The sequence below is a fragment of the Eucyclogobius newberryi genome, unplaced genomic scaffold, assembly GCF_026437365.1.
Source record: "Eucyclogobius newberryi isolate DKJ021-1_F unplaced genomic scaffold, fEucNew1.0.hap1 SCAF_1, whole genome shotgun sequence".
In the NCBI taxonomy this organism is placed as follows: domain Eukaryota; kingdom Metazoa; phylum Chordata; class Actinopteri; order Gobiiformes; family Gobiidae; genus Eucyclogobius; species Eucyclogobius newberryi.
This window is the reverse complement of record NW_027315723.1, coordinates 9355394-9425393: the sequence shown is the minus strand read 5'-3', so window position 1 is coordinate 9425393 and position 70000 is coordinate 9355394. Positions and strand designations below refer to the sequence as shown.

General features: G+C 41.0%; 3 protein-coding genes across 7 annotated transcripts; 2 read left to right on the top strand and 1 right to left on the bottom strand.

Moving 5' to 3' along the window:
- Positions 1–20924: 20924 nt before the first annotated feature.
- On the top strand, positions 20925–25980 carry LOC140373783 (cysteine/serine-rich nuclear protein 3-like). Of its 5 annotated transcripts, XM_072460790.1 has the most exons (5): positions 20925–21204; positions 22032–22202; positions 22352–22626; positions 23277–23588; positions 24400–25980. In XM_072460790.1, exons 2-5 carry the CDS (start codon positions 22055–22057, stop codon positions 25384–25386), a joined length of 1722 nt encoding a protein of 573 aa, XP_072316891.1. In that variant the 5' UTR covers positions 20925–21204; positions 22032–22054; the 3' UTR covers positions 25387–25980. The 5 variants fall into 5 exon arrangements, with proteins under 5 accessions (XP_072316891.1, XP_072316580.1, XP_072316662.1 ...); XM_072460479.1 differs by having other exon boundaries at positions 20925–22202; XM_072460561.1 differs by having other exon boundaries at positions 20926–22202; positions 23277–23573.
- Positions 25981–27985: 2005 nt separating this feature from the next.
- On the bottom strand, positions 27986–54134 carry scn1lab (sodium channel, voltage-gated, type I like, alpha b). Its single transcript, XM_072460357.1, has 27 exons — positions 53827–54134; positions 50770–51089; positions 50307–50425; positions 49996–50085; positions 49789–49917; positions 48872–48963; positions 47434–47727; positions 46445–46508; positions 46098–46239; positions 45545–45751; positions 42103–42381; positions 41667–42008; positions 41330–41459; positions 41004–41242; positions 40753–40926; positions 40031–40387; positions 38881–39396; positions 35320–35458; positions 34949–35103; positions 34700–34873; positions 33954–34076; positions 32685–32960; positions 32212–32265; positions 31999–32136; positions 31362–31466; positions 30833–31103; positions 27986–30742 (listed from the first exon to the last, which is right to left on the bottom strand). The coding sequence occupies exons 2-27, from the start codon at positions 51034–51036 to the stop codon at positions 29547–29549; spliced, it is 6072 nt and encodes a 2023-aa protein (XP_072316458.1). The 5' UTR covers positions 51037–51089; positions 53827–54134; the 3' UTR covers positions 27986–29546.
- Positions 54135–56779: 2645 nt separating this feature from the next.
- Positions 56780–60548, top strand: cobll1a (cordon-bleu WH2 repeat protein-like 1a). Its single transcript, XM_072450838.1, has 9 exons — positions 56780–56918; positions 57862–57997; positions 58061–58262; positions 58325–58589; positions 59045–59086; positions 59171–59253; positions 59324–59515; positions 59605–59701; positions 60389–60548. Exons 2-9 carry the CDS (start codon positions 57906–57908, stop codon positions 60415–60417), a joined length of 1002 nt encoding a protein of 333 aa, XP_072306939.1. The 5' UTR covers positions 56780–56918; positions 57862–57905; the 3' UTR covers positions 60418–60548.
- Positions 60549–70000: the final 9452 nt, after the last annotated feature.

Below are 70000 nucleotides of genomic sequence, written 5' to 3'. Positions count from 1 at the left end.
ACTGTCCTATTGCTCAGAAATATTGGACTGAGATTAACAAATCACTCCAGGCCGTATATGACTTTGCCATCCCATTTCAGGACAATGTAGTTCAAAAGTCCTGCTATGGACACATTAAACGGATACCTTTAGAACATACTTTTGGCAGCAGCAAAGACGGCCTTCACAGAGAAATGGACGTCACAAACAGCACCTACAATAGCAGAGAAAATAGCACAGACTGCGTACACACAGTAGCGTCTGCATCTAACAGCAAGTCGCTTGCCTTCTTTCATCACCTCCAGTTTGTTGGTGTTATGCAACATTGAGCACTGCTCCTTTGAAGGTCATCCAGCGTTTCAATCCGCCCTCCTATTTTCACACTTCTCTCCTCCTGTATAACTCCTTGGCAGCCGCGATGTGTTTTTGTTTGCGCTGGGTATTGTAAAAGAGCTCTGTTTTATGCAATTCGGGAAAAAAGAGTACCAAACAAACAAAAACATTTATTTTTCAGAGATGTAAAATCCGGTATAAACTTGGCCTCATTACGACATTACAGAGGCAGTGAAAGATCCACCCACATCAATATTTCAACTACTGCCGGGCACAAAAGAAAGCTGAAAAGACTGATATGATCCAGAGGCCAAACAGAAATAGAGGAAATTAGTGAAGGTACTATAACTCAAATGAAAAGGGACTGCGCCTGGAGGAATAGCGTTATGAATTGCATACACCAGTCAGAAGGTAGATTGTGGAATGCACTATAAGCTGACAAGGAGCAAAGCCTATGCATTTGTAATAATAACACTTTTTATTGAAGCCGGCAGGTATAAAATGTATTTAGTAGAAAGCTAACATCATAGCCTGTAAATCTCTGATATGAAAATCACAGGAAATCCAATTAAAATTATAATTTGGTGAGACTGCTGTATTCATTATTAAGAATCGATAATAATATAATAGTTAATAATAATAGTTAATCAATATAAGTATTGTTTTGTTTGTATAGGAAAACATTTTTTAAATTTAATACAGTTGTAGTTTCAATGTTTTGTTTGGTTGTGCATGCAGTGGTTTTAATAATAATTTGTGTCTTTAAATACAGTGAGGTTCGTGGACAATGTATCAATTATTGCAGTTTCAATGTATCATACTATCAGTATTGAGAGCCATGTATTGTGTGTCAAATTGTGAGGTATTATGGGATTCTCAGCCCCAAAGAAACCTATAAAAGGGATGTTTGAATTCATATTTAATAACCTTTATCTACAGGTAAAAACCCATTGAGATCGTCTTTTTCAAGGGTAAACTGGGCCATATTTATTGTACAAAATGCTCAGACAAACCAAGAAAGCGGCTGCAGCTCTGGTCAGTTACCACGATACATTTTTCATTCACACAAAACCAAGAGAATGTGTTTTTATCCTATCTCTGGTGCAGAAAAAAGCTTTGTGGGTGTTTCAAAATGATGCAACATTTAGTCAAGAGTTTTCGCTCCACAGTATTTGTAGCTCTGCTCTGTCAAAAACTTTCCTCCTGGAGTTGACTGACAAAGACTGATTCAAGCCTCGGTTCTTTTGGGTGATTCATAAAGCGTGTGAAATCCCAAGGCAAACATTTTCAGTAATGAGTGGTTTAATTAGGGCTGTGACTTGATGGATTGAGTTGGAGAGAGGTAAATTCCCTTCCTGGCTGTCAAGTTGTCATCGGTGGCTGAAAATGTCACAGGCAGGAAGAGTTGACATAAAACTGATTTCGAGGAAGACGTTGTAGCTACGGATCAGGGTATATAAACACCTGAGCAGGCCGGTGAGGGAGCAGCTGTTGCTCGAGCACTAACAGCACCGCAGGTTGAAGGTTAAGGCTAAAGCTGGGTCTACTTCTGGGGTTATTAGATGGGCTCATGGGACAGGTTTAGAACAGAACAGAACGAGCACAGACATGTGGCTGTGACATCAATGTTTATTTACACCTTCAGAATGTGTGAGACACATGTCTGTCCACTGATTCACTAACGGTTTTGCAAAGGGAGGGAAATGGCTGAGAAAGGAAAATATTGTTTATTATAGAACAAAACAACACATAATGCAATAAGCAATTCAAAATTAATAAATGAATTAAAAATCCCAATTTAAAAAAAAATAAACGTTAAAAAAATCATCAGTTTGAATCCAAAAACAGAAAACATATATTATTATTTCTTCTCGGCTCTAGTTGTTGTGTCCTTAGGCAGGAGAGGAAAAAAAGTCATTGTAATCTGTATTTGTATTGTATTGTTTGTTTGTTTTTTATTCAGAGTGGTTTGTGTGTTGGTGTTTTGCTGCTGTAAACTAAACTGCCACTCTGGATAATCAAGACAACTTCAACCGTCAAGACACTTAATCCACCTTGCCTAGTATGAATCTGGTGTGTGCGTGAATGATTGGCGGTTGTCAGGGGGGCTGATGGCGCAGATTAGCAGCCTCACTTCTGTCAGACTTTCCCCAGGGCAGCTGTGGTTACAATAGAAGCTTACCACCACTAAATGTGAAATTAATTAATGAACAATGGACGGCATTGTAAAGAAACAATGAGCATCTGGAAAATCGCTACATAAAATGAATGCATTATTATTATTATTATTATTATTATTATTATTATTATTATTATTATTATTATTATTATTATTATTGTTAGTAGTATTAGTATTAGTATTAGTATTAGTACACAAAAACCTCCATGGAATCTTTCTTGGTAGTGCCATGCCATTTCAAAACCTTCAAAACCACAGATAGACCAGAAAAGAAAACCAAGATATCTTGCTAACCCAAAAATAACCCAAACCAACAGTTTTGGTGAACTGCACTATTCATTCACTTTCAAGACATAATACTCCACTTTAATAGTAAATGTCTCCCATTTTGATTGTCTAAGCCAGACCTTTCTCTCCCCATTATCAGTGATCTTAACTAGACTGAAAACGACCAGACAGCCGCTGCTCTCCGGAGAGGCCAGAATTAAAAAAGAAAGATTGAAATGTGTCAGAGATGTGTCAGCACTGAAACTGATGAGCCTTGTCATTATGGAAACATGATTATAATTTGTTAATCAGCCTCTGACCTGCTTCAAATCCTAAAAAATGAACCGAAGCCCTTCATTTTGATTCTCTTCGGCGCCCCCCGCTGATCCGCTGTGATGAATCTTTATCATGTGTTATCCATCATCCTCCAGGCCTAACCCGGGCCTTCTCCTCCCCTCCGCTCTCTCTCTCCCTCTACCTCTCTCACTCAGTCTCCACATTATCTCACTACTGACTGACTCAATGTATTTTAAATTTCAATCTCTTTCATCATCTGATAATGTTCAGTGAGTGGTCCGGGCGTGATCGCGGGGAAGTACTATTTATACATGACGACTCCAAAGAGGCTTGAGCTCTGTTTTCACTGCCTCCAAATATACCCCAAAACTACTAGCATGTCTCACTGTGTAATACAAACCTATGTATCTGTGTGAAGGGCCATGATGTTACAAATGACTGACACTGTGACACATTTCAAGAGCGACGTCATAGTATAATATTTAATAAACCCAGTTCCTATCAAATAAATAAATGAATAGTAGTATAGTATTTTTTCTCAATTGTAAAGATTTAGATAATTAGAGATTATATAATGATTAGTCACTGATTATATATTTGTACTGCAGTTGATACAAAGGAAGTTTTATTCTCTCACTGGTTATGACAAAACTGTAAAGAGGATGTAAATAGTAGGAGGAAGCAAAGGCCAACACATAATAACTGCTTCCACATATTATTTACAAGATGATCATATATTTAGTATCAGTTCAACAGACAAGTTGCTAAGATGTTGTCAAGGCTGCAAGAGAAACGTGACAGCTGTTGCTGTAAGGCTTGTCAAATTGTATAAGACGAAGTCAAAGGTCAGCCCTACTTTGTATTATTTAGTGAGGGTTTCATCAAGCTTTACTTCATCACGAGCAGCCAAAAGCTTTGTAAAACTTTTGGAATAATGCTTTGTCGGTTTGTTTTTACTGCGTTATGATTGACATAATGCAATATCTACAATAAATGACTAAAACGACTAGCCTTTAGGCCTTTGGATAATTATTGAACACATTTGGTGCTGTGAGACTGTGTGTATGAAATTGTGTTGAAGCAAATCTGACTCAAAATGCATTTATTCTGTTTTAAATGGCAATATGTTACAGTGTAGTGTAATGTAGTGGTTCTTCTCTCGAGTACCTCCAAAGCTTTGTCTCATGGGTACTGCTTAACCAAATGTTTTAACTATAGTAGTGTAGTGTCAGTTGTAACTATTATATTTTTTTGTTTTAATTATATTGATTTTCACCACAACAAAATCTGAAACCATTTCTAGCAAGAGCTTGCGTACCTCTAGTTGGAAACAGTGATGTAATGGCCAGGAATAGCATCCATAGACAGAGAGGTAGAGTATAGGCAAATTACATGCAAATAGTACTTCACTAGTAGAGGCGCGTGTAGAAAGTAGCAAAGCAAAGAGCAAAGACTGTATTATAAAAGTTAGTAATCAAAGAAAAAGTAACCGATTTTGTTCACAAATGATTGATGTAAAGCTATGAAACCAATGCAGTACAATGAAGCAGCGATTCAATGGCACTATTCAAACGACGGTATTTTAGTGCCAGCGTGGAAAGTCCTGATCAGACTAGAAATGCGTCATCCGCTGAACACCAGTGCCAGCTCGAAATCTTTGCCTGGTAAAAGTGAATGGATTTTTTACGAGCTCAGTAGACACTAATGAGGACGCCACTGTGGTCATCTCGTCTGGATCGATGTCCTGCAGACACATTGTGGATTTGTGTTTATTTAAGATTTAATTAAGTTACTTTTATAAAACTGCTGCTGCCAGTTGATTGATTCCAATACAAAATGGGTTACAACTTTGCAGAACGCTGTCTCATGCCGCCAACAATTACTTTATCTTTTGACACTTAAAAGACAAATTTCACACTATTCCGTTTAAATGCTGAAGAAAAGTGAGTCATTGCCGCCATAAAGATGAGCGATGAGGAAAGTCAAACGTGATCCATTTAATCTTTTTTAAACTTGGCGCTGGCTTTGGAGAACAAGAAATTTACTGAGGCCATATCGAGGGAAATGCAATAATGAGAATCCAGAAGTATCAGCTCCATATAGTAGACCAAAGAAAACACATTAATGTCACATTAATTCAGGGTGTGAAATAAAGTGTCACCTCCACAAACTGTCACCAACAACTAATATAAACAGTGAGTAAGTATATTCTATAAAATGTTTAAGCAAGTGTGGCGTGCTTCCCTCATAGACATTTTAAGCACACAATAATGCTGTAATTACCACTTTATCCGAAGTAGAAAAAGCTTCAGTTGTAGTCATCTGGACTCAGTTAGAAAAAATATTTATCCGAATAAGATATTTCATGAATATTATTTAATTATGCTAATCAAATAATATGACATAGAAAGACATTTTGTGACCCCGAGGAGCAAAATACTAGGCTCATTAACCAAGGGTGATTAGTCATTTGTCTCACTGTGATTATGTGTACTGCTATTCACTCGCTCACACTATGGATCATAAAGGGCTGAGGTGGTGAAGGTATCAGATACCACACTGCCACCTACTGGAAAAAACAAGACATTACATGGAAAGAAAAGTTATCAAAGCCCTTCACTGGCTGCTTGTCTCCTGCCGGAAACAGTTTAAAACTGTATTCCAGACTTTTAGAGCTTTGCATGGTCAGGTCCCTTTGTACATCAGCGATCTGATCACACCGTACACTCTTTGGATCACAAACTGCTGTTGGTTCCTCGCAGTCGTTTTCAGACCAGAGGAGACCGATCCTTCCAGGCCGTTCTGGAATGATCTTCTGCTCTCCCTGTGGTCACTGGACTCTGTTGTTGCTTTTAAGGGTCAGCTCAAAACCTTTTTATTCAGTCAGCCCTTTTAATTACAATTACTAAAATAATTGCTTTAGGGACTGATTTGACTGTATATTGTTGTATATGTATTGCTCACTGTAAGTTATTTGTGTTTTTTTAATTTTATTCTGTGTTTTTGTGAAGCACTTTGTGACTTCTGTCCTTGAAAGGTGCTATACAAATAAAATGTACTTACTTATATATATTATAAGTAAGTATTTTAACAATTTGATATGTTTATGTTTGGTTTTGGTATAACATTTTGTAGCTCTAAAGATAGAAATGTGTCATGCTTTCTCAAACTCATTCATCACACATTTAACAATATAAGTTACATTGTCTGCAGCACTTACAATGGTGAATACTGCCTAATTGTGTAATGTAAGTAAGATTATAAGATTATGAGATTATGAGATTAGTATTGTGGAGGTGAACCATCCTAGATAAAGTGAGTATTGTCAACAGCAGCCTGTGCCACCTGCACTAATAAAACATGCTCCTTGACTCCAGACTAACCACTGCATCCTTCACATGAGAACTTGTGAAATCCTGTCCAAAGCCGAGCGCCCACCTGGGAGCTCATCACTCTGTGTTATGACTGGCTGTCCAATGCCACTGCACTGCTTAAATAATAAAATGAACCACAGAAAGAAAAATATGGAGCATGATCAAATATTAAGCCCAGGAGGAGCACATGAGAGGCAGAGACAAGGTCATGTTTTATAATCAACTCACTGCAAAGCTCTGCTTGCTTTTCTCTGTCTGTGGGATTCTGGAACACTGCCCATAGACCCCATTAACACAGCTTATTTCTAAAAGAAGCCAGAGATAGAAAGTAGGAACAACTGGCACCGCGCCACAACACGTATAATGGAACATACAGGGGCACCGTTCAAATGCACTCAATTACATAAAAGAATCAGTCAATCTCCAAAAAGGCTTAAGTCTAGAGTTCTAACCGGAGCAAGACCTTGGTATTTCTGATTAATCATAGCTTGATTAACAGCAGCCTTAAAATGCCACATCAAAAGGTCAAGGTGAGTCATTTCTTATACTATTCATCTATGAAGATGTAACAAAATTGAAAATAATGCAAATAAAGAAACACAATCAAAATTCTAACATGAACACAAATTGCACACATTTTATACACACACACACACACACACACAATATAAATAATCTCTAAAAGGGTCAGTGACATATGATCCAGTTGTTCTTTATGTGTTTTCAGCATAGAGTGCACATGGATAATAGTCAGTGGGACAAAGTTGGATAAAAACTAGAACAATAAATCCAGGCTTTTATCCATTAGACTCATACTGCAGTGACCAACATGTGTCAGATAAAAAAGAGCTTTACTTCTCCTTTTCAGCATTGTCTAACTACCAGCAGCCCAAAGAGAGACTGACTTTGACTCTCTGCTGTAATGACATGGGTCAATAACCAAGGTAATGTTTGTCTCCGCAGTCCCAAGTTTAACCTCAGCTTCTGCAGAAACTTCGCGTAGCTTCCAGGCAGATGACACACAGGTTATTTTAAAATGCTGCTTAACCATAAAGCTCCCCAAAATATCCATTTAAATAACAGGGTGTAGGATATCACCGGCCAGAAGGACTGTGCACAGACTCTGGGCCACTGTCTCTAGACAAGATGACTCCATCTCCCAGAATGCTTTGGCTTTTTTATTTAAAAAACAAAACAAAGTCATCAACTATTTATTCCATTACAGTTTGAATGAATGACCATATAAACAAGGGCAAAGTAGGTCAGTAAGTTATTTTAGTCTTACCAGACTTTGGGAATGAAAGAGCGCCAACAAACTAACTTTTTCCTTTTGGATGCGCCAGACAAACAAAACTAAAATCAAGAAAAAGTAAACTACATTTTTCTCTCTGATAAAGTATTTTAACAAAAAACACAGACATTTTTGACCAACATTTTCCAAAGCAGTTTATACCCTGGATGTCAGTTTCTCTTTAAACAATACTAGTACTTAAAGCTATTACAGTAAGAGTCAAATCGTTACGGGACACAGGATCTTTTCACACTAGTCAGCAAATTGGCGTTAGATTAGCACACAGTAACTTGACCCATGCCCCCCCCCCCCAAAAAAAATGTTGTGCAATTAACATATGCGTAATATTTAATTAAATTGGTTATTGTTTTAATCATGCAATTTCTAAAGTGAATCATTATTTTTGGTTTCTACAGTAAACAAGTGCAACTAAATGTTAGGAGGACTAGGTGAACATTAATTTGGCCAAAGTTCTAGTGGGACTGAAAGTTAGTCATCATAACAAACTGAAAATGTATCATCATTTATCTAGTTGGCCAGTGCAGTGTCAAACATGAACGTTTATATGGAACATTCCTTCACCATTGGAGTGCAGGTCACAGGCAAAATCACAAATAGTTGCACTTACCGAGTTTGCCGGCTTCTCGAACATCCTCTTGAGGTTGTCTAGTTGGATGTCAAACCTCTCTATGTGCTTTGTCGCCTGCGGGTCCTCTGTGAGCACTGGGCTGTCTGCTGCCTCCACCTGCGGCCCGGAGGGAGTGCGGGAAACCAAGCCTCTAGGCGCTGACACTGCACCGACTGCCTCTTCTCCATTTCCTGATTGAATTTCCATTGTTGTAGAAACTGTATCTGGCCTCCCTTTCCCCTCCCGGTCCACGCTTGCAGGGGAAGCCTATTGTGCGAGGTGATTTAGGAGGAAAAGAGGGAGAGAAATGGGCATATAAGAAGGGTGTAAAAAGCTAGCAGAGGATGCAGGAGTTTCTGAAGTTGTATGGGTTGTGTCGGGACAAGAGGAGGAGAAATACGACAAAAAAAAAAAATATCGCACAAAGTTTTCCCTCCCTTCTCATGCCCTGTAATTACACTCAACCTAAGTTAACTCAAATGGGCCTGGAAAAGCCTATTTTAGACCAGAGTCCATGTAATGCCAGGCGAAGACGTAACCGAGAGGAAAAACAGAGGGACTGCCAAAGTATGTAGGAGTGAAGCAATGTTTCCCAACGACTGACATAGACTTTCCAGAGTAAGGAATGGAAGAACGCTTTAAATCACAAACACATGAATAGCTTCACCTTATAACAAAGTGAAAGGGCTTCAAAGGGATGTAACAGAAATGTCATTTTACGCCATCTCTTCTACACATGTAACGTAACATTTTGTGAAAACATATAGGAATTTAAAGTCACAAATGTTATCTTATCACCAAATAGAGGTGTAATAATTGTGATTAGCAAGTTCTTTGGTGTATTCTGGGATTTGTAATGAACTGTTCAAATAGGAATTGTAAGAAAACCTGAGCTACCTTTTTCAGTAACTAAATCCATTATCAATTATGGCGGTAAGGCTGGTCGTTTTGTGATTCATTAGTGTCTCAGTTGCCATAGTTTTATCTGTAGCAGAACAAAGAAAGCATAAAGTGAATTAACTGGGGTTTTGGGTTGGAATTGTGACTTTAATCATCTCCTCGTTTATATTTACAATGACACAGTTACACTATACTTTTCTTTATAAATAGTGTTAAATAAAATTTTGTCTCATTGATTAACACGGCATGTCTACAGTCAACTGAGAATTTCTTTAGTCAACTACAGCCCTAAAATCAATGCCATACACAGCAAATACATACTCAAAGAGCTTTTGCTTAATTTAACTAGTCTGATTAATATAATAATGTGCATTCCACAAAAGTGTGAGTTGACCTTCTGTTCTTGAACAAAGCCAGGAAGCCCTCAGACGATTAACCTTGGCTGCCAGGGCTGGGTCCATGATGCTGCATTTATTGTTCAGATTTGCTTCCTGGGCAGTTCTTTCCTCTGTTGCTAACACATTTATTTTGAGTCATGGTTCAGCTGTTTCCTCCTCAACCTGTAACACGTTTTAGCCCCGATATATTGGGTTAGACCAACATAAGTGGACGAGTGCGGCTGATTTTTTTTTTTTTTTACCTTGGTGCAGAAAGAAATAGATCAAATTATAAAGAGCTGATGACAGGAGAACTCTATGGTGATTGACGGCTTAGTTACAGGATCAGATGGAAATAATGGCAAGGCGGTTTACAAGCCTTGGCCGGCCCATTCAAAGACTCAATCAAAATGTCAATAGACAGGGGACTGGAGAGAGAGCAGGAGAGACAATCCGGGTAATCCACTGTTAATGAATGAACAGTCATGATATATGCATCTGATAGTACTTGGGAGGACAGAGTATCACTTCGTTTATCCCAACAAGACATGCATTATGTAAAGGTATGTGTCACTTTCAACTGGATCCTATGTCCTACGAAGCCACCACTCGGCTTTCAAGAATAGAGAGGCTATGTTACATCATTGAGCATAATCCTAGAACTAATTCTGCTTTAACCTAGATTAAAAAAATGCAGGGGAAAGTGACACTAGTTGTTTTTAAGGAGGATCCGGTGGGAAAGTTAAATTAAAGTCGCTTGTTTAATTGAACAAGACAATATATCAGCGCAAGTAGGGTTTTAAAAGGATTTCCCAGAAGAGACTCACCAGGGGGAAATAAAATGTCTCATTAATAAAATATGTTTTCCTTGTGTTTGAATGCAGGACCACTCGCATTTAAGGCTTACAACTTTGTTCATTAAGAAGACACACTAACCTATCTGATCTGATCACAAGCACGCCGGCATTACACTGTCTGAGAACAGAACATTCAAATGGGACCTACTTTAATTCACCAAAGATCCTTCTGTTCCCACAGACTGGAACAACATAAAAATATATCTTTTAGATATGACACAGATTCAGAAAGAAAAATGTTCAGAACAGGAGCCAGGGAAATGCTGTCCAAAAGATAACTAAGCACTCTGCTTTTCTGCTGGCACCCAGGGGAATCCATCATGAATTTTAGTGATAAACTCAAACACACAGGATTCATTTTCTGATATTGTAGCAAAATCATGATTGCATTTTAAAACTTACTATTCATCACACATTTTGAACCTCTGCCTTATAACTAACTTACCGTAATTACATAATTTAGCACACATGTTCATGAAATGGGCTTCAAATTGACTTTTTTTGCATTAAAAGTGCACAATGTGACTTTTCTGGTGCAGGGTAGGTCCCCTGCTTGTCTCCAAGAGATATTATTGCTTTGCCATGAATGTCCTAAAGCATTAAACTTATCTATCTAGCATTTATTCAGTTAATTAGAAACGATTTTAGTTTGAAGTGTCTTAAAAACATTTGCAAACTTGAATGAATCTTTATTTATTTTTTTTTATTTATTTGAATTTATTCAATTACAGGCTTTTAGGGCAAAAAGTGCCATGCCATTACAGTGAGCAGGTCGCCTCTCCATAGATCTGAACTGTAACTTGTCCTGGTGGCATCACCTGCTTGTCTTTAAGAGAAAGACAAGCCACAATGTGGAACATTATAGGAAAAACAAGAACAAATGGAGACAAGATTGTTGTGGACACACCACCGAAAAAGTAAGTGCATCTGTAGGCATGGCTTGTATTTATTTTTTATTCACTACAGAACACATCAATCTTCATGTAAGTAACACTTTCTTTAATTTGTCGGTGTAATCCCGCATTCGTCCAGGCGTGTTCCATAGTAGAAAAAGCTTCAGTTGTAGTCATCTGGACTCAGTTTGAAAAAATAGACGTTTCGACTCTCATCCAAGAGTCATTGTCAATAACAGAATTTAGATCGAGAACTCCGATATTAATACTGTTCTGTGGTAAGACCCGCCCATTGGGAGGAGCCTTCCTGAAGTAGAAAGAGTTGTTTGTTTCAACAGAAACTCCCCTTTGTATCTACCGAGCTAGCCTATTCAGAATCTTAATGGGCTATTAGAAACCTCTTTGTCTTTGTGAGACCCTGGCTCAACCACCCTGAGTACCTGATTAGCATCTGAATGTCCTTTACCTTTCCAGGGGTTCAGAATCCCATTATAAATAACAGGAAGATGAAACCTAAGCCCTCCATTTCTGTTTAAAGAAGGTCTTTCTTTTTTAACAAAAATAGCTTCCTTGACTCCTCTTTCAAACCATCTTTTCTCCCTGCTTAAAACCTTCACCTCACCGTCTTCAAACGAGTGATTAGAGGCTTCAAGATGGAGATGCACGGCACTCTGAGGTCCTGAACTAGTATTTCTTCTGTGCTGATAAAGCCTCTTGTGTAGAGGCTGTTTCGTCTCACTTTTTTTAATTGTCTCATAACAGTTTATGAAGCATTTCCTTACTGCAGCCTAATCATTTCGGGGTTTTTATTGGTCATTTAACTTTTTTTCATTAAGGCGTTTGAAATTCAATAAAGTTTAATTTTACCACCATAGCAAAACTCTTTTCAGCTTGTTTCCCTGGAGACACGATACTTCCTCCACACTTTCTAAGCACTCTGGGAGAGACAGTCACGCAGGGTCATATAACCACACCGCTGCTCCAGTTACTGCTGTTTTACTTCCTAGCTCGCCTTCATTATAACACCCAGGCCATCTGAGAGCACAACTGGATCACACTGTAACAGTCGAGCAAAGACATCGCTTAAGGTTGACAGTGTAGTAAAAGTCTTGTAAATAAACTACAATGAACTGCTAAAGCATTTGTTTTGGGGTTGGGTTGAAAGAGTTCTTTAAAAACAGGGCACATTGAGATGCCATATGCTCCCTAGACCACTCCCACCCCTCGCCATTTGAAAAGGAAAATCTGACTTTCTCCTTTTTCACATCTGTTACAGCTGCCTGTATGGGCTAATTTAAAAAGATCAAATCATGTGTAATAAATGGGGATGACATTATAGAGAAATGAAGATGCTTAATAAAGTATCTATGTTTATATACTGTGAGGAGGGGTCTGAAATTTTCATTGTAGGTGCATTTCCACTTTGAGACAAAATCTAAAAAAGAAAATCACATTGTATGCTTTTTAAATAATTTATTTGTATGTTATTGCTGCAAATAAGTATTTGAACACCAATTTTCTGTAGATTTTGACCAGGTTTGCACACACTGCAGCAGTGGCCCACTCCTCTACACAAATCTTTTTTAGCTCCAGAACCTTGATATGCTTCTCACAGCGCTACTCCTGACTGTGTGCTTCGGATCATTGTCATGTTGGAAGATCCATCTTATATGCTCTGACTGAGGGAAGGAGGTACACCCCAAAGCCTGATGCTTCCCCCCCATGCATCACAGTAGGGATGGTGTTCTTGGGATATTCATCCTTCTTCCTCCAAACACTGCGAGTCCGAGGGAGATCGTCATCTTTAACCTCTTCCATTTTCTAACAATTGCTCCAACAGTTGATATTTGTGCACCAAGCTGCTTGCCTATTGCCCCGTAGCCCTTTCCAGCCTTGTGGAGGTCTACAATTTTGTCTCTGGTGTCTTTTGTCAGCTTTTGTTTGGTTGGGAGTCTGACTGATTTCTGGGGTGGAGAGGTGTCTTTATATAGCTTATGAGCTCAAACAGGTCCTCCTAATTTAGATTACAGTTTTTTACAATTGAATAAACAAAATTTTGATTGTTTTGTTCTAATTAGCAAAACCCTACACACAATTAGCACAACCACAAACCCAATTAGCAAAACACCTTAGCTCCTTTGCAAAATGAAATCATATTTTTTTACCATATGAAACACAGCTCAGAGAGTTGAGAGTCCTCACAGAGTCATCTCTGTGAGGATTCTGTTCTTCGATCTTTCCAGCGCCTTCAACACCATCCAGCCGCTGCTCCTGAGGGACAAACTGGAGACGGCTGGTGTGGAGTATGACCTGGCAGAGTGGATCCTGGACTACCTCACAGACCGACCCCAGTTTGTGAGAGCCCGGAACTGTGTGTCTGACACTCGGACCTGCAGTGTGGGGGCTCTACCTCCTGAGGAGACTCAGGTCTTTTGGAGTGACAGGGCCACTCCTGAAGACCTTCTACGACTCTGTGGTGGCATCAGCTCCTGTAGGTGTGGCCTGCTGGAGCAGCAGCATCACAGAGAGGGAGAGGAAGAGGCTGGACAGAGTCATCAAGAAGTCCAGCTCCGTCCTGGGCTGTGCTCTGGACTCGGTGCAGGAGGTGGGGGACAGGAGGGTCCTGGCTAGATTCACATCTATGCTGGACCATGAGTCTCACCCCCTGCAGGACACTCTCTCCGCTCTGGAGAGCAGCTTCAGTGAGAGACTGATCCACCCTCGCTGTGTGAAGGAAAGGTTTCGTAGGTCTTTCCTTCCTGCTGCTGTCAGACTTTATAACAAACACTGTTAGTACTGAACACTCGCAATACTGACCTAACCATGTGCAATTCTGTCATATGTGCAATTACTGTTGGAATTCAAGTGCAATTCATGTGCTGTCGTGACACATTCATGTGCAATTACTCGTCGTGATCACATGCAATGGTATTTATGTATTTATTTAATTATTTGTCTATGGGAGTTTTTTATTTATTTATAGGAGATCTTCTACTGAAAGTGTTTTTCAGACTTCCTATAAGTGATCTGTTCTTCTGTATCTACCTCTGTATCTACTTGCGTTGCACCAATGAAATTTCCCCATGTGGGACAATAAAGGAATATCTTATCTTATCTTATCTTATCTTATCTTATCTTAAGTGCATAGAGTCGTGTGGGTGAAGTACACAGAGAATTTGCAAAACATCGCTCGGATTTGCACAACTATAAACACAATGTCTGCTCACACTTTGTGCACAACAACACACACAGTGTACACTACACACACTTGTATGAATCACTGTAGACACCACACAGGACACAAGACTAATGCTGTTGACAACGTCATTTATTTTTTTCCATAAACTCAAGCCAACATGGCGGAATAAAAAAACATTTCCCAGTTTTCATGAACATTACCATTTTATCCAGTACAAAAAATAACCCCCCAACACTCCCCCTCTTCCTGCTGCTTGAAGTCTTCCTCTTCCTCTTCCTCTACCTTTACCCCTACCTCCACCTCTACCTTTGGCACGGCCTCTGCCTCCTCCTTCTCCTCCTCCTCTTCCTCCTTCTCATCCTCACTCTTCCTCTTCCTACCATTTTGGTTCAGTTTGGTGAACTCACCTGCTGCATTTGTATAGTGCTTAAACCTGATTGGTGTGTCTACAATTAAGCGATCTTGTGTTTGCACGCCTGATGACAGTGTTCAATGAGCTGGCACATGGGTGTGGTCATTTGGCACATGGGTGTGGTCATTTGACAGTCAGTGCTTTAGAATTGCAAGGAAGTGACATCTTGATATACTTCTGTGTCTAAATACATACAAGTGTGTTCAGTGTTGCATATCACTGTGTGTATTGTTTTGCACAAAGTGTGACCTGACTTATTGTGTTACAGTGGTGCAGATCTGAGGTCGAGTTTTGCTCCTTGAGTGTAAGGTTTTGATAATTGGGCAAAACTTTAGATTTTAGCGTTTATTCAATCGTAAAAAAAACTGTAATAAGTGGAAGTGGACTTTTTAAAGGCAGACTAAGCCTAAATTCTTGCGAAGGTGTTCACATACGTTTGCAGCAATAAAATACAAAAAGATGATTTAAAGATCATACAATGTGATTTATGGATTTTTTATCACAGTGGAAATGCACCTACAAAAAATTGCAGAGCCCTCCATAACTTCTAAGTGGGAGAACTTGCAAAATTGCATGGTGTTGTTCAAATACTTATTTTCCTCACTGTATATACTGAACAAAAACTGAAACGCTGTTGTTGCTCCCATTTTTCATGAGCTGAACAAAAAGATATCAAACTTTTTCTATTTCGATTATGCAATAGATTATTACATTTTTCACCTTCTTTAATTGTATTGTCAATGTCCACTTACTTTCTGAGCCAGCTGTAGCCCAATCATGTTGTGATACTAGCAATTTGAAAGGTGAAATGTAAAGCAAAATATGTAAAATATTTCATATTAGAATAAAGAGGAGGGAAAAGCAGGGGAGCGAAATACTAGAGGAGCACTGGAGAGGAAGAAGAGGTGAAAGGGTGGCTCCAGAACCATCTTGCCCTCCTACAGCGTTAGTTTGTTTAGGGTTTGGAAAATAGATAGTCAGTGTTGTGGAATATGATCAATGCAAAACACGTAGCATCTGTTTTTATCTGGACAGTTTTTCCCTGACTCCATCAAATCCATCCTGGAGGAAACTCTTGTCATTTTTTCATTTTTGAAAGAAACTACTATTTTCCTTCAGTTTGTCAGTAGTACAAGGCATATAGATCTACAGCCATATCTGTATTAACTTTTTAAAGAAATGTATTTTCTAATAATATATGTATCTATGTGTGTGTGTGTGTGTGTGTGTGTGTGTACGTATGAATGTTATGTATGTATGTTATGTATGTTATGTATGTATGTTATGTATGTATACACATACATACATACATACATTCTCAATCTGTGGATCTAGTCTGAGAACTCGGATATATATCCTACTCTGAGTAAGCCCTGCCCACCGGGCGGGACCTCATGAAAATAGCTGTTTATCTATTCTGTTTTAAGTTTCCCTTGAGACTAATCTTCTTTATTCCCCTAACAGCACTGCAATGGACCATAGAAATCCTACTGTTAGCTGACTGCTGCAGCTCCCTCACCACGTATGAGTACCTGATTAGCATCTGAATGATGGCCTCAAAATACTGCTACAATTCTCTTTAAAAAAAAAAAAAACAATAATAGCCTCCTTAACGCTTCTTCCAAATCGTCTTTCCATCTCCCAACATCCCCTGTCCTTAGACCCTCCTTCTCGGCAAGGAAAAACTAAGGAAAAACTACAAATAGTATGATATAAGTATAATAGTATAATATAGTATATTGCTCGGTTTTTGAGGAGAAATCATCCTTAGGATGAACCAGTTTTTGTGTTTCCCTGAAAAATAAACAGAATTTCCAACTGTCTAAAAAAATATTTCGTAGTGTTTCAGACAGTCCAGACACACAAGAATAGAGACTCCATTCCTTCTTGCTTCGGTTTCCCTTTTGTCCATTTTGTCCTGTTTTCTGAGAAGGAATTCCGGACATGTTTTTTCTCTTTCCTCTTACACTCTGAGCTGGGGGGCACTTCTTGGACTCTTTGTTGTAATGTTCTGATCGCTCCCAGCTTGTTCTGTAGTGGGTGGTTGGAGTCACAGAGCAGGTACTGATCGATGTGTGTGTTACTTTTGTCTGGAGTTTCCCGTCCTCTCCTCTGATAGTGGAACAAGCAAGAAAGGAGCTATTCTCTTGTAAACCTGATATTCGTGATATTCGAAAATGGAACACTCCTGGATGAATGAGAGATTACACCAACGTGTTAGAATTGTTTTTATATATTTATACTATACTCATCCTAATGATAAACATAAGAAGATAACAAGGAGATGAAGTATGCAAAACCTCTATGGCTTTTCCTGACCAGAGGATATCCAACTATGAATTTAGAGACAGTGTCCCAGTACGTTGGTGAATGAGTTTGTATTAAAAAATGTTCTATATGAACAATGCTTTAAATGTCGGTTTATTAGTTTGACATGTACATTTATGAGTCCTGATTGACTGAGAACGGGTAGATAACGATGTTCACAATACTAACTGCCACTATAATGATGTAAGTAGATAATTCTGGATCAATCATGCAAAGAAAAGCCTTTAAACAGACAGCTGAATCATTTGTTTAGGTCTCAGGGGGAACAATTACACCCAGACAAGAGCTGCAGAGCGGGACAGAGACAGGAGCACAATTACAAGTGAATAAAGGACTCCCTCTACTGGACAAACATTGGGAATGCAGCCAACTATTCAAGCCAATTAACTTGCAGTATAAAAGTCTTCAAGCATTAATAAGATGCAATTTAACTACAATTAGAAACGTGGGAAATTAAGCATAGGATTTTTCCTTTGGCAGGCTGTAATGTGGTCATGTTCCTAATTATATAGAGTGTAATTATGGCATATACTGGCTTTGGCCTTTTCTCTGCAGGCATAAAACACCAGCAGCTTGTAATTGGACAAGATCTTAATGCTTGGTTCATAATTCATAATAGATTCTGTGCAATGCTGTGGGGTTTCTAGACGGCGGCAGTAAAAGCTCAGCCCAGTCGCCTCCACATGCAGACGGTGGAAATGTCCTTTACTGACCTTAAAGAGCAACATCAGTGATCATTTTAGGATTGTTCAACATCTACTGAGGTTATTTGTGTTCATTCACAAAATATACTTGAATAACTAATTGTTTTTGTTCTCCTTTTGTTCAGGTTTCCAAGCACATACACACACGATGTTCTTATTGAAAATGCAGTCCTAACTCACTCGCTCGCTTCACCATTAGGGAGAGCCGACACACACAAAACCCCTCTAGCTGGCTGCCCCCCTTCCTCCTCCACCTTCCCTCCCCCTCCTCCTCTCTCGTGGCTCGTTGCCATGGAAGCTGATTGGAAGGATTGCTCCGTCATTGCCACTCCATCCTCGGTGAGAGAAAACAAGGCAAATCTGCACATAGCAGATAACAACCAAACGGAAATTCTACTTAAGCTACACCATAAACACATATAAGAGAATCTGTGCATGCGTCTACAACACAGTAATGACACTCACTATATTCTTTAATGATGAAGGTGTAGAAAAAGCTCTCAACTTGAAGCTAACTAAATTTAATCCTTTTGTACCATTATAATCTCTCTTTAGTGGAGAAGGCATTTTCCAAATTTGTTGCAAACTTATCATGTTCCACCTGGCAGTAAAAAAATTAAGCAAAAGGTGCAACTATGACAAGCCATTTTGCACACTAAGTAGCCCCAAAATATTCCATGGCTAATCAGAGGGTGAAACTATTTTCAGATGAGTGACGTGAGTTTAGGAGGGAAAAAGCTAGTCTGCTGCATAAATGAAAGGAACATGCATGAATTCTCTGTACAGAATATGCAAGTCCAAGGTTAGGGCATCATTACTGCTATTTTCCAAGAAGCGAATAAATGGAAAGGCTGAACCTTCAGTACCTCTGGACTGGCAGACCGGGGTGGTGGCCCCTCTGTTCAAGAAGGGGGACAGAAGGGTGTGTCCCAACTACAGAGGGATCACACGCCTCAGCCTCCCCGGTAAGGTCTATTCCAAGGTACTGGAGAGGAGAATTCGACCGATAGTCGAACCTCGGATTCAGGAGGAGCAGAGTGGTTTTCGTCGTGGTTGTTGAACACTAGACCAGCTCTATACTCTCCATCGGGTGTTCGAGGGTTCATGGGAGTTGGCCCAACTAGTCCACATGTGCTTTGTGGATCTGGAGAAGGCTTTCAACTGTGTCCTTTGGGGGGTGCTCCGGGAGTACGGGGTCCGGGGCCCTTTGCTCAGGGCTGTCCGGTCCCTGTATGACCGGAGCAGGAGCTGTGTTCGCATTGCCGGCAGTAAGTCAGACCTGTTCCCAGTGCATGTTGGACTCCGCCAGGGCTGCCCTTTGTCACCGGTTCTGTTCATTGTTTTTATGGACAGAATTTCTAGGCGCAGTCAGGGGTCGGAGGGTGTCCGGTTTGGGGGACCACAAGATCTCATCTCTGCTGTTTGCAGACGATGTTGTCCTGGTCGGCTCCATCAAACCTGGACCTGCAACATGCACTGGGACCTTTGCAGCCGAGTGTGAAGCAGCTGGGATGAGAATCAGCACCTCCAAATAAGAGTCCATGGTTCTCAAACGGAAAAAGGTGGCTTGCCCTCTCCAGGTGGGCGGGAGTCCTTGACCCGAGTGGAGGAGTTTAAGTATCTCTGGGTGGAAGGATGGAACAGGTGGATCGGTGCAAGGTCAGCAGTTATGCGGTTGCTTCATCGGACGTTGTGGTGAAGAAGGAGCTGAGTCGAAAGACAAAGCTCTCAATTTACCAGTCAATCTACGTTTCCTATTCTCACATTTGGTCATGAGCTTTGGGTAATGACCGAAAGGACAAGATCATGGATACAAACGGTCAAAATGAGTTTCCTCACAGCAAGAAGGTTGCGGGTTTGACTCCCGGGCCAGATCGGGCACTCCCGTTTCCCCCATCAACCCAAAATATGCACAGCTCCATTGGTCTTGACCTAGACTGGCACAAAGATGGGTCCCTCAGTGCTGCACTGCTCCTGAGGAGACACCCCAGCAGCATTGAGGGAAGGGTCGAATGCAGATGATAAATTTCCCTATGGGACAATAAAGTGCACCTAAACTTTTAGAGACCAAAGCAACATTTTGCCCTCACACCACTGCTAACAACAACTAGCATGTTAACAACGCACCAGTGTTAATTCGTCCTTGCAGCCGTTAAAAATGCATGGATGTTTACAGCTCACAGCATTCTCATTTTGACCCAAAGAGCTTCTTTTACATTATATCTGTACTAGGGAAAACAAATTTTACTAAAGAAGTAAAAAAAAAAAAATGTGTGCATTTGTTTAGTGGTACAGGTAAGAGCTATAATAGTAAACCATTTTGTTCAATATGAAAAAATACATAGAAAAATCAGGAGTTAATGAGTTTTACTTCATACTGCCAGTGCTATCATCTGAGGAAACACCACATTGTTAATTAAATTGGCTGAGCACACTACAGTGGTGGAGGAGGCAGTTTGTGTGCATCCGCAGTGCCTCAAGCTGCAAAATCCAACATTTATATTTTTCCCCAGTCCATGTATGTTCATGCATGTTTTAGGTAATCATAACGCTTCTGTAACTAACTCAAGAACACCTCATTTAAAGCAGACTGGCAGAGGTTTTGACATAATCCATACAAATTACAAATTGCAACTGCATGTGTTCAATCTTTCATGACTTACAGCTTTCCTTTTTGAGGTAACATTCTTTTCTCCTTAAAATGTGCCACTAGAAGAATTCCAATTATAATTCAGTTTCTGTCATAAAGTTTCAATATTATTCAAGGTATTTCGCAAGATTGTATTTAGGATTTTACACTTTCCACCCCCCTCCTATCCCATCCTGCACTCCCATCCTCCCCCTCTTCTCTTTATGATCTCAAAGAGGGCTTGCTTCACCTCAGTCAAGCTTCAGTGCTCCAGTCGGCAGCAGCAGCAGTAGCACAGCTAACAAGTCTTTGTGAGAGGAGAGGGAGGAAGGGAATGGGCGAGCGAATGGGCGAGCTGACAGTGTAGCAGTATAAGAGATAGTCTGAGGCTGAGGTGCTGCACTACGGAGAGAGAGAGAGGAGAGAGAGAGAGGAAGGGGAGCATCATGGCAGCGCTCACTGCATCATCACGACACATGGGGATGTTTGGCTGCTAGTGGAAGCTTGGTAAGCAGAGTACAGACAACGACTTCCCGGAGACCTAAACTACGAAACAGGTCAGTGGCATTGCTTAAAAGGATTGTAATTGGTCTGTGAATGATGTAAATGCTTCTGGTGATGCCGTGTGTGTGGTTTGTCAATACAAATCCCTCTGTTAGGGTTTAAGATGTGCAACTGGGCTGAGGGAGGTACATGCATGCATTTGAGAGTTTATTTTAAGGTTTAACGAGATGTACAGGAAATAGGACACACCAATTAAAAGATAATGTTTTCTACAGCAATCATGCAGAGTTTTTTATTCCTGAAGGAGAGACACCTCAAGGACTCAAAATATAAAAATAAGAGGGTCGCAGCTTAGCAGGAGAAAGGGGAGATCTTTGCTTTCAGAAGTAGGAAGTGTCAGAGAGAAAGAGCTTGGACCGGCATCAGCTTTACTGCATATGATGTAATCCTATACCAGTTCAGCTTCCAAGCAGCCACCACAAAGATTTGCTATTGCATTCAACAAACAAATAGAAAATGTTCAAACGTATATCAATTTATTTTTTCTGTATTTCCAACCGGACTGCATGGGGCTAATTCACATCATAATATTTAATAATACATGTTGCAGTAGGAGACTTGACAATTAAAAAAAATAATAAGTTGAATTTATTTTATTTTATAATGATGACTAATGCAAGGTCACTTCGAGATGCTATAAGCAGTACAACTACGATTCTATTTCTCAAGACACACCTGCATGAGTCATAGAGCTATAATCAGTTTATTGTTAATGTTTGTTTGGCCTTGTAGATGTCAATCCAAACAGCTCCAGATCCATTAACTAACTAAAAGAAAATGTGAGGGAAGTATAGTGGAGTGTGTATGTTTACCTGTGCAGGTGTGACCAGTGGGCGGAGCACCATGATCAGTGGAATCTTGAAGAGGAAACATGAAGAGGGCCCCTCCTCACATCTGTCCACACCCGCCTCCGATGATGAGGTGTCCTGCAGTGACAGCGGCAACAGCAGCGACAGTCTCAACCACCCAGTGCCATCTGGACTGCTCAACTGTAAGGTCACAGGGGTCTCTAAACACCTAGAGAAGGACTACATTTTAGTTTCTATTCATTTTAAATTGCAATATTACATGTGATCTTCTGTCTTTTATGCCTCCTTACATTAACATGTGTTGCCTAAAATAGTGTCATTCCTCCCGCAGCTTCCCTGCAGCAAAAGTCCAAGAGATTTCGAGGTCGAAATGTGCACTTTGAGAATGTAACGGTGTATTACTTCGGCCGGAGACAGGGCTTCACCAGTGTGCCCACTCAGGGGGGCAGCACCCTGGGGATGTCCCCCCGCCATAGCTGTGTGAAGAACTTCACCCTGAGGGAGTTTGCCTTGGAGCAGAAGCGCAGCCACCGCAACATGCTCCGGCATCACCTGAAAGAGGAGAAACTCAACGCCATCAAACTCAGAGTTAGTCAGACATACACTGTGTGTAACAGCTTTTTATTCACATTTTTACATAGCGTAATAAATCTGTGTAATCCCTAATTTGCATAATAACCATGTAAATGAAATTCATTTTAGGAGTAGGCTAGGCCCCTATTACATTTGGTAGTGAAGTTGGCCGAAAAACCTATTGGTTTATCTGTAGGCCTACATGGCTCGCTTTGACTTTTCTGCTTTCAATCTCAATCAAATAAAATATTCTGTTATGTTTAACCCTGTGACGAGCTGGTCCCTGAACAGGGTGTACCCCACCTAAAGCCCTGTCACTGGGACAGGATCCTGTCACTCACAATCCTTAATGGAAAAAGTGGTAGAAAATGAAATAATTAAAAATAGATGAATGCTCATTTAACATTTTGATTTCAGCATCATTTCAACATTCTCATCTTATTGAGGTTTCCAATAGAATAGATACATAGAATATCATTTTAACATCAGAAAAACGGATTCGGGTTGATTCTCTTTTTTGATTTGGATTAAAATCTGAAAAAAAAATCAAGTGAACAGAGACCAACATGGATTGTTTGTTGTGTTTACCTTAGCTCTCTGATCCAGGACCAGGGTGTTAAATGTCCTAAGGGTTTGAATGTCCTTTGGCGTACATTTTCACACAGACTTGAATGTGTCCGCAGCTCACCAAAAACGGCACGGAATCATCAGCGGAGGCGGACACGCTGACGTTAGACGACATTTCTGTGGACGAGCTGGACGTGGACAACACAGAGGTAGATGACTACTTCTTCCTGCAGCCGCTGACCACCAGGAGGCGCCGCGCTCTGCTCCGCACGTCTGGGGTGAGGCGCATCGATGTGGTGGAGAAGCACGAGCTGCGCGCCCTCCGCCTGTCACGTGAAGAGTGTGGATGTCGCTGCAGGGGCATGTGTGACCCGGAGACCTGTGCCTGCAGCCTGGCCGGCATTAAGTGCCAGGTAAATGGATCTGTGGTGAGGCCCAACTGTAATACACTACTTTTGTCACTTTTTGCGTGTCTGCTTACTTTATAGTCAAAAATGCATCAAATCTTACCAGTTGATTTGAAAACACAGTGCCAAAAGTAGCCAACTTTAATTTTTTTTTAAATTACTGTAACAATTCGTGTTTCTAAATTTGGTGATACAATATCTAAATTGTGGGCTGCTGTATCAATATATCGCTGTGAGTCATTTTTGGTATAATGTTCCGATTATTTTTTGACTGTATTACAGGTTTGTTGCTTGTTTAAAGACAAGAAACTTGTTTATGCAAACCATTTACATTTTGATTGTTTTGATTATTAAAACTGATGTGTTTCAGTTTTCAGTAAGTTTGAGTTTGTGCAGGTCGGGGTTTAACAAAGAAAACTTTGTTAAAATGTATTTGGTTATTTTAAAATTGGGATATATTGTAGAATATCATGAACTATGTATCTATTAAAGTATGTATTGCGAAATCGTGACATTATCGTATCGTGAGCAGTATATCGAATTGTGACGGACCCTGTGACTCCCCGCCCTAATAACAATACACAATGTTTACTGTATTAACAAATTCCATACGTGACTATTATTTAGCCTACAGGCCATAGGCTACACTTGCAGTGAAGAAACACATAATATTACTACTACTACTACATACACTACTCTATTACTACTTGTATTGCTTCAAAATATTTCCCCAAATTATGTTTCTGCAATCTCCTATGTAATGTTTTTTAATTAACTTCATACAGTATTTCATAAGCCCAGAATGACTTTCTCCTTCCATGTTTGTGCCCAGGTGGACCGCATGTCCTTCCCTTGTGGCTGCACTAAAGAGGGCTGTAGTAACGCCACAGGTCGTCTGGAGTTCAACCCTGTCCGTGTCCGCACCCACTTCCTCCACACCATTATGAAGCTGGAGCTGGAGAAGAGCCGCGAGGAGCAGCCCCTTCACCGCCAGCAACCACCGCCGCCAGAACATCAGCAGCAGCAGCAGCAGCAGCAGCAGCAGCAGCAGCAGCAGCAGCAGCAGCTCGTAACCAATGGCAACGGTTTCCATAGCGACCCCTCCTCTCTAGTCCAGACGCAGCAACAGCCGAACCTCCAGTTTCCTCTCATGATGCACCTCCAGAACGACACAGCGGACCCCCATTTGGAAGATGACGAAGAGGAGGACGAAGATGAAGAAGAGGACGACGAAGATGAGGACGAAGCCTACGAGGATGATGAGGATGGCAGTAGTGTTTGCAGTGGCCTTTCAGACTGTAGCACACATAGCTTAGACACCAATGACCCAGAGGAGGGGGAGGACAGTGAAGATGAGGAGGATGATGATGATGATGATGATGATGATGATGGAGAAGAGGAGGAAGAGGATGACTGGGACTGTCCTTTACAAAGCTCAGCCGCGCCTCCATACCCAGTCCCTCTCCCGTCTATATTGAGCTACTCTAACAAGGCGCTGACAAGTGGCCCATTCCATTACAACACAGACAGTGAAAGCCGCCCCACTCTCCCCACTGTGGACACGGCCCTAAACTCTGATATCTCCACCAAGCAGCATCAGGCCATCCCGTGTTGTCCCCCGCCCCAAACACTCCTCAACTCCCCAAGTCTCGCACATGCACAGATGCCGGAGGGCGATGCTGCCACTAGTGGTGAACATTCCACATTGCTCCAGAACAATCTAGACTGGCGTGACTCACAAACTGAAAATGTGGCCAAGGAGCAGACAGGGAAGGAGCAAGGAGAGACTTTGAAAGAAACAAATCAAAACATAACTTAGAACCCTACAAATGCGATGTTCATTAAGTGCACTTCCATATGGAGCTAACAGACCATGAGTTGCACACATGATAATCTAATTTTAGCTTTTGTTGGTTGTTGTTATTCTGTATTACATAGTCAAATTGCTGTCTTGAAACACATCTTGAGCATGTTTTCCTAGCCAGTTTCTATGACAAGTCCAACAACTTCTGAGGTTCTGGCCACATTGTGGAGTCTTATTTCCATTCAGTGCCACAATGTTTAATAGCTGCTGCTAATTTATTTCAATGGCTGTCTGTATTGCATGTGTTCAGTTTACTTAAATATAGTTCACTAGCAATATGAACTGAATAGAAAAAAATACAGTATTTTACAGCCATATGTATTTGCAAACTACAATGTTGAAAGTGATACATAGCATTTCAGAATGTCATTTTGTATTATTTATATGAATGCCAAAGCATAGCGTATTCAGCACCATGTTGTAATATAGACCAAATTTACTGCTTACATTTAAAGTGTTACTCAAAACTGCCAACTAATGGGGCCAATATGAAATATGCTTGCTTTAAAGGACAATGTAATTTGCAAATAAAGTGTCTTTTATACATTAGATGTATTAATTTGCGTTTTGAATAATGCATATATACTACCATCTTGGATGTCTACAATTGACGTCTACAATAAACTGCTTCACCTCCAGCCACGACTCCGTAAAAATGATCAAGTTTGCGGATGACAGCACCCTCATCTGGCTCATCTCGGCCGGGAATGAGTCTGCCTACAGGAGCGAGGTGGACCGACTGGTGTCCTGGTGCAGTGGTAACGACCTGGAGCTCAACGCCCAGAAGTGGAGATGATCACGGACTTCAGGACAGTCGCAGCCCCCCCTCACTATCACAGACTCCCCCGTTACCGCCCTGGACTCAGCACCACCATCACCCTGAACCTCAAGTGGGAGCCCACCATCAGCTCCCTCATCAAGAAGGCCCAGCAGAGGATGTACTTCCTGCGACAGCTGAGGAAGGCCAAGCTGCCAGTCCAGATGATGGTGCAGTTCTACACAGCCATCATTGAGTCCATCCTCACCTCCTCCATCACCATGTGGTACACTGGAGCCACAGCCAGGGACAAACACAGACTACAGTGCATTGTGCGCTCTGCTGAGAAGGTGATCAGCTGCAGACTTCCATCTCTGCAGGACCTGTACGTCTCCAGGGCTCAGGGACGTTCAGGTCTGATCACTGCTGACCCTTCTCACCCTGGACTCCCCTCAGGTAGGAGGCTACAGTCCATCCAGACCAGAACCTGCCACAAGAACAGTTGGACTCATGAACACTTAACACCTGTCACTTTAACAATTATTCAACCAATACTATTCACACACTGTTCCCTTTCTGCACTATTTCCGACCATCTGTAATTTTTTGTGCAAATATCTGTGTACATACTGAGACAAGTTAATTTGACATGTTTTACCTTATTTAATAAGTAAATTCTTAATCTATGCATGCCATAGTTGACTCTACAGACGTTGCTATTACTATTATTTCAATATTAATTGTTTTATGTTGCACCAAACGCTTTGACAAGTTCCCTTGTTAGTGAAATGTGTTCAATGACAATAGCAATAAACCTTTTCTGATTCTAATTCAATTAACCAACAGATGGCGCCATTGGTCTATGAATGGAATGTACTTTGCCTTACACTTGCAAAACGTGGGGGCAAGAAATCTTTTTTCTGACGTCAATCATTTTTTTGCACGTTTTTCTACTTGGAACATTGTGACACGAGCGTGCACAATGAGCCTTTTGTATTTGTATTTGTATGTTTACATTGTATTTTAGTACACCAGTCTATTTTTGTACTGAGCGACAATTTATTGGACAGTCTTTTCATGTCAGGCTATAGGAGTATGACCACGGCCCATTTCCTAACCACACTGCAAACAGACGCAGCAGGTGTTGGCACAATAGAGCTTCATAATGGTTGGAAATGGGTCTAATGGGGGCTTTGAGCTGCTTAAACAATGATTTATGGGATTTGATAGAGAACACACGGTTGCCACGTGTCCGCTCCTTTTCTTACCTTATGCGCCTGCTAACTTGCTAGATCATATTGGAGCAAGGGAAGCCTGCTTGCTTTTTTCATGAGCGCTAAAGGTATTGTGGGTAAGTGGACTCAGAGGCTGCTGATCAATCACAGACAGGGGAGCTGTGATGTTACGGTTGCTAGGTAACAAGAGGGGTAATGCAGGAGCAGGATCTGCGCGCGCGGAGGAGAGTTCTGATTTGCAGATCTTTGGTTAATGTTGGACTGTCTAATGCATTAGTAATAGCCAACCCTAAATATACAGTAAATATTAACGAATCAGTGTTTTCTAAGGTATGGCTTGGGCTTATATAATGTCTAGACAAGAGGCAACTGGGACTAATTGCAGTGGGATTAAAACTCTTTGTCCAGTTGTCTTTGTTTGACCTTCTGCCTCGTGGACCTGCCCAGTTGAGGAGCCCATTGTGTCCACGTGTCCACAAGAAGACCGAGCGTCCTGATCTTCTTTCCCTCAAAACCACCAATTTTAGCTCTCACCACAAAATGAAAGCATTTAGCATGCAACATATGCTTCCCAAAATGTTTTATTTTGGAAATCTGGGTTTTGTGTTTCTTTGCCACATCTTTGGTTGTAACAAAAAGAAAACTCATTTGTCACATTTTGCAAATTGATACATAGTTAAGCGAAACACATGAAAGAGCCCGTCAACCAAAAGTTACTGTAATGTTTGAGCAATCATGGGTCCACATCAGGTCCACATCACAGTTCGACATGTCACTCACAGAGAAACCAAAAGTGAGGCAACGGTCGATGGAAAAAATAAACAAACATTTACAAAAAATACGTCCTTTATTCTTTTGGTTTTAAAATGATATTACCATATGAGCGGACAGTAGTCACTTCTTGCATGCAGTTCACCAAAACACCACAAGCGCAATGAGAGATGGCTACTGATTGCTTCATGGTTTGTATCTACAGATATGGGAACCATGTTTGGAAACAAAATCTAAAAAAAAAAAATGTGTGGAAATCAAACTTTAAAAATGCACTTGTATCTACAGTAAAAATGTTATTTATAATTTGTAAGCAACCCACAGACCCCTGGTGAACACACATATCCTACTCTTGTTTCTACAAAGACACACAAAAGGACACTCTTCTCTTTCTCACAAACGTACATGTTTGACTGCCACACAAGGTTTTACACAGCAGTGGGAATTAAAAAGTGCTCTTACATTAACTGTAAGTGTGATGCATACTGCAGACCCATATAGCTAGAATATATACAAACGGAACCACTACATGAATCCAGTCGCATCTCAGTTGCAACAACATGAATGTCATACAAACAGCTGTAATATTATATCCTTTAAATGTCTTTGTTATATATTATCAGACGTATTGGAAAGATTCTTCTATGTATATTTCATCTCAGTATTTTCTTTACAAGAGCTCTGGATTGAAGGAGGAGAGGACGACGACAACTGCAAAACAAGTGTGTAGTTTGCCAAAAGTGTATCTCTATCAGTCAGCTTGCATACATTCTCAGTATTATGAGTTTTAATAGTGGGGAAACAGCTTCAAACAATCAGAAATGGCAAACCAGCATGTACTACAATGCACATCGCCAGAAGGCTACTGGTTTCGCTGTATATACTGTGGGAATTGGCAAAAATCCTGCTGCGTTTTCCCTCGTCTCTAGCATTGATATTCTGCCCTTGGTGGTGAAAGCACATTCGCACAATAATGAGGCAAAGTATAAAACATTCTTTCTCATAAAAAAAGGATTAACCCAAAAATGAGTACTTGTTATAGCGATTGTTAAATTCAAGACTCTCATAGTAGCAGCAGAACTAGCTACCGGTACAGACAATTTAACAGTACACTCAATTGTGTCAGATAGAACAACCAATGGGAAAATCACAAGCGTTTTGCAAAGGCTTTTTACTCGTGTCTGGCAGTGTCAACTGGATAACTTCTTGTGCCCACTTTGATTCATATACTCATCCCCTCTCTCGGGGTGACATTTCTTACCCCATTGCATACAAGCACATTTGAACTCCTCCTCCAAAGCTGTAAACAAAATCTCATCAAGTCTCTAATGCATTTTTGTTCATTTTTAAAGTCTATTTCTTTCTGTCTTTCAAGTCTTTGCCTTTGTTTTCTTTTTCTCTGTTGTCCTCCTCATATTTGTCCTTCTTGTCTGATTTTGTCACACTGTTGTAGGAAGGTGGGGAGGCCGTGGAAGGCGTCATGTCCGTTTTTTCAGATGTGGAGTTTTCATTGAATTTGCTGATGACCATAACGTCCTTGTCTGGGTCGCGGTTGCACTCCTTCAGGTGCTCCTTGTAGAGGGCCGATGCCTTCTTCATGGCTTGACGGATCATATGGTGGCGGTAGGCCCTCTGGATCACTATGGCTGATATTTCCTCCTGTTTGCGTCTCAGTGTTGTGGTGATGGGCTCGTACGACACCTTTGACGGATTAGATGCCATGAAACGCTCCTCCATCTGGCCTCGTAGAACGTCCATTTCCCCACCTTCTCCCAACACGCGCTTGGTGAATGCGAACAGGATGTCCAAGCAGTGGATCCGCTCACCACTGACCATAGGCAGGTCCATGGAGATAAGCGCGCCCATGTTGGGTTTAGGTATTCGTAAAGGTGGATCTAGTGCATCTGCAAAGTCTGATAATTTGCAGTACTCCACAAATTGAGTGGCATCAGGGTCAAAGCGCTCCCACACCTCGTAAAACATCTCAAAGTCGTCCTCGCTCAGCGGCTCGGCGCTCTCCTCTGTGGCCACGCTGAAGTTCTCCAGGATCACAGCTATGTACATGTTGACCACAATGAGGAAGCAGATGATGATGTAGCTGACAAAGAAGAAGATTCCCACAGATGGGTTGCCACAATTGCCTTTATATAAGTTTCCTGGGTGCTCCAGCTGACTGTCACAGTCCGGCTCTCTCTTATTTAGAATAGGACCCAACAGTCCGTCCCAACCGCCTGATGTGGTTATCTGAAACAAACAGATCATACTGTTCCCAAAGGTCTCAAAGTTAAACATGTCGTCGATGCCCGACTCGCGCTTCACGTAGGCAAAGTTTGACATGCCAAAGATGGCATATATGAACATGACAAGAAACAGCAGGAGGCCAATGTTGAACAAGGCAGGTAGTGACATCATCAAGGCAAAGAGCAGCGTCCGGATGCCTTTGGCACCTTTGATAAGGCGGAGAATCCGGCCAATTCTGGCCAGACGAATTACTCGGAATAGAGTTGGGGACACAAAGTACTTCTCGATAACTTCAGATAAAAACATACCTGTAAAAAACAAAACATAAAAACATGAACACGTTACAAACATTTTTATTTTTAGTAAAATCCTTTTTACATTTGAATAAACTTACTTACCCACTATTGATAATATCACAACAACAAAATCAAAAATATTCCAGCCGATGGTGAAGTAGTAGTGGCGCAGTGAGATCATCTTGAGCACGCACTCTCCAGTGAAGAGGACGATAAAGACCAGGTTGATCCAGTACAGAATGTTGTCCATCTCTTTGGTCTGGTCGTCTGTCTCCACCATCATGGTCACCATGTTCAGGCATATCAGGATCATAATCACGATGTCAAAGGCCTGCTTCGTGATGCAGTCAAACACACACCCTTGAAATGCATTCTGGGAACAGGGACAGAATAGAATAGGTTAGTGATGTAAAGCATATGGGCCACTCTAAAGAAAAGACAAGACATAAAAGACAAGACATAATTCTACAAATAGTCAAAAACTGCAAATCAAATTAATCTTGATTGACTTAAAACAAGTGATGGCAGATGATTAGGAAAGGCATGTAGTGCAGTCAAATAGTAATCAATCAGCTTAACAAATGCATTAATCGTATGCACAATAGGACGTATATTTAAATATTGATCTTACTGCTGGGCGAGGGATTGGTTTCTGTGGTTTCTTAGAACCCAGCTTCTTCATGGCATTGTAGTATTTCTTTTGTTCTTCTGTCATGAAGATGTCCTGACCCCCAAAGTAGAGGGAGCAGAACAAATTTGGTTACAATCATATACACAACAGGGTTATTAATTGTGATTTGTATTTATTTTGCGGATGTTACATGTATATTCAGGTTTTCCGATCTAATGTGTTACATTTGTCACTGCACATTCAGTGAGTCATGCATCCACCATCTGTGTGCTGCTGTGGCTGCAGGCCTGCTGAACTGGTACAGTGTCTGTGACAGTACATGTGACAGCAAACACACTGCAATAGCCCCTCCCCCTCGCCTCCTCTTCCTCTTCCTCCTCATCAGTCCTGGGTTTGTCTAATGCTGCTGCTTGTTTGTGTTCGTTTCCGGACTGCATGCATGGAGACTACGTAAATGTGTGGGCCTGGGTCTGTCACTGACTCAAGCGCCCTTTGTGTCACACTTGGCACAATAAGCTCTCCTCGTTTAACATACCATATATTATGAATATGGCACCTTTTTTTTTGTCAAATCCCTTTCGGTCATTATGTACGTATAAAGCATAATGTCCAGTGAAAGTTTGTGAATGCAACTTATCTTCTTTTTCTGTTGATTGAAGTTGTCGATTATGACACCAATAAAGAGGTTGAGAGTGAAGAAGGAGCCGAAGATGATGAAGATGACAAAGTAGAGGTACATATACAGGTTGACTTCATATTCCGGCTGGTCTCCGATCTGGCAGAGGGGAAGTAGCGTGAGAGAGTGTTGTATGGTGTCTGATAAGAGAGATAATGCAGAGAAGGTGCTTACATCTCTAGAGTCCACAGCTGCGTACATGATGTCCATCCAGCCTTTAAATGTTGCCTTAAAGTAAATAGGAAAATCAGTTATAAATCAACTCACTGTTCACTGATTTCACCACCTTAAACACTTAAACAATCACCAATCATTTCCTAAAAATGGGCCCAGAGTGACAACAAATTATCACAATTGATGAGTTTCAACTTCCTGTTTATATGGGTAACCATGTTGTACTTTCTGATTTTTTATCACTATTAAACCCATTGATATGTAAATCATAAGGAAATCAATGAGGTTTTAGTTGCAATATCTTAATCCAGTCCAGTAATTCAGATTAAGAATTATACTACATTTTCATTGATGTTTTGATGATAAGATCTAAATTATAAAATATTGCCTATGATGGTTAAGTTAAACACATCGTTTAAAATGTAGTTTCATTTTCTTTTATGCTTTTTAACACATCAAATAAATCCCCTCACCACTTGCAGCAGCGCCAAATACCCTGCGCCGACATTGTCAAAATTGATCTTGACGTTCTTCCACCGAGCACTTTCATTGACCAGGCTCAGGCACTCGGACATGTTGTTGACCACACTGCTGGAAAAGACTTCATCCGAGGTGGTGTTCACGCAGTAGAAGTACTTCCCCGCAAACAGGTTTACCCCCATGATGCTGAAAATGAGCCAAAAGATGAGGCAAACCAGCAGCACGTTCATAATGGAGGGGATGGCTCCGAGCAAAGCGTTCACCACAACCTGCGAACCCATAACAATAAATCAGTGCTCCAACGTCTGCTGTGGTTCCTACTTACCAAAATAGAAACCTAGTTAAGTGGCCAATGTAATCATCTAATCACTTAAACAGGAAAACTGCACTGCAGATTTGACTGACCGGTTATATTGCACATTCCTACGAATTCACTGAGTACTACTTTAAAATAGAACACAACTTACAGAAATAACTTTACAGAAATGTAAAACTACCACAGTTAGAAAGAAAGTGGATAAGTGAGAAAGTTAAGAATATTAATGTTAAAAGCAAAACAAAAATAAAACCTTATAGAGGCGAGATGGAGGCACATTTGTTTGACTGTAAATGAAAAAAGAGACACACAAGAACAGAAAAATACCGGTCAAAGCCACGGCACAGGCAACAGCAGAAAGCAATGTCAGAAACAGCCATTTATAAGAATACAAGAGTCCAAAGAGGCAATGTGAAGCGTCATGCAGATAGAAGACAGAGGTGCTGAAGAGCGAGAGGAAAGACAGTCTGTGGAAGCAAAGATGGACATGCATTAATCATCATCAAGGTCACGTCAACATATTAAAAAACAGTGTGACATTTAGGAAGAAAGAAATTATATTACTGTGGATTATGTTAGTACATCAGAACACATTACAACATTCTAAAGGGCTATAATATTTGATAAGATAGCATGTGAAGTAATAATAGTCAATATATTATTATTGCAGTATAGCGAGTAAAAAGGCTTTGTCCCTATTAGAAAGATTTGGTTGATCATCATGTAAATTTGCCTTCTGGATGTTCCTTCTTAAAAGCCCATATTATCAATACAAAAAAATGTCTTTCATCTTTTGAATGGTAAAAAATATAAACAGGCAACTTAAACTTATGTATACCAAATCTACATATATTATGCACGTTCTAGACTGCTCTTACAGCAACAGTACATAAATGTTAAATGATGAAGCTCAAATGGCATTTTTGTCCTGTCTTATCAACCTTACCCTCATGCCCTCAAACCGAGACAGGGCCCTCAGGGGCCTCAGTGCTCGCAGTGTCCTCAGAGACTTGATGGCGGTCAGCTCAGAGTAGCCCAAAGCATTGGCCACCAGGCTGACGAGGGACACCTGAGAAGAAAAGCAGGCTAAATGTGAAAACAGACACATAATATTCAATTCGAATACTATCATTTTATAGCTCAGAATTACAACCGTTTTTCCAGCATAAACCAGGGCAGAAATCTAATTGTGATCTAATAATCCATAAGGATGTCCTGCTATTTAGTGTAGGTTATACAGTATCATCACAATATGATTCAGTGCCTCCTGGTTAAAGGCAGCAGCTTTGTACTAAAACAGACACTTTTGATCACCCACTCCTCCTACTGGTCTGCCTCCATCATGTTCTCAGAGAGTAACACATGGACTTAACCAATCACAGTGTGTCACCCGTTTGGTTACATCTGAAACAATATAACCTAAGTGTAAATGAATTGATAGTAGTAAAGTTGTTTTGTAAATGGGACACCCCTGAAGCTGTCCTTAGCTCAGAGAAGGGGCCCATAGCATTTGATCATTCAAATGTTACTGTTACCTCACTATCTAATCAACTAATAACAAAAACAGATTAATGCATTTTCTCTTTAAAAGAAAATCCTGATCTGGGCTCTGAAAAAGTTATTTTGTTGGTGTACATCCCATTGCAGAGTGCAATGTGGCACTGAATAATTCATATTTGACATCAAACTTACATCTACAATGAGGAAGTCGAGCCAACACCAGGCATTGGTGAAGTACTTGACAAAGCCATATGCCACCCACTTTAACAACATTTCCAGGATGAAGATGTAGGTGAACACTTTGTCTGCGTACTCCAGCACAGTTTTTATGTTTTTCCTTTGCTCAATGTAAATGTCCTCAAAGGCCTATGGAGACATAACACTGTAAAATAATGCTAATTGTAACTATACCAAGTAAGAACAAATAAGCAAAATACTCACCAAAGCCCCACTACTGAGGAGGATCATGAATATAATGAAGGACTCAAACCAGTTATGCTCCACAATGATGAAGCAGGTTTTTCTCAGTGTCCACCAGCTCTTGAAGTGGCCCACTTCTTCGTTGATCTGGCAGAACTGGAACTTGCGCACACAGCCTGATGGAAAAAAGTAGTCATGAGACACAAATTACGGGAATTTAATTATCTAAAGTTAAACAAGTTTTAATATCCTTGAAAGTGTTAAGTTAACAAGCCAAATACAACTAATCTCTGGGAATACAGAGAAAACAAGGGAGCTTTTTTTTTTTTAAGCATGTTTTTGGGTAATATGAACTTTAATATTTGATCAGATGTTTAAGTAATTTACTCTACCCTCAGTGAAGCAAGCCTCTGGATCAAGGGACTCTTCGGGCTCAAGCTCAATTGAATCCACTCCATCACCTCCTGGTGGGCGGATGTCCACAGTGCTACCCTCAGAGGAGCTTAGGTGCTTGGGCTCTACATCCAGCTTCTGCAGGAGTGAAGGATAAATTACAAGCAGAGCGTCACATAGAAAGGCCTGAGAGCATGACGAGCCATAGGAGCCAACCTTTTGAGCTGGTAACACTGTTATTTCCCTTGATATACTCTATATACACCAGTGCCATGTCAACCCAAAATACTGGGCACTGTTGTAGCTCACAGAGTTGGGCTCTTTAAGGGCATCATCATCACATGCAGCATCAATCAAATGTACCTATAGGCATATGTTTGTGCAGGTTTTTGCGGTTGGTGCACTGTAGGTACATATGATATGGCCTCAAATCAATCTGAGGTAGAGTGCATGCAGTATCCAGTGCATATCAATCCAAGCCTGAAATAGTTCAAGCCGAGCATGAGCTCACATTATTTTCATGTTCACTGACAAATGACCCTTCAAATATTTGATACTTATTACATATCTCAAATTTTCTTACAAAAAGAAAGCTCCTCTTTCAAAAGTACCATCTACATCGGGCCCATTTTCCTCAGTGACATGAAAACACACATTTTTCATTCCTTTAAAGCAGTGTACAAGCTCCTTCTGTTTGAGTTGAAGTAGACGGAGAACCACATTAGCTTACCACCAAACACCAGTACTGCGCACTGTATATAAGACAGCATGTGGTCTGACTACGGTAGTCTGATCCCATGGGTAAAAAGGACTTATGTTAGGCCCTTGCATACTCAAAACATATGGGATTTCATTATGTTACATATGCCGTCCATGTGGGTGTACAGTGTACACAGAACTGTACTTTCAGCTCTTTGGGTATGGGTCATTTGTCTCCCTGCTGAGATTGAACTGAATTGCAACGAATATACATTTATACTCACTGCATAGAAAGGAGGATTTGTTTGTTGTTGGGCTTTCCGCCTGTTTTTGTTGGCCAGATAAGGCCTCTTCAGGAGATGTGTACAAAAGGGAACATGTCATCCTAGACAGTGCAGCAGCCCTGATTGCCATGGGACCCAGCTAATACGGCATGGGAATGATAGATGCATGCTGCTTTAGTGCATTGTTTTCTTAAAGGGAGTTTTCCCTTCCTTATGGCTTGACCTCCATAACCAAAACACCCCTACTATATAGAGTTTGAGTAGATCATGAAACATGATTTAACCGTGTTGATTCTGTTGACAAATATTTGCACTAGAGCAAAAGCTGACAACACAGGCAAAAAACAAATTGCAAACCTTTTATGCTTTTATTTATTTTAGGCCAGACCTATTCTGGTAGAAATCGTCATACAAAACAACTGCAGAACTTTATAGTTCTAGGCAAGTGGCAGGTGTAGTTTTAGATTTTATGTTTAAATTGTTGTCCTTTCATACAACATCCCCAAAAGGACACTTTCAGAATAACTGTGTTCACTGAATAAAAGATTACATTAAAATTTAAAATAAAACTTTTATCATGCCAAGAATACATTCCATGTATGAGTATTTCATATAGGTATATACATGGGCCATGATCCAAACAAATGAATTTTGGCAATGATTAAATCAAAATTCATTCCTCAATTCTTTCCTTGCTCTCCTCCACTTCCTCCTTTCTCTTTCATTCTCAAGCCCAGTGTTTCGGATGCCAATCAAGATCCATTAAACAAGCAATGGTATCAAAAGCAAAGAACATGTTGGATGATATTGTCAAGTGATGGACAATGTGGTGGTGTTGCTCATTCCTAATGGCTGCTAACTGCAATCCAGCCTGATGTTCAGAGATAAAGTATGAGAAGGGAGGGGGAAGGGAGAAATCAAGATTACAGCGTTGTGTGTGCTGCTGTCTAAGGGAGGGAGGAGAAAGCAAAATACATAGGGTGGGGCGAGAGGGGCGGAGGGCAGACCAGGCAAAAACAAAAATGGGCAATCCATTGAAATTATGAAAACAATATGTTGTTTATCTGTAAATGGCATAGCAGTCCTCATGGTTAGTGCTATGGTACAATAAAGTGGTCTTACAATTCTCCTGTCATTGAAAACCTTGAGAGCGTCTGTAACACAGCTGCAATAACAAACGGGGTTAAACAAAGTAAGTCACAAAGCAAAAGCCAGCAGTCTCCTCTCAATCATCAGCCACAAGGCACAATAGGAAGAAATGTTAGTCACAAACACATTGTCATTGCAGTAGATATACAAATACTTCAGCTGATATCAAGTAGAAAAGTCAAACGCCTCGATAGAGGGTGTGAAGATTACTATGAGTGCTCTTATCTATTGTAAAGAGGCACACGGCGCCAAGGCTGTAAATAGTCCTATGGCTTGTTTTGAAACGAGGGAATTGGCACCACACCCCGAGTGGCAGGTTGACATCACCAGGGAACACAATCCCTGTGCTCTATCAGCCTGGCAACACTTAACAAACAGCTAGTCATAAAGCTATACACCATTTATGTTCAATCTGCTGCCACCATTTATAATGACTACTTCTCACTATACTGTATGTGCTATGACTCAGTAGATTCAGTATGCTGGTCATCTCTTATCAAAGCTCATCAAAAATACTATACTACTTATTCATAACACGGTAATATTAATGACACAGTAATACTAACCAACATCATCTTACCTGTTATTCATAACACGCTAATACTTCCCAACCTCATCTTACCTCTTTTTATTCATTCATTCATTTTCTACCGCTTGTTCCCTTTCGGGGTCGCGGGTGACTGGAGCCTATCCCAGTGACTTTGGGCCTTAGGCGGGGTACACCCTGGACAGTGGCCAAGTCGTCGCAGGGCCAACACATAGACATAGACATAGAGACATAGACATAGAGACATAGACACACAGATAACCATTCTCTCTCACTTCACTCTCAGATTCATTTGCTAGGGCCAATTTAGAGTTACCAATTTTGCCTAACACATGCATGTCTTTTGACAGTGGGAGGAGAGGAGGCCGGAGTACCCGGAGAGAACCCACAGTAACACGAGGAGGACATACAGACTCCACCCAGAGAGATCATGTGATGTTAGTCTGGTCCGGGAATTGAACTCGAGGCAAGGGCTAACCGCCTTTGCCACCGTGCACGCCAACCACTTTTTAATAACACGCTAATACTAACCAACCATATCTTACCTCTTATTCATAACACAGTAATACTAACCAACCTTATCTTACCTCTTATTCGTAACACAGTAATACTAACCAACCATATCTTACTTCTTATTCATAACACAGTAATACTAACCAACCATATCTTACTTCTTATTCATAACACAGTAATACTAACCAACCATATCTTACCTCTTATTCATAACACAGTAATACTAACCAACCATATCTTACCTCTTATTCATAACACAGTAATACTAACCAACCATATCTTACCTCTTATTCATAACACAGTAATACTAACCAACCATATCTTACCTCTTATTCATAACACAGTAATACTAACCAACCATATCTTACCTCTTTGCTGCCCTCCACGTCCGATGAATCACTGCTGAAATCTTCTGTGTTGAGATTTTCAAAGTCCGACTCACACATTGCTATGGGCACAGTGACAGTGAGCGTGGGATTATGAATGAACGACATGTAGTCACACTCCTCTATGGGGTATTTCCCTGTATCCCCACTGACGGCAACCACCAGGCCTCCAGGCCGTCCATTGCCCTCTGTCAAGTACAGCCCACTGGGTTCTTTGGTGATCTCCACTGACGTGTGATTGGAGATGCAGTTCCCTTTGCCATTGCTGTGCAGTTCATCCAGGGGTTTGCTCTCCTCCGCCAGCACAGAGCCTTTCCCACCTCCACCAAAGAAAAGGCTCCGGACAAAATGTCGAACTGAAGATTTGACAAAAGCAATGCCTCGTTGGATCCGACCCACCGCAATCTGCAAGTTGTTCATTTCGCTGTCCTCGTCTGTTGCTGCCAAGTTGTCAGCGCTGAACGAGCTCAAAAGCAAAGCCAGGAACAAGTTCAGAACCTGCAGAAAAAATAATGAAAAAAATAAGTGATCAGCATTAGGTAAGCATTACGTCACAACTAGTTTACAATGTCTGATTTTAATCCACACTCCACTATATATAAAACTATATATGTAATCTATTAGGTCACAATTTTAAAACTGGCTACATTATATAGGTTTTCATTGCTAAATACAACATGTAGTTACTTAATACATGGAGCTCTTCAAAAAGTTGTCTAATTGAAGCTCTTCAGTGAGTAAAAATAACAAAGCCCAAGAATAGAGTGACTCACAAAAGTAATAGTTTAAGAGCCCTTAATTTAGCATGGCCTTTAGATTGCCTCGGCATTTTGACCTTTTTCAGGACAACTTAAGAGTTGAGAGAGCTCCAACGCTGCTATTAAATAGTAGTTTTATCGTTTTTTAATGTTTTAGAACGGCCTTGCAATTATTTTGTGTTGAAAATTACCTATTGTTAACAAAATTGTAGTTTTTATCATTGCGGTATAAAAATCAATATCAAGTATCAGGCTTTTTACCTATCATTTCAAACTGTATATTAATACTAACAACTGAGTTTAGTATAATCACAATATTAGAATCTGACACGGGGACATTCCTAAAGATACAATACAATAAGAATAGTCCATACCACCAGGTTTCCAATGACCATGACCATCATAAAGACTATGAGGCACATGCTTTGCCCTGCCACCTCCATGCAGTCCCACATGGTCTCGATCCACTCTCCGCAGAGCACCCGGAACACGATGAGGAAGGAGTGGAAGAAGTCGTGCATGTGCCAGCGCGGCAGCTCACAGTCTTCTGATATCTTGCAAACGCATTCTTTGTAACTTTTGCCGAAAAGCTGCATCCCAACCACGGCAAAGATGAAGACGATAATGGCAAGTACCAAAGTAAGGTTTCCCAAAGCGCCCACAGAGTTACCGATGATCTTAATGAGCATGTTTAAGGTGGGCCAAGACTTAGCCAGTTTGAAGACTCTTAGCTGGAATGAAGAAAGACAGTTGATAGGACAAAATAATAATGCATTCATTTTCTATAAAGCTCAAACTATGTAATTCCGTGCGCTATTTGTTTACTCCTCAAACTTTGTGGCAGCATGCTACTTCTATAGCCACAAGTGCCCTAGAGTGCACTGACTGAAGGTTACCAAACTGCACTACCAAGTATTCATTCACACACCACATGTATACATAGGCACGTTGGGTAAAGAGTCTTGCTCAAGGACACAATAAGCACACCATATTAAACTATCTCCCGCATTCTCACAGTATCAATAGACATATATCTTATAATGCAGACAAAACGTTTCAAGTTTCATTACAAAAAAAGAAAAATAAATCCAATTACCAATCGAAATGACCTAAGCACAGACAGGCCTTCCACATTTGCCAAACCAAGCTCCATCAAGCTCAAACTAACAATGATGCCATCAAAGATGTTCCAACCCTCCTGGAAGTAATAGTACGGGTCCAACGCAATGATCTTGAAGCACATCTCTGCCGTAAAAATACCTGTAAACACCTGGACAAACAAGAGAAGATTTATAAATTCTTTGTGCTTTAAATGATTGTACATCTACAGTATGTAACAATACTTGCCAGGTTTCCAACACTAAGGACGTTATCAAACTCTTTAGTCATCGGATAGTGCTCCATAGCCATGAAGAGGGTGTTGAGAACGATGCAAATTGTGATGGCCAAATCTACAAATGGGTCCATAACCACCATGCAGACAATATCCTTGATTTTAAGCCAGGCTGGATTACAATCCCAGATCAGACAAGTGTTGGCAAATCTGTACCAGCAAGGAGGACACTTCTGTCTGGATTCTTCAAGTTCTGAAACAAAACAAAATGTGATCATTACACATTTCTGCCCCACATATACATAACATTAGGTTAGTCTGAGCAGTCCCCATTTCAGACCTTCCATGGTGTTGGTTAGGATACTGGCCACACTCATAGCTCGTGGCCTGCCCCCTGGTTCATCTAAATAGTCCATGGATGGCTGATGGAAGGAACGCCGCTTCTTCAGGTCAGTGTCAGTAGTTGTGCCCTAAAATAAAAATTGGTTTAACTTTAACTTTTTGTTCACTCTAAAACAATACATTGGTTTAAAATGCTGAAGCCATTTAGCTCAAAGTAATGTAAAGTCATGTTATATTGCATGAAGAAATAGTTAAATATAACTTTCAAAACAGAGCTGTGAGTGATATAATAAAAAGGGAAATGGGGAAAATAAAGCATGAAAGCAACGAGTCACCTCAGGCAGCAGGAGACCTACAGGAGAGGTAGTGACAGAAGTCCCTCCGACCAGAGACACAACTCCATTGCAGTCTACGGCACAGTGCATTTTGCCATTGGCGGGCAGCATGACTCGGGGCGCCCCCAGGCTCGTCTGGCTGATGGCACTGCAGCGCCGCTCCAACCGCCGGGGCAGGAACAGCGAGCCTCGTCTGCTGTCGTTCTCCTCAAACGTGCTGTGTTCATCGTCCGCAAAGTCATTCTCCGAACCCATGTCCCGAGCTCGGCCGCGAAAACTGAACAGGCTGGCCCTGCTGTTCCTCCGGGGGGAGAAGAGGGAGCCCCGAATACTGAGGAGAGACTGACACACACACAGGAGGTGGACATGTTACTTTACATCATGTACAGGTATACACAGTACTAAATAAAATTGCAAAGTCGTTTTAAAGCTGTACCTGGTTGGGTGAAGAGCATCTTTTCTCATACGATAGCCTGTTGGCGTCTATGGAGAAGCGGAAGCTGGACCTCTTGATGCTGTCCTCAGACTCAGACTTGTGGAACTTGTCTCGGACCCCCCTCTCCTCCTCTTCCTCCCGCTGCTTCCTCTTCTTGCGCCTGTTGCGTCTTTCTTTGGCACTTTTGGAGCTAAGCTTAGATGTCCCCGAGGAGGACTCCGAGGTGGGGCCCCCTCTCCCACTGTACTCGCCGCTCTCGGCGGCTGCTGCCGCGGCAACCTGCCAGCCAATGGGAGCACAAACACAGTTGTCATGGTAACGGCGCCTATCTCAGAGGTTCTTGCAGACAAGAGTGGAGGAGAGCCTGGCAGCTGAGAGCAGGGCATTAACAGCCAAACAAGCTTGAAAAACCTTCTAAAAATGAAAAAAAAGAAATCAATTTTGGAACACATTTCTCAGCATTATTTCAGCTTTGTGTAAACTTTCAATGAGTAAATACTACGTCTAGTCTTTGCTTCATGTCCTTGTAATAAACACCTTATTTTTTATTTGATATAATCCAATGATAATACCATTACATTTTCTCCAAGTCTTAATCATTCTGTTAGGAGCTACAATGGGAGAAGTAAACAACAGTATGTGTGTCATCCATGTTGTGCATCTTGACAACTACAGCCAAATCAGAAGGACCTGACTTAACGTGCAGCAGCCTGATAAGCGACAGTAGTGTGGTAAGGATAGTTTCAGCAGAGAAGAACACATACATCAAGGCTGTAATGAGAAAATAATAAATCCTAACCTTTCAAAGATGAGACTGAAATGGAGGGAATCAGTCATTAGACAGTGAACATAAGTGAATACAGACAATGACAAATAGCTTATGTAACTACCATTTAAAGGTTAAGTTAATTGCTCCCCATTAAAAACTTTCCTACAAAAGCTTTCTTATAAACTATAATTTAATTTTATCAGTGGCGTGTGGTCAGCGAAATCAAGGCATGCATGCCCGTTCATGCTCCGCTCTCTAAAATGAGCTTTTAGAACCAGAGCGAACAGCATCAAGTTTTAGAGGTCTGCGCATGTGTTCTGAGGACCACACAGCCTCATACCACGTTGAAATACCTGTCTGGGAATCTTGGATATTTGCAGGTTTTGCCCTAAATGCGCATGTGCAGAGGAGAAGCGAAGCAACAGCAGCTCCAAGTTTCAACTAGTGACTTAGACTTGTAGCTTAGGCTCTGTTCAAGCAATTTAGACAATAGTTAGAAATACAGGCAGTATTTAAATAACATAGGGCACTAATTTGTGTAATGAATTTATCAGTGAAGTGAGACTATGCAATCCATCCAGCAGGCTTGCAGGTAAGGTAGTTTAGCTCAGAAGGATAGGTGTTCAACCTACATGTGGGAGACCGGGGTTTGAGACAAAATGTTACATCCCAAGTCTGCTTGCCCATCTGTAAAAGTCACAGCACACTACTGCATGCAAATGCTGTAAAAAAGTAAAATATATTTAATGTGATTTAAAATAACACTTGCAAAACCATCTGTTGGGTGAAAGAAGGTGTTTTATTCAAGTATTAACCATTTTATTTGTGCCTTTCTCAGGAGGAAAAGAAACCAATAAACATGGCATATGAGGTGTCTGCATTTTCCATTGCTAAGATTGGTGGCAAAAATCACACCTTACAGAAATAACTGGCTCTGTAAAGCCAGTATATGCCCAGTGTATGTTTGAATTATCACTGTTGAAAATATGTTCATCTATGCTTCTTCTTCTTCTTTTATCTAAGGCAGACACTTATTTTATCCTGGAAGGTCACATAAGGAGTCCCAGCCCCTGAGGGAGGACAGAGAGGTGTCAATTTGCCACAGAGGGTAATCTGTCTCTGTTGCCATGGGTTACACAGACTTTTTACAGTGGCTTTTTGGATAAAAAATCAAAAGTCTTTATATTTGCCAAGAATGAGCTCCTTCTTCCGGGCCCTTCTCACTGCTAAATGCTCCATTATTGTTTACGAGACATTAGCTATGTGTTCTGCTTTTAGCCATGTAGTAACTTAACATTTGTAGATGGTTTACAGAGTCTCTATTATTCATGGGTTTCAGCTTCCTGTTTTTTGAGTAGTGTCAACCATTTTGTTTTGAAATTGTTGAATTAATTAATTTAGAAATACAAAACAGTAACAATAGTGAGGACAACAAAAACAAAAACAGCAAAAGACAGACAACAACAAAGATATTAGACACAAAGAGGGACAACAGTCTAGAATTTTCAGAGCGGGTGATTGTGTGATCACTATATAGTATGTGTTAGTATTTGTATTTTCAGGACAATAGTTGTGATAATGGTAGGGATAGTAATGATATAGCAAAAGAGATATAAATTATATCAGTGATAACAGTACTAACAACAGTAACAATGATAATGATGACAATGACAACAACAACAACAACAACAACAACAACAACAACAACAACAGCAACAATACATGTATGTGTTAATAACATGTTTATGTGGCATGGTGGTGGTTGTGTGGTTGTGTAGGGGTTTGCTCAGAGACACATACATAAAGAGTGGAAGATGGAGGAATAAGAGAAGAGAAGGTCAGAGAGTTAACCAGGAAATGTGTTCTGTAAAGTGTTTTGTATTGTATTAATTGTAGTTGGCATTTTTAGACATAAGATAAATATTTTTACAGATTTGGGTCCAGAAGTGACATCAGGAGTAATTGAAAGGTCATTTTCCCATTTTATTGTTGGTAGGCATATGGTCCGAGATGGCTTTGAAATTATTTTGTATATTTTAGAGAGACTTTTCTTAGGGGAAGAGGTAATAGCGGGGTGAAGATAGATGGGGTAAGTGTGGAATTTGTGAGTTGGTGAAATTTCCACCAGGCGGTCAGAGTAGAGTTGATTGTTTTGAATTGTTAATTGCCATGGCAACAGTGCTAATTTGTCATCACTCTTAAACCCCTGTATTGGTAATTCAAGGTTTCATGAAGTGAAGTCACATATAGTCACAGACAGGGGAAATTTCCAGCACTGATTGTAGTGTATTTTCATCAGGACTATAAATTCCATAAATGGAAATCAGCTGATGATGAATAGGATAATTTATATTTGTGTATAGGTGCATCATCTCGCTCCATATCACATCAAAAATCTGCACCTACCCTCCAATATAGAGATGGAGGGTTTTATATTTTTTGCATACGATGAACCATAAAGTATTGCCAAGAAATGTATGTAACGTTTTCAAGGACACACTTAATAGGGCACTTTTACTATGAGAGTCTAATCCATATATGGCTTTACAAGTCATCAATAAATGTTATAAAAGGCTATACATAACTAATGATTGTTAATGACTGGTCAACACAATCAATCTAGTCAAGAATAAGTAATGAGTAAATGAAAATGAAAATAGGAAATGTCCTTGCCTGTGCTTCTTCCTGTTGTCTCTTGAGCTGCTCCAACATGGCTTGAAACTCCTCCTCCTTCTGCTGGGCCTCTTCTATAGTTGCTTGGTTTTGTTCGTCGTACGCCATCGCCACCACAGCCAGGATCAAGTTTACCAGGTAGAACGAACCCAGGAAGATGACCAGGACAAAGAAGACCATGTAAGGTTTCCCTGCCGCACGCAAAGTCTAACAAAGGAAGGAAAATATACTTTAAAACGTTGAATTATTATTTATTTTGTTAATTTGCAGATTAAGTATTTAAATAATGTTTTTTCATTGTCTGTTGACTTTGCAATGGTCAAGTGCCACTAAAGCAAAAACATACAAAGCCTACTTGCACACCATTGTATGGTCCAGTGATGACCACACAATGGTGAACCACTTTGAAAAGCCCTCTTATCTATTATTGAATGTTGGCGCATTCATTGTTTGAATAATGCTTTGTATTTTCATAGCGTGTTTGAAATGTGTTGACATTAAATATTAAGTTGTCTATGAGAAATGATTAATGCCTGGAAATCATTTAACATACTTGCTGGTAGAGATTTTCCCAGTAATCTTGCGTCATGAGTCGAAACAAGGAAAGGAACGCCCAGCTGAAGGTGTCAAAACTGGTGTAGCCGTAGTCCGGATTACGACCACCTTTGATACACGTGAAGCCCTCTGGACAAAGCCTAAAGAACACAAATAAGCACAAATTTCAGAGGATAATGTATTAAAGTCTTTAGTGTTGCAAAATATAGGTTTACCCTTTTAGATAACCATTACATAAACAGACATAGTTAAGCGGCAGATTCCACTCGTGACTGTGTAGGCTTGAGTGTCTCCTCTAATGATCCATTTTAATTGCCCATTTAAATAAAATATGTTGCATCTTACCCAGAACCACTGCCATTCCCACAGAGCAGAGCGTCCCTTCGACCAGGGATGAAATAATAATTACCTAAAGAAGTGGACACAAGAAGATGATCAATTAGCAATAAGGATGATCAAATATAATCAATTGAGCAACTAATCACATATTGATTGATCTCGTGTTAATGTAATTTACACACTAATAATCACAATAAAACAATAGGTAAATTATACATGATGTCTGGTAATCTGCTTGGCGGGCAAAAAAAAAGTATTACATTGTTTTTGTTCTTTACGTTAATTACTGTTTCTTTTTGCACTACAGTTTGACATAAAAATGGCTAAGATGAGTACATTTCATGAGATCAATTCTCAAAATGTTTTGCTAGTTTATTCATCTTTAAAAATCCTGATTGCAAACATTGAATTGAAGGGTCAAACTATGTTAAATCATTTCAGTTCATCCCCTGCGTCTTGTTCTGGCATAGCTTTGTCACGGAGCCGTCTCCTTGATATCCTGCTGGCGTCAGTGAGTCACCCTGCGCTCGCTCTCTATGCTGTTCATGCCACACAGATGGGCTACTAGACACTGATGGAGAGTAGCGACGGGGGAAAGACAAGGTTTTAGTGTTTTTGCCGTTTATCCGCCACATTTGCTACATTTTGCACCCCGGCCCCTTGGCTCCAGAGTCAGCGCTGTCACAGTAGATCATGGCTGTTTGACCCTCAACCACCAACACCACCATCTCAACTCAGTACAAGAAGTAATCGACCAGTGTATGACTTTGGGGCATATGCTAAATTGACCTGTATTAACTCTTAGCCAATAGACTACCTCAAAATACATAAGATTGCTTATTTTATCACAAGAAACTGTATATTAAGTTGTTTTCTATAACATGTTCTATGTTCAAGTTAATAAAACCTTGGCAATAATATAACCTTGTACAACCACAGTGCTGTTCATAATTATATAGTTCCATGCAGTTCTCCATGTTGTGCTGGTTTCTTACTTTCGTCGTTGATGTACTCGGTCCAGTTGAAAGGCGGCTCTGTCACATTTAGGACAAACGTGGCGTTGAGGTCCAGCAGGCTGGTGTTGGAGAACATCATGTCGTCCATGGTGGCATTGGTGCTGTTGGTCATGTTGATGTGCACTGGGATGCGTATACACTTCTGCCGCAGGTTTCCCATGAAGAGCTGTAGACCGATGAGGGCAAAGACGCTCAGGCAGAAGACCGTTAGGATCATCACGTCCGATAGTTTCTTTACTGACTGAATCAGGGCTCCCACAATGGTCTTTAGGCCTATGTGAAGAACAGGGCCAGGAAGGAGGGAGCGGGACATCACAGAATGATTATTGCCTGATAATCATAGCCAAAAGGGAAAAAAAAACAGCTAATAGGAGCTTATGTTACAAACAGTCGATCTGGTTTTGAGATTCCTCTATGAGCTGTTGATGTCATAGTGGAACCAGAATGTCACAGATCACTGCTTATCAAGCATAAACCGCCAGCGAAAGCTGTAAATGGTCATTGAGGTCCAATGGTATTGTTTCTAGTAAAATATGTTGTGTGTAAGTGGTTCTTTTTATGCTATTGCAAACATTTCTCCAAGGAAATGTTGTGCTAATAAAAAATATGTATTCCACAAACAAATGTTACAGCTGCATTCACTTTATTTGGTACAAATCCAATTAAATTCTAGACTATGATCTGCCGTCAGTAACAGAGGACAGGCTAACCTTAGCTTGTACTAAGGTACAACTACTAAGGTACTACTACTGTAGCCTAAAAACTAACGTAATGCAATTATCACTTTGAAAGTAATTGCAGTGTACATTTAGAACCATAAATGTCCATAAATATTTATGTGACCATACATATTTGTATAACTTTTCTTTTGATGCAAACACAGAGCTAATCCCCGCTCATCAATGCTAGGATTGTATTGTTTGCTTTTCTTTTTTTTGCATTAAAATGCTTAAAATGTTATTACCCACCAAACAACCAAACCAAAGACTATCCAAAACACAGAACATCAAACATTGAACAAGAGCATGCAGAGGAAACAAGGAGAGGAGGAACCCTGGACAAAAGTGCTTGCCACCAGAAAATCTGTTTTTGCAATGTCTCATGCAAAAAGGAAAAACAAATAGTGCACATTCTACTTGTAAGGCTCCCAAGGCAAGAATAGATTTCAACTAAAAATAATTCTGCCTTAAAGGATGATTCAAAAAGCTAAGAATCCTGTCAATCTGATGCAGATTAGAGCCAGATTCCAGCTTTTACAGGCCTTGGGATAAAGGCAGCATGAGGGACAGCCACGGGCGTCATCAAGGCTTTAGCTACAGTGAGATGAGACGGTAAAGGAGGTGTGCTCAGATGTTAGCGAAACGCCAGTTAGCTGTAAGCATTTCATTAACTCTACGGGCCTGGATGGCTCTCTCACCTGGGATCACTGATATAGTTTTCAGGGCTCGCAAAACCCTGAAGGTTCGCAGTGCTGAGACATTGCCCAGGTCCACAAACTCTGTGACATATCTGTAAGGGAACGCAGGGATGGAAAAGGGGGAGGAGGGGTGCAGGAGGTGGGGAGGGTCATTTCGGTAGGAGGGATACACACACACACACACACACACACACACATACACACACCCGCACACACACACACACACACACATGGGGGACAAGACAAAAGGAGGGTCACGGGAGGGGGGGCAGAGGGGTATGGCAAAACAGTCACACACAGAGGACAAATGGCAGGAGTGCTGGCAGCAGGCGCCGGCAGCCTTACCTGGTATAACTGAGATAGTTTTCAAAGCTCGCAATACTCTGAATGTTCGCAGAGCTGAAACATTGCCTAGGTTTACAAACTCTGTTATATACCTGCAGATCAAATGCACAGTTACTACACAGAGGCACACACCTGGCTTAGCACTACACATCTCTCTAAAGTCATTACAGGCGGCTCTTCATTATACTGATGATCTGCATGGGCTGCACTTCCTGGAGCCAAACCTAAACTATGCAGCGTGTCGCCTAATCCTAAAGGCGGTATATCAGACACACAAGAAGCTTTCTGGACCTTAATGATAAATGTGGGCCAGGACACTCCATACTTTGAGGGCCACATTTGTTACAATAGCCTAACTTTAAGACTGCTATCCATGCTGTCAAAAGAGTACATCAGTAATCCCACAAAATCTCTGGACTATCACCCCTGTTTTCTGTTCGTCTGGCATTGTAACTCAGGTCGAACAGGATTACATAGGCTGCAGCAGCTGATTAGCATGAAAAGTATTTGGACTCTTAATCTATGCCAGATCATGTTAGGATGATCGTAATGAAGGTTGTCATGATACTTACGCCATGAGAATAACACTGAAATCCAGCCAGTTCCATGGATCCTTGAGGAAAGTGAAACTGCCCACACAGAAGCCTCTGGCCAGGATCTTTATGAGGGATTCGAAGGTGTAAATGCCTGTGAACGTGTACCTAAACATGGGGCAGGTGTCACACAAGTAAGAACATTAAAGGTAAAGGGCTAATGAAAAAGGACAATAGGGCACTTACTCTACATTCTTGGCCCAATCTGGAGGATTACTGAGCGTCATGAAAGCACAGTTGGTCAGGATGGTAAACATGATCAACATGCTGAACATAGTGGATATAAAGTTAAGGAACACAACAAGCGGGCATCCAAGAATAACAGTAACGTTACATATGTTACAGGGTGTCTACATCAAACAGTCTAAACCCACAATGACATTTAGTATAGAGCCTTAACATTTAGTGCTGAGCCTTTAGACGCTCTAATCTCATTTTTGTGTGATAAAGTCTTTAATCCACGGAAAGCTGCAGCAGAGCGGGTATTGAAAGGATATGAGTGCACTAAAACTCTAATAGCTAGCCTTCTGACAGGGTTGAAGGGGTTTAGGATGTACAAGGCAGACGTGGCATTGAAACGGAAGATTGCTTTTCCATTATTCAATACTATGAAGGTCTGGAAAAAACAAAGATACATAGTATGTTAATAAATGTTTTATCTCACTATGGTAATCATCCATCCAATTGAAGCAGCTGGTATAAGGCTGGAGGCACATGGCAGCTGCACACAGAGGCAGATGAGCACTTAGCACCTGGGTCAGTGTGAGCCACAAATGTTCACCTGCCTTAGAGTCATCAGGGCTTTAACCTAAGGCTGTTACTCTAAAAGAGTAGATTTACACTGCCAGCTTCAACTAAATGCATACAAACTTAATACAGCGGTGCATTTTACAGCATCATTTAAATGGTAAGGACTTGCATGTTAGTTCAATAAAATCTTTGCTAATGGTGGCCTCAAACCTTCTGATTGCTGTAGTAAGTGTCCAGGTCCTCCAGTGGAGTGGACACCAGACGAGGAGGCACATCTCCGTAGATGAAGGGCAGTTTTTTGCCAGCCTCCAGGTCAGTGTTGGGCTTAGGCCCGTCTTCATCGTCGGTGTCACTGCGGCGCTCCGCCCGCGGTCTCTGAGCCGCCTCCTCGGCGATGCGCCTTTCGATGGCGGCCAACGACTCGGGGACGAAGGGGTGGAAGCTGTCAGGTCCGGGCGGTACAAGCAGCTGTGCCATCTTGTCATCGTGCTCCTTCACAGGGCAGCAAGAGGCTCAGCTGGGGCAGGCTGCTGCAGTGAGGAAACAGGTCAGGGTGAGGGCCAGTACTTTGCATAGAACTGTCTATGAATATGAGCCTTCAAACGAGCCGGGCAAATCTGCCATGATGTATGGGAACATAAAGGTGAGTGTGCACATAAAGGAGCAGATAACATGACATTAACAAGGCCTACTTAGACCATATGGACAATTCAACCTTTTGCTGATCCCCTACTAAATAACCGCAGTATATTCAACATGCAAATGCTGTTGAATATACTAATTTGAGACACAATGTACTGATGCTTCTGACTGTGCCCTGGAGCCTGTTTTATAACTGACAAAAGATGACAACCCAGACTTTGAAATGCTTAAGGCATACTGTATATGAGGAGTGATGACTATTGGACAACTTACAACACACTTGATTTACAAGACTAGTTTAAACATGAGATTAGTTGTTGGATTATGCTTCGTCCACATTTTTAATTCTCACTTACCAATAAAAATGTTTCAGTTTCTGCTTTTTTTTGCAATCAAAAACAAGTTGCTCTGTGAATTTCAACCTTTATCATAATCTGTTTAATAGAGATCGGCCGGCCACAGAGGAAACTGTGTTCTTTTATGGTATATAAATATAACTAATATAAACATAATTTAAAATATCTATAGTTATTATTATTATTATTATTACCTGCACTGACACAAAAAACATGCAAATGCCCCACAGCCACACGCAGCTCTGGAACCAAACCCAATTAATTACAAGTTAAATCCTACACAGATAAACAACATCTTAAAAAACGTTGTGAGCCATTACAGTCACAAAATGAGTACCTCCAAGTCCCTTCAATCTCCCAGGCATACAGTATTGTATTATATAGTAAATGTTAATCGCTAACCAGGGATCCTCAGTGATATGCGACTGGTGACATTTCTAAGAATTTCTCAAATATTACCTGGTGCGTTATTGCAACATATGTGAGTGCTCACCATCGTAAAACACATCTGTCTGTGTCCAAATACTGAGCGCATCCTTACTGCTAATACCCACTGTTATTCTGCTGGTCGGTGGGGGTTGAAAGCAACAGTGCCCTCAACTCAGAGATCAGTTATTAGTGAGGTCGTCCTTGAAGTGAGATAGGACATGACATTTTCACAGCGCACTCAAAGAGAACAGTGTAGCATGTACCGTATGTATTCACCATTGAGACACTGAAGACTCACAGTCCACGTGTGAGGGCAGTTGACAGCGTTCACACTCCTACAGCCACCCCAGGACAACACAAGTCTACTTTGATATTCAAGCCGCACACTGACATGAACTTGAACTGTAGATGTAAACTCTCCAATGTAAGAGAGTCGTTTGGACACATCACACGATTTCTACAATGTTTCTCTGTCCATGGTGCTGAAAACAAAATACCCTCCATTTTTTTGTTTAGCTTAAATGGGGCATCCCAAACTATTTTTGGGTTAATGTTTAATATTTAATTTTCCATCATATCAGGAGTTGAACCGAGTCACACACAAAACAGGACTAAAAAATATATAGCAACAATACAATCACCATGGTATGTAAACACTAAAACATATGAGCACGGACATATATATGCCCTTGAGCTATGAACAACAACTGGGGTAAATATTGCGTTTGCTCTCGTGACGAGACCACTATTTCTGTCTCAGGAGCCAGGATTATGTACACGATTAAGCATATCATAGAACCTACGGTAAACAAGGAGAATGACACCTCGTGGCAAGTGGACAAACAGACTATACCTTGAGTGTCGCGGTTTGAACACGGGCCAGAGGGACCGGGGTAGATGTCGCCATGTTGAGGATGTCTCCGTGATATTTCCAGCACTTAAAATCTCCCATTATCTCGGTCAAATAAATGCCCCCATATTGTCTTTTAAGCCTCGAAATGTTCCACTGGTAACGGCACGACGCCTCCCACGAGCGAACAAACACGACCGGGCCTTTACGCACGCATCCGCCGGGCAGGGAAGATGCTTGTCAATCGCTCCAGACGCGCAACTCACCAATCAATCACCGCCAAGCACAACAAATCAGAGCGGATCAGGGAAAGTCCGGGGTCCATAAGTCCTTGAGAGGTGGCCAAGTTGTCTTTCAGCGAATAACAAGCGCAGCATATTCCCCTATCTTAATGTCTCGATGCCCTGGACCAAGCATTTGTCATACCAAAATGGAGAATAGCGTTGAGTAAAGGGTAAGAACGCACGGCCATAAAGCAGTGAATGGGGACGGAATATAAGCCTGGGCGTGTCCTTGCCAGATGTGTCTGCTGCTGGTAATCGATCGTACATGAAGGCAGCAATTGAATAACCCAAAATAGAAACAGACCTGTGGCTGTGTGCCTCCTCACAACGTCGACAATGTATGAAACACAAAATGTGAAGTCATTTCAGGCTGACGCGTAATGGACAACCACAATGGGGCCTGTTGCTATGTAACTATAACTGTCACACCACGGATAGATCAAGGTTCAGGGTTTCAAAGATAATAAATCTGAATTAAAAAAAAAAAAGTATACCTGCTCATTGTGAACAAATCTCAGGCTTCTGTGTTGGTTCATTCTGGAAACATTTTGTTTACTGCGCAATGAATAGGCTGGCTATTAAGTCATCATATTGGAGGCCTACAAATGTGACTAATTATTATCAATACCATGATTTATAAACTCAAACGCTTCAAAACACCGACTGTCTTTTGGCTAAAGCTTGCGACTGAAGATGCGCTACTCACCACCATTACGGTGCCCAGCAGGTGGGGACCCTGGAGGTAGATCCCATTTCCCGACGAGTAATCCGTTTTCGAGCGCACAGTCCGTCAATATGGAATTCAAACGGGGGTCTCCAAACCTAAACTCTTTCAGGAGAAATGTCGGATTAACATTTGATTAGTTCTTCTTTGATCTTCCAGTCGCACTTGTTGGCCGTGGAGAAATCAATCGCGCTTCCGGTTTGGTGGGCATCGCAGGCTCGGCTGAGAGTGAATGTCCCCGAAGCTGTCACAAGATGGCCTATGTGCACTTCCAGAAAATACCAGAGTCATTGATTGAAGAAGGAAAGAGGACCGAGAAAGTGCGAGACGAGTCTACCTGCTACGCTCCAAACTGGCACTGGTCCTTTCCGAGGGGGCTCAATAAATTAGATTGCATGTAACAACTTGCAAAGACACCGAGCAGTTTACTGTTTATTACTAACAGTAAAGGCAATTACTTTTGTTTTAATTTGAGGATGGTTAAGTAGGTTTAATAACTGCGCTATTTGAATGTTCTTATTTTAATTAGTCCGCTTAGAAAATCGTCTTAGGTGTGAGAATATAATGGTCGATAATTGTTTGCAAATATTACGTTCATTTCCCAGGTAAATCGTAAATGAAATCGGATTGTAAACTGAGATTTAATGAGGCATGTGCACAGTTCAGGTGCTGACCACATTGGAGCGGACAGAGCGCGTTATGTTCTGTGCATTTTTGCCATCTTCTGGAAAAGTTCTGTAATTACAACAACAGACTCGCAGGATCATTGTGCCATCTGCTGGACAATTTTACCAAAATATGCAAAATTAGGATTGTTAGCCACTCATTGGTCATTGTCAATTTTGAGCACACGCAAGTAGTGATGAAGTTGTGATACTAATCATTACATGTTTTGCATAGTTTGCATAACATGCAAACCATATTCTTTTCAATAGGCCTTTGTATATATACTCTACTCCATGTGCAAAGTGCGTGTGTTGTACTGAATATTTGAGAATGTAACCATGACAGCAGCTTATTGTCAAGGGACATGCAACTATTTTAATACCCCTTTGTTAACCTACTAAACGGTTTACAAATATTTAAGATGACTTTTCAGGGGGTTCACACCTACTTGGGATGTTATTGGATTGCCAGGAATGTTCCAATATCTTGCATTGATTCAATTACAGGAGTTTTTATTGATATTACTATTAAAAAACATGCATGACTTCTGTGAGCAGGAGGTACGCATGCTCTCCACAGATCTGACCTGTAATATGGCTCTGTGGTGTCACGTACTTGTTTGCATGGTCAGTTAAATGCTGGCTAAGGAAAACACAGGTGGTGGACCCTTCACTGGAAAAGTTAGTGCACCTTTATTCTTGTTGCATAGTAATAGCTCATGCTCTTCATAATATTGGTGATGAAAGTTTTGCATAAAGTACATTCATGTTTAGAATAGGGTTAGGGTTATATCAACGTGTCTGATCTTCACATCGATGCTGTCAGTGTGGTTTGGGTGAGTTTCCAGAAAGTGAGGACACAGTTTTCCCTCTTAGCAGCCAGCTGTGACTGCATGCCTGCTCTTTCATTAGAGGCCCACTGATGAATTTAGAAGTCTGGTTCAAACAGCAGGGACATCAGAACTGGGCTGTTGCTTTTTGCTCTGAACAAATGCCTCGGTTTGGCCCTGTCACTTCGTAAAGCCGGACAGTTTAGCCTCGACTGAATTTTAATGGCTTATTGAACATTGCGTGGGGACCTTAAAATATGAAGACAAACAAACTCAAATAGTCTCCAATCTAACAAAACATATGTAAATTATTTAGATTCAGCTGGGGCAGGAAAAAGTAACATGACCACAGACTAAGACTTTTCACTTTTAATTTTTACAGCTTTATGAAAATTATTATTGCATTAAATTAATTGGTAAGACATTTCATTTCTCATATTTTCATCAATAAAAATGTATTGTAGAACACGTAATAATTTTCATACAATTTATACACTTATATTCCTTCAAATATGACATTTTACAGCACTACCTAAACTGCAGTGGCCATTTGGAAAGATACTAAATGGCACTGCAGCTCCTTAATGCAGTGTGTTGTTGGTTTGTTTTCTGATTTCACAACATGCTCGTGGATGATTCAGTGTGGCCAGTTACTAACCATCTTTCTGTTCTGTGGTTAGTCATCAAAACAGTTCATTAACAGAGGAACAGTGATGTGTTTACTGCAGCCAGCCAGAAGCCCATTGACAGACAGTAGAATAAGATTACAAGATTACAGCCAGAGTGGACATGTGTTCCTCAGGCTTAATTTGATACAAACTCCTGCGGCAGCCTATTACTCATCTACAGTATGCAGATGAGCCAATGGTGATAATAAGTGTATATTAATTAGTTGTTTTATGGCTGTATGGCTCATATAAGAGGTTTTAGTCAGTATTCCAGAATTTCCCATGACTTTCTTGGGAAAATGTTTCTTGAGAGGACTGATGCTTCACTGTGATTACATAAGAACTTTGAGGATATAGTGCAAAAATACTTGGAAAGCAAAATTGAGAGTTGTGCATGGAAATATAGCCAAAAGAAGATATTTTGTGTCTAGCATGCTAAAATACAAAGCACATAAAGAGCATCACTTGTTAATGAGAAGTGACCCAGAGAGCAGTAATGTTTGGCAAACAAACAGATAATGCTATAGGTATGGCTGGCTTATCAGCCAAAACTGAAACCAATTCTGAGAGGATTTGAGGCTTATGTAGGCCTGGATTAAAGGTACGTGGACCTAAGTAACACATAGGTCAGTGTATTATTTCTTGTTTTCCTGAATACACAAAATAGTGCTGCTGGTATTGTGCCACATGACTCCTACAGCTACAGCGCAATCCTTATTATTATTGATATGACACTAGCTGGACACAAACACAGACAGTGTGCGGTCACGTGGTGGGAGGGCTCTGAAGGTGTGGCAGGTTGTGCTTAACAGGGATTACACTGGAAACAACCCTCACATGCGGCTCTGCCATGACGGAATAACAACACAAGGAGAAGTGGGACGCATGATGGGACGGCTTTGCGCACTCTGGTAGGCCTACTACTCATGGTCATATCAAATGTAGACTAACCACTTTTGACAGTGTATATTTGATGGCTTGCATATACTAGGCTTTGAAACACACTAATCCCTATTACTCAAGAAAGAGTGTAATCTAATTTGGAAGTCTGCATTAACGCTTGCGCGCATGGCTGAACTAGTATGCGCAACTATGCTTCAACTATGCAAACTACCTCTAATATAAATGGCATCAAATAATCGTTATAGGTCTGTATCTTGCCATATTGAATGCAAACCATTACACGCGGAGCTCTCTGGCACTTTATTGTAGCATTCTGGTTTTGTGGTTGCGCGCTGAGTGAGCGTTGGTGTTGATGAAAGTCTGGGCGCAGCTGTTTGATTGGCACTTGTCAACTGCCAGCCTAAAATACACAGGCGGAGTGCATTTAACTTGAACTGCAAGAAAAGGCTGTGGTTTAAGTAGCATTGATCAATCACACAGGGCAAAGGTGAAGGAAGAGAGCGACTAGACGTTTTTGATTTAGAGCCACCTGCATTACGCACGACGTGATGGCCAAGGACAAGAGAAAATAATCCCGGTAATGTTACTTCTTTTTGGAAGAGGCTGTGCTGGTAACTGGCTGTTGATAGTATTTGACTTTATTTACCAAATGGGTGTGGTGCCAGTGAAATGTCTGCTACATATTTTTGCTTTATGTAAATTAAACAAGTTCCTAGTTTTGCTTTTGTTACACAGTAGTTGTCTTGGCTCATTTTCCTAGGAACTTGAATGAGTCATTTTCCCTGGTATGGTCATGCAATGTAATTTCAGTCTTCACATTTTTGAGTGCAGCTGTTATATTTCACACTGGCACTAACTTTTGGCGTTGAGGGCAGCTACTGTGTGATCAACTTTGCTTCTACAAGTGCCACAAGTATCCATTTTGTGTGTCTGATTTATTATATTTACAAGGTGGACTTGACTAGGGTGTCAATTGGAGGTGTTGGAAACTACAAATGGATGAAGACGTTAGTCCACTGCAAAGGGAGCACTCACTGTCTGTGGTGCTTCCAGGAGGGCTGGAGAAGACCACGACTGTCCATGGAAGGTAAACAGACGTTCATACTTTATCTTCTTGCTCCTTAATTTCTGAAAGTTTTTATTTTTACAGCAAACCAGTCATGGACTTACTGGTGACCCTTTGTGCAAGTCACCACCTCAACCCTTCAGACTACACTGTTGAAGTTCTATCACCAAGCAACACTAGCATTAGCTTTAAGCCAAACTCGCCTATTGGTTTACTAGAAGCTCAAAAGATCGTCTTGAAGCCCAGGTCGGGAGAGGAGAAAATCAAAACACCATACGTGCCAGAGGTGAGAATTCACATTCATGTTTAGATGTTGATGTAATTTCTGACGGATTTCTATATTTGTAGGCAACTGTACGCCTCTTAATAAACTACAACAAATCCCACAAGGCTGTGGTGCGGGTAAACCCTCGACTTCCCTTGGAAAAGCTGCTGCCAGTAGTGTGTGACAAGTGTGAGTTTGAATACGAAAGTACAGTTTTGTTGAGAGACTCTGAGTCCAAAGAACCGCTGGACCTGAGCAGGACTTTGAATGAGCTCGGTTTGAGAGAGATGTTTGCCAAAGACACAGCGGTCAAGGAATACACTGGACATCAGCACCACACTGAAGCAGGTAAGACTAAAAGGTCTGACTCTGAATATATTTACTGGAGATGGGGCTGGAAAGGTTGACATTGCAAATACATAAATTGTGATTCTAGGTAGGTCCTAGTTACTACAAAACATGGTCGGTTTAAACGTTTGTAGATAGGCATTGTATGTAATGTATTTTTCCATACTTCATCGTTTTATTATGTAATTAGTTTTACAAGTTGTGTCATTTCCACTTCCTAGAGTATGGGAATCTAAAGTTTATCATAGATCAGTGGTACCCAAACTGGGGGGTCAGACCTCATAAGAGAGGGTCCCCAGAGCTTTACCAGGGCAGAGGGTCAGGTCATCAAACATGGATTAGTGTCTAGAGATTAGATAGTTAAAAGTATGATTGGGGAATTGGTACGCGGCTAAAAAACAACCCAATATGTATATTTGGCACCTGGTTTTCATAATGTTTTCTATTCAAAACAGCGATTGCTCCCAATAAGGTCTCTTCATCTTCCTCTCTTCAAGGTACATTTGCTTATTCGGGTTTTTACCACAAAAGACTCCAGACACTATTTCAGCTATAAAATAATTGTGTGTTTTACTTTCTAGATCTGACAAAAATGGAGAAGAAAAAGTCTGAGAACAAAGGACTCTTTAGCTTATTTATAAAACATAAGAAAAAGTCTGAACTGGTATTTGGATACTTATTGATTTTATTCAAAGACAAAAAGTCTTTTTCCATAACTTTGCCTGTTTCCTCAGAGTCAAGCTGTCAGCGCCCCGACCTCTCCTGGACTAAAGTCGAGATCAGCTAGCGTGAGCACCCAGGATGTAACCCCCGGCACCACCCCAACCGCCGATCTGCCAAAGAAGAGGCGTGCCCCACCGCCACCTATGGGTGCATCCAACAGCACCCCCAACCACCTCAGCACCTGCCATTTACAAGAAATACAGGTAATTTAAATCTTCTAAAAAAAGAAAATAATCATAATAAAAAAAGTAACACAAGTTTTGAAACGTTCTTTCTTTTCTTTTTTTTGCAGAGATCTGGTGACGATACATTAAGAAGCACCAAAAAGAGGGCACCACCACCCCCGCCGCCAGTCGCAAACCATGACCAAGACTTTGATACAACTAAAGGTAAAAACCCTACTAGGAATAAATGCTAGCTCTTAAAACATGTGATTTGTACATAAAGCTTGGTCTACAAAATGAGTCTCCCTCTAGTGGTGAGTTGTGGAAAGTACCAATGGCATATCATAATAGTCAAGAATCCCAGTTGACATCAAGTTCAAATCAAATATATTTAATGAGTTTTTGAATCTGCCCAAACAAAAAAAAAAAACACGTAAAGTCAAGAGATTGTGAAATGAAACAAGATTAAAATGTTAGAGCAGCTAGTATCAAATGGAAGATTTAGCCGTAAAAAGCGGCACACAATTCCTCTTTTTATCTGACCAAACAATTTAACCCCACTAAGGTCTTTTCATTGGTGGTTGAGCGTTCCCAGATAAATCCTTCTTTTGTTCATAGTTCCATTCCCTTGTATTAGTCTAACATGCTTTTCCTGCTTATGTGCTCCACTCTCTTTGTGTGTTTTAGCAATAATTATAGGAGCCCTTAAGAGAAAAAAACATAAAAATCTAAAGTTTTGTCCACTCTACTGGCTGATGCTGTTTTCCGTTTGACTAATTGGCCTCAGTGGTGGCATGGGGGCCGGGAGGCTAGAACAACAAGTGCCCATCTAAAGTTCATTAAAACTGAATGAACTCCTACACACTTTACTCAGGAACTTTCCGACTTGAATGTTTTGTCTCCTGCTTGCAGATTGTGCTTTACCTGGAGGTGCTGGTTGAGGGCTGCTTCTCCTTTACCTCTCCTCCTTACACCGTCCTCCTTCTCTCCGCTCCACGATGGCTTCCTCTCCTTTTGTTTTAGTGGCTTCATAACCCTGTCTGTTATCTATCCCCGATGCACAAAAACGCCTCTTGACTGAGATGTGCTATAATGTCTTTTTGTTTTCTGTGGGTTGCCTGTATTTTAGTCATTTTGTTTCCTATCTCATGACTTTAAATATTGGCTGGTTGCTTTTTATGTTGCTTTCGTTTAATTGAATCGATATTTCAATTTTCCAGTATTCTTGTGCTGCCTCCACTTCCATCAGCTGTATATATATATATATATATATATATATATATATATATATATATATATATATATATATATATATATATAATAAAAATAATTGATCTTAAAACATTTTTTTAAATCAAATTAAAATCATGGGAATCAATATTAATAAATGCCTTTACTCTACTTTTAAAGATAAATAGAACTATATTCAAACTTGGAGTATTACATATGTTATCCAAAGAGGGAAAAACTCATACATTGGAATTAAACTGGACTTTCTGTTGATGACAGCAATATCCACATTCATATACTTATCAAGCAATGCATTAAAGTGAATTTTTAAATATGTAACAGGGCTTTTATACACAGGTGACTTTTCTAGCATTTATAGAATTATTATTGACAAATGTCTTTACATGACTTTATAGATTCTCTCAAATCACCACCATCTGTTCCGTGCACTCCTCTCCACAAGACCCCTGACTCGAATCGGGCAATCAAACGAGGCAAAGGCCTGTCAGATGCCCGCGCGGCTTTGGCTGAAGTCCTCACATCTTCTTTATCCACTGGGATGCTGATCAAACGCCTTAAAAACTCCACCCCATTCCCAAAAGGGCACAACGGTACCGCATGTATGTCTGAAAATGATATAGAAATAAAGTCTATTCTTAATGCAAATTTGCCAAGTGAAAATGAGTTTGAAGACCCCGCAGACAGGAAAGGGTTCACAACATTTAAAGTGGCACCATCTGAGAAAGAAAGTGACGTAGAACCAAACCAGGACGTCGCGGTGACAGAGGACACGGATGCTGAGCTTGAAAAGGAAGAGGAAAATAAAATCCCAGAAGATGACCAAACACTGAATGCGGAAGACTCTCCTGACCAATCAGAAAGCAGCTCACCCATACCTCGCGCCGATGAGGAGGAGACTACTTCCCTTTCGCTTCCCCTTGACAGAAGTAGTTCAAATCTGGATGAGGTTGAGGACGTCATTAGAACTGTAAAACAAAATGAAGAGCCATCTATTGATGATCACAAAGTAGAAGATGAGTCAGGCCAATGTCATGAGATCAATGAGGGTGACTTGTATTTAGCTGAAGAGGAAGTTGAGGAGTGTCATACAGAATCCGATGCATGTGGTTCAAAAACGTGTGATGATGACGTTGAACAAAGTATACAAGATGAGAATTTCCCCCCACCACCACCTCCAGTTTATTTCAATGTAGATTTGGATGAAGTCAATGCAAGCTCGCCTGATTCTGTCACAAATGGACATATGCGGTCCAAAAACAAACCCCCACAAATGGCAGACTCTCCTGGGAATTCAGACAAGATGATCTCGGCTCCCGACAGGTTTGCTCAGGCTGTGGCGCTGGCATTGCAGAGGTCCAGGCTTCACAGTAAAGGGAAGGCCATAAGTGCACTGGTTCAACAAGATACATAGGACATTCTGATATGCATTTGAAAATTTGTTTCATTCGTTTCCTGCGTTCATACATTTCTAAACTAAATTTGCCTCTCTGAAGGTGAAAAGGTTAAATTTACTGATGTGTTTATTTTGACCGTTTTCTTTTATCTTGCTGAACCCCATGAAGAAAATGTCTTTGTATTTGCTTAAATAATATATTTTGTATTCCTGTGCAAGACAATGTATTTATTATTTAGGTTCTCAAGTTAGACCTTAACATTTTCAGGCCAAATCTATCGCATAGGAATCCCGTGCCTTTATTATCTTATGACTGGTGTGATTGGTATGATTGTTTTCTTTTACAGTAGGTGGCACTAGAGCACTGTTTGTGAAACTTGTGACTGTTGTACTGTCTGACATTAACGGTCTAACTAAAATGGGGAAGTTGAATAATTGATGTTTATAATATGAACGATATTTCAAGTATTTATTGCTGCATTTACGTATTGATTTTCTTCTGTAAGTGACAGTGTCTTAAATCATTATTATAGGACAGGATATGTCCACAATAAAAATAAATCTAAACATGATGGACTGTTTTTTGGGATTCATTCTTTGGCCAACACTCCTTGATGGAATCACATGCCAAACATTTGCCGGGCTCCGTGCATAGAGCAGTCCACTTTGCTCACATGCACTCTCCGTTGCCTTTAACGGCCCCACTGCTCGGGGCAGTGCAGATATACTCTGGTGCCAAAAGAATTCATAGCACCATGTATTGATCCAGTCCTGGCCTTGGAGGAAGAGTGAGGAGCTGAGAGGAAGAGGCCCAGCCAGAAGCGCCGGTGGCTACAGCTCCAGCTCCATGTTGCCAGGCCCGGCTGAGTGGGCTTCTCTCCTCGCTGCACCTGAGGAGGAACGGGGGAGATGGGGGAGATACGATGGTCCTGCTGGATGATGGGAGCTGACCATTGACCCTGTCGTGTTTCCTCTAGCTCCCCCCAGAGGAGCGTGCGGCCCTCAAGGGCACAGTCGTGTCACACTGCTGTTGTCATGGAGAATGCCATTACCGCCCCTAAGGGAGAGCCACGTCCGCCGTTTGGAAAAAAAACTGCAGAAGAGAAGCACACACATGCCAGCCCAGGAGTTTTTTTCTCGGCCCAAAGTCATGATAGCCAATATACGTGACACATGTGGCATTAGTGAAAGGTTGGATTTCAACCTGAGCCGAGCTGTTCAGCTAAGGCTCCTGATTATGCAGACACTGAAAACACAAAGGAAACCTGGGCCAATAATGCAACTTAACACAAATGCTATTCTGTCACGGCTGCTTATTCTCTGGGATTTTAGTTGGAGCACGGCCGTCTTCAGCAGACAGTTTATGGGACAAAACACAAGCTCGTTTAGTTCTTAAGAGGCGTGCAGCCTATCGCTGACAGAAGACATCTGAGTCACGTGACCTCAGTCTGAGCGCGGGTCAGACAAATGACTCAGCCTCACTCCAGAGAGCACCATCCGCAGCTAAACAAACACTTCTAATTCAGCAGCAGGTCTAGCACATCACTGTGCATAATTGCCTTACCAAACAGTTTCATTGCATGTATAGATTGTACATAAGACGGCTACACATTTGACAATCAGATAGAGAACCTTACTTAGGAGCTGTTGGGCGCATTAAGTAGTAGAACTTGGCTCGTACTGTATGTAAAGCGCGCACTCAGTTGAAAAGCACACAACCGACTTAAATCAATAACACAATAGCTGGCCCACACAAACACCGGTAATGCGCGTTTATCATTTATTTATTCCTTCATCTCACCATTCATCTCTACTTAGTTTTCCATCTGATGTGCGTGCCTGGTGGTTTGAAGATGCCCACGAGCTGGTCCAAGTCAGAATGTGATTATAAAACTGTGGAAAGGCCCGGGGCGCGCATCGCATCGGCAGAGATCCACCGTGCGTGCGTGCGTGAGTGCGAGTGTGTGTCGGTGCGTTTTATTGTAGCCTTCTAATATATGTGTGTTTACATGACACCTCCATTGCTTGGCTTGAAATAATCAATAGATGAATCACCCAGAGCATGTGTTGTTCTCCCCAGGCAACGTGGTGCGGCTTAATGCTATTCTTTCCTATTCACCTTGGGAGCGGCTTCCATCGGGCCTCCCCCCTAAAGAGTGAGGTACGCTTGCCTAAAACATCACCAGCGCTCGAGGGGGGCAGAGCGCTTTGGAAAGTGATGCGGGGAGAGCTCAGTTTGACCCCGTGACCTCCTCCATGTTTGCGCTCGCTTCCCTCCTCTTTGGCGGAACGGCAAATCACAGAGTTCTTGCCTCATTGGCATTGTCAGGCGCTTACAGTGGTGCTTCTCTGCATTGTGCTGCTGGTTAACTGGTTCAAATGTTATGGAAATGATATTTACCTCTTCTTTGATCCTGTAAACTCCACACACACACTCGCACTCACGAGCCTTTCTTTTTTTCCCTTCTGCTCAGGGAAGAGTAAGCGCTATAAATACATTCAAACAGGAATAAATAGTCTATTTTAAATATCCATCCAAAGTAAATCAATCATTTTTTTGGTAGCGTTTTGAATCGTCTTCCACAAAGAGCATGCAGGGAGATTTTTGACAGGAACCTCAAAGTCAAGCCGGTGTGATTCATGGGGCCTGGCTGGCAGCGCTGCGTAAAAGTCCAAATAAAACGCATTGGAGATCTTCCATACATTGCATGGGCCGAAGTGGACAAGCGCCTATCTTGTGTCATTTTTCTTCATTCATCCATCCAGGGAGAGGGAGCACTTGATTGTGATGAATGGACACTGCCTGAGATCCAATGTGGTGACAAACTGACACAATCACTGCAGTTAATTTGTCACCAGCGGCTGTCACTTTGATCAAAACAGACGCCCCTGCCCTCTTGTCCATACAATGAGACAAATGAGCGTTTTAATTCCACACAATGCGGCTTCTGTGGCAACGTGTGATGTGCCAACCTTACGGGCCCCGCTCACATACTTTTGACTGGGATCTCATCACTGTAACAATCATTGGGAAGTCGCTTAGAACTTTAGAGCGGTGAATAATGAGGTTTGAGTGACAGTGCAGTGCTGTAAACGACCAAGAGGGGGCACAGTAACCACTGGTTTTAGATTACGCACAGTGCCAGACGCCTCAGAGAGATCAGATTGAAGTTGGATGACTTTATTGTGTACTCGTGTTTTAATAAAGTGGAATGATTAAACTTGCATACATTTTCATTGTTCACATTTTGATTTGTTTATCTATCAATAATGAAAATTGCCTAAAGAACAATGCTTCGATAAATTATACTTTTAATTTTGTCATGAGCCTTTTAAAAACACCACAGCCATGGTCTAGTAGTTCAAATTGTGTATTGTACATCCAGGGATTAAAAACAAAACGTGTTATTTTATTATTCTTATTTTAATATTTTTTGCAATGTTATAGAAAAATACAATGCAACAAATAATTAAATAAAAGGGAGTAACATATGAAGGTTTGTGGCTCAAGGAAAAGTTCATTCATCCCACAGTTGGGTCCAATTTTGGGCACAGCCTGGTTTTATAATTGCAAGATAGGGCCATCTTTGTCCCTCCAAATATCTGAATGTCAATAATTTTGTCGAATTAACACAATGTTTCCTTAAAATACAAACACACACACACACACACACACACACACACACACACACACACACACACACACACACTTTTTTAAGGCCTTTAAAAAGTTTTGTGTTTAATATCAACTCGCACTATTTTATTTCCTCCTGATGGAGCTGCTGTACCCAACACATCCCAGTATATATCGTTTCTATTTTTCTTTCTTTTTGTTTGTCATCATTAATAATTCATCTCCCTTTCTTGGATGCTAAAACAACAACAAACAGAACAACAGCTTCCGATAATGTATTCAGTCAAAAGCTCATTGTCTGGGGGGTGGGGGGTAAGAGAAGGAAGGGGACAGAGAAATGTGCACTGGAGTGAGACAAGAGAGCACCCCGACAGGGAGAGGCTCAATGTCACACTGAAGAAAGAAAAACAAACGCCAGAAGGCAAGGAAAGATGAAAAAATGACAGAAAAATACAGTTTGTAAGTCATAAAAGACCAATTAGAGGCATTAGGGCTCGCAAATGGAGATGAATAATTCGTGCAATTTTGTCTAAAAATGGGTGACAAAATGGGACGTATTTTTTGTCGCTTTCAGGAAACAGTAATTCAAGTTTATATAGCATGATAGACTTTTACTTACGCCTCTCTCAATGCTCAATGCTCCCCCACACTGACCCCCCTTCTCCCATTTGGCAACCTTGGATGGCCCTGCATTCACATTACACCATAATAGATCATGAGTCATTGGATTTTAAGCTATCACGCAAGTACAACCCGGGTCACATTAGACTCCATTATTTAGACACTTGCCTAACCCTAAAATTCAGCTCAATTGATACCCCCATTTATCTTATACATTGCATGCATGCCTTAAATACTGAGATTCATATCCTTCTATAGGAAAAATACACGGAGAAAAATAAATCACCTATAGCTATACTGTGGTTCCTGCAACATCCGTTCAAAGTATTCAAGGTAGAGAGTCCTGATTGACATCTCAGAGCTGTGATTCGGCTGGCTTTCACTTCCACTCCGGCAGTTCTTGTAAACACAAGGAAAATAACACAGGTAAAATAATTTAATCCAATTAGAGCTGGAATAAAAATAAATAAAAAATACTTGTCTGATGAACAATGTCCAGGTATAATTGCCCATTGTGAGTGCATTTGTACTTTTAAAACGTGATGCAATGTCCTTGCAGCAAGTGGCTAAATGAGTCTGTACAGTACACTTAGCGCTAATTAGCAGCTCGTGTCTGATTGGTTGTAGCAGAATTTGTAACTGAAGTGAAAAGGGTGGTTGTCAGCAAAAGCCATGTTAGTGAAATTTACAAAAACATTGGAAAATGATCTGACAAAAAGGAACTTGCATATCGCTATAAAAATATTTTAGGTGACTTTATGGTCACTCAATGTACCACAATTGACTGAGATTCTGGCTAATGGACGAGCATCCGGCTTTAATTCATTTATTTTTCAAATGATAATCTATTTGACTCCAAGCAAGGAGGCAAAACATTTAAGTGTGGACATACAATGGAAGTGTTAAGCTATTGAAAGCAATTATATTTGACAAATTATTTCTTATTTGACCAAATAAATGAATCATCATATATTATAAGATGCTAAAATCACTTCCATGTCTGCAAGAATTTCTTTCCTTTTTTCATGGAATGGAGCTTGTTATAATGAGAGACGGAGGACGGCGCAGAAGCTATGTAGATGCATGAAAGAAAACCGTTCCAGAAAAAATCCATTCAAGGCCAATGGGAGGCTCCACAGTGTGTTTCCAATGGAGAGAGATAAAAGACGTGGGTAATGACTTGTCCAACCTGAAAAGCTATGTTGACAAATGCATTTTACTAAGCTGCTTCACCGGACTATACCCAGAAATGCTTTTACCGAATCTATCTTCTTATTGTTGCAGAGAATACACAAAACCTGCTCTGAATCTAAAGGTGAGAGGTTAGGACCCTAAAAAATATGTTGTTTGCGAATATCTTTTATTAAGAGTTTGTCGAGATGCTGCGAGGGGCCAGACTATTAACAGGTGCTTTCCACACGGCTTTAGATGGAGCCCTAAGGTAGCTTTAACCTCGCCGCCTTCAAAAAGCAGAGGGTAAACAAACAGGAAGCCTTCACACAGCAGGAATCCAGTGCTGCGAAACGGATCAGCAAATGTATAGGATTTAATTATACTCTGCAAGCAAACACACAGCGGATTATTGTAAGGGTGTGATAATGTAAAGAGAACGCAGCGTAAACAGAAATGTGATGGACCCTTCAGAAGATTTCATGAAAGGAGAAGATAGATTTGTGTAAGAAACTGGCTGAGAGGAGTCATGCTGAGACTGAGTGCTGTATATTCACAACCTACATAGAATAATATAAACATTATGACTATAGTATACTTAAGCTATTGACTAACTAATCAACTAAACCAATGTCATTGTGTTTTGACTGAATGTTACAGAAAATTCATGTTTTTCAAGTATCATAATTATTTTTATAGATATTTTTAGGCCCGAGCGCCACAAGCTGGCGAGAGGCCTATTAATCTCGTAAGGCCGTGCGAAGCACGGCTGCGAAAGTGCGCACGTAGTGCGCACGAAATCGAGCGCGAAGCGCTCGCCCACTTCCAAACACTCACTAACGCACTCCTCCACTCATGCACGCCCCGTGCATACTAATTAGTTGTAGGAAAATGGAACATTACCGTTGTAAACGGGCGAAGCCCGTGCAAAAGTTCGCACTAAACGAGCACTTTACATTGGGATGACGACCGCGAAGCGGTCGTCATCCCCATATAAAGCACTCATTTGCGCTAAGTAGCTCACGAATACGTTCCCCATCTCTTGCATGTTCCGTGCATATAAGCATGTAATGCAAAAATTGAACATTATTACTGTATAGAGGGCCAAAAACACAAAGTGGGCGGAGCCCACTCAAAATTATCGAAAGTACCCGTCAGTGACCAGGGACCCACACCATGAGGTAGGAAAGCGCGAGCGCTTTCCGAAAATGTATAGTTTATGATATTTGAAAAATGGGAAACATTGTTTTCGCATCGGAATATTATTTTTTCTTTCTTTCTTTCTTTCTTCTTCTTCTTCTCGGGACCAACCCCCCTATTTTTCACCCAGTGAACATTGACGAAAAGTCACAAAAATTTGCACACCTCTAAAAATCGTGCCTCTCTACATTCTGGCTATTTCCCTTTTCTAAAATAAAAAAAATTGGCGCGTCAGCGCCACCAAATGTACCAAAAATGCATTGAGAGATGGGAAATGACCCAAAAAAAATCTGATCGTAGAATCATGAAATTTGGCGCAGAGGTAGATGGTGACAAGAGAAGTAAAAAATATTATTACGGCAACGCCGTCCCCCGAACCAAATGTCGGCCATATTGCTTCAAAAATGGCTAAACATGACTTCGGAGTCTTTCCAAACGTCGTACTTTTACGAACTCCTCCCAGGGCGTTGGCCCTAAAAAGCTGAAATTTGGTGAAAATGCTACTGAGGAGTGGGACATCAAAATTTATCCAAATTACATTGATACCTCTCACGGTCTCTGTGCGGCGAAGCCGCAAACTGTAACAAAAATTTCAGAAATCTCCCATATTTAAAATTTCTGCCGTTTGCGCAGATAAAGTCCGAATTGCGTCAAATTAGAATCAGTTGTTAAACTCTTTGCCCTAAACCTACTTGAAGTGAAATAAATTCATTTGGCGCCACAGCGCCCCCTACAGATTTTATATGGAGGTTAAATGTTTAGTTTTGCGAAATTATATGAAATTTGACACACAACTCAATTTTAGCATCCCCATCAAAAAAGTCAATGAGACCCATGTCATAATTGTTATGGCGTTGCCGTAACGATGACCGAAACCTCCCATGTTATTCCAATGGGGCCAGAACATGTTTACACTTTAGACTTTCACAAACTCCTCCCAGGGCGTCAGCCCTATTAACCTGAAATTTGGTGAGACTCATCTTCAGGACCATCAAAAGTTATCCACATTTTCATTCAAAGAGTCACGGTGTCTGTGCGGCAAAGCCGCACATTTTGCCAAGAATTCAAAATAAAATTGCTTTTTGATGGTAAAACAAAGGGGAGAACATGTGACAGCGTCACAGATTCAGCAGTAGGCGTGATAAAAGGACAATTGGGGCGCGTTAGCGCCCCCTCCTCTTGCGGCGTGGCGGCGGTGTGGCGGCGGCGTGGCGAGGGCCGATCATTGCCGCTTGCGGCTATATTTTCTTATTAC

Bases quoted from the DNA above. Each gene is read 5' to 3' on its own strand.
- scn1lab (XM_072460357.1), bottom strand. From the start codon at position 51,036: ATGGCACAGCTGCTTGTACCGCCCGGACCTGACAGCTTCCACCCCTTC. The intron at 47,728-48,871 runs GTGAGAGAGCCA...TTCTTCACATAG, and splicing joins AACTATATCAGTGATCCCAG to GCCTAAAGACCATTGTGGGA. The intron at 35,104-35,319 runs GTAGAGTAAATT...TTTTTCCATCAG, and splicing joins AGAGGCTTGCTTCACTGAGG to GCTGTGTGCGCAAGTTCCAG.
- LOC140373783 (XM_072460479.1), top strand. From the start codon at position 22,016: ATGTTTACCTGTGCAGGTGTGACCAGTGGGCGGAGCACCATGATCAGT. The intron at 22,203-22,351 runs GTAAGGTCACAG...TTCCTCCCGCAG, and splicing joins GCCATCTGGACTGCTCAACT to CTTCCCTGCAGCAAAAGTCC. The intron at 22,627-23,276 runs GTGTGTAACAGC...ATGTGTCCGCAG, and splicing joins GAGTTAGTCAGACATACACT to CTCACCAAAAACGGCACGGA.
- cobll1a (XM_072450838.1), top strand. From the start codon at position 57,906: ATGGATGAAGACGTTAGTCCACTGCAAAGGGAGCACTCACTGTCTGTG. The intron at 57,998-58,060 runs GTAAACAGACGT...TTATTTTTACAG, and splicing joins ACCACGACTGTCCATGGAAG to CAAACCAGTCATGGACTTAC. The intron at 58,590-59,044 runs GTAAGACTAAAA...TATTCAAAACAG, and splicing joins TCAGCACCACACTGAAGCAG to CGATTGCTCCCAATAAGGTC.